Below are 72,089 nucleotides of genomic sequence, written 5' to 3'. Positions count from 1 at the left end.
CTTAATTCAACATATACAGTGCTATTAGAGGCTCTTCAGACAGCACCTACTCATTTTACATTACCGCCTCGTTAGAAATTGAGGAGGGACAAAGGTAGATATGAAACAAGGTACATACATGTATCTTGGAAAAGAAGGTGACAAACCACCAAAGCAATCTACTAAGAATAATTTATCTTCTCTATTATTATAGCTTATTTATCCCTAGCTTATTTATCCCTAGCATCCATTCCTTCTGCTCTTCCCCATACTCCAAAGCAATGCATATGTTAATTCAACTGGAAAATCAAGCACAGCATTGCTAGTTGGTCGAGGGAAGTGATTGTCCTGCACTACTCCGCACTGGTGTGACCTCACTTCTAATACTGTGTGCAGTTTAGGCACCACAGTACAAAAAGAACATGAAACTACTGGAGAGCGTCCAGAGAAGGGCAACAAAGGTGGTGAAGGGCCTACAGGGGAAGATGTATAAGGAGCAGCTGAGGTCACTAGGCCTGTTCAGCCTGGAAAAGAGGAGGGTGAAGGGACACTTCATTGTAGTCTGCAGCTTCCTCATGAGGGGGAGAGGAGGGGAAGGCGCAGACCTATTCTCCTTAGAGACCAGTGATAGGACCAGAGGGAATGTAGTCAAACTGTGACAGGGGAGGTTCAGACTGGATATCAGGAAGAGGTTCTTCACTGAGAGAGTGTTTGTGCACTGGAACAAGCTCTCCAGGGACGTAGTCACGGCACCAAAAGTGTCAGAGCTTAAGAACCATTTGGAATGTGCACTTAGTCACGATCTGAATTTTTGGGTAAACCTGAGTGGTGCCAGGAGTTGGACTCAATGATCCTTGTGGGTCCCTTCCAGCTCGGGATATTCTATGATTCTGTGATTCTTCCAGCTATAAATCTGCGGCTGCAATATAAATTCTGCCTGGGCATGAGAATAGTACAGGGAGAGAGGAGAACATCTGATCTGTAGGAGTGCAGTGGAAATCCTCACCCAAGAACTGAAGCTATATAACTAAAGGTATAATCACCAGCTCTTTCATCTAAAAATGGACAAAATCAAGAATTTATTTAACTGCACTGTGAACAACATCATGGAACTGATAAAATAAACCTGGGGGAAATATTATATTTTTATATATATATATATATATACACCCATATATACATGTGTGTGTGTGTATATATATATATATAAAATTTTCAGCAGGATCAGTTTCCCAAAAAGACCTGCTCAGCATGAAGAAGCAGAACAGCATGGGGTGGGAATGACCTCTCCTGACAGGTTACTTCCATGATCAAGACAGAGGTAAAAAAAAAAATGACATGGAAGGTGCATGATTGGATTTGATTAGGAAGATGTCCATACAGAAAAATTTATCTTTTACCAGAGATCCACAGAAAATTCATATTAAGTCCCTGTAGCCACAACCTCCAAGTTGAAAACCCTAATCAGAAACACTAATATACCAGTAATAGACTATTTTTTAATAAGTAGTTTTTAAAATTCCCATCTCTGTTATTAAAACATGACTTTTCTGGATAAGCAACTTTTTTTTTTTTTTTTTTTTTTTCCTTGCTAAGTTCAGAAGCCATTAGTTTCTTTGCTTATAGAGGAATATGCCAGAGAGAGTGGCACTATCTGCTTATAATTCTATAAAATTTCCATTTTTACCATAATCAAATTTTGTAACTTTTTTTTTCTCATTTCAGATTTAAAAGGACTTTAAATTTTTATATTTTTGCATCAAAAGAAGCATGGCCAGCAGCTCAAGGGAGGTGATTGTCCTCCTCTATTACACTCTTGTGAGACCCCATCTGGAGTACTGCTCTGGGGCCCCCAGCATACGAAAACATGGAGCTGGTTGGAGTGAGTCCAGGGAGGGCCACAAGGATGATCAGAGGGCTGGAGCTCTCCTATGAAGGCAGGCTGAGGGAGCTGGCGATGTTCAGGCTGGAGAAGAGAAGGCTCTGGGGAGAAGGCCTCATTGTGGCCTTCTGTATTGGATTTACATGGCAAGGGCTTAGTAGCTGGTGGGCAGCAAGGATGGCTTCTGTTAGCAAAGCCCATCAGCTGCCTCATGTCAGAGCAGAGCCAGCTCCGGCAGGCTCCAAAAGGGACCTGCTGCTGGCCAGTGAGTGATGCTGGTTGGGCCTCTGGGAGAACAGATTTAAGAAAGGTGAAAAAAACTGCTGCACAACAGCAGCTGGGGCATAGGAATGAGAAAATGTAGAGAGAAGCAGCACTGCAGCCCCCAAGGCCAGTGCAACAGGAGGGCAGGAGGTGCTCCAGGCAGGCAGAAGCAGTTCCCCTGTGGCCTGTGGAGAGGCCCCTGGTGGAGCAGGCTGTCCCCCTGCAGCCCATGGGTCCCACTTGGAGCAGATCTCCACGCTGCAGCCCATGGAGGAGCCCCCGGTGGAGCAGGTGGATGTGGCCTGGAGGAGGCTGCGGCCCATGGAGAGCCCCCGCAGGAGCAGGCCCCGGGCCGGAGCTGCAGCCCGTGGAGAGGAGCCCACGCAGGAGCAGGGAGTCTGGGGGGAGCTGCCAGCTCCCATGGGGGACCCGTGCTGGAGCAGTTTGCTCCTGGGGGATGGTCCCTGTGGGACGGAGCCATGTGGGAGCAGTTCCTGAAGAGCTGCTGCCTGTGGGCAGCCCCCGCAGGCTCAGTTCAGGAAGGATGGCATCCCATGGGAGGGAGCCCATGGGGAGCAGGGACAGAGAGGGACCATGAAGGAGTGGCAAAGATGAAGTGTCAGGGATTGACCACAGTCCCCATTCCCTATTCCCCTGTACTGCTCAGGGAGAGGAGGTGGAAGAGAATGGATGTGGGGAAGATGTTTTTAGTTTATTTTTAGTTTCTCACTGCTCTAGTCTGCTAGAGATAGGCAATACATTTTATTAATCTCCTTATGTTGAGTCTGTTTTGCCTGGGATGATAACTGTTGAGTGATCTCCCTGTCCTTATCTCAACCCTTGAGCCCTCTTCATTGTATTTTCTCCCCCTTTCCCTTTGAGGAACGGGAGTGAGAGAGGAGTTTTGGTGGAGCTCAGCTGCCCAGGAGCATAAAACCACCACTTAAAGGGGGTTTATGAAAAGATGGAGAGTGACTTGTTACTTGGGCAGATAATGATAGGACAAGGGGCAATGGTTTTAAACTTTAAAAGAAGGGATGTTTAGATTAGATGTTAAGAAGGTGGTGAGGTAGACTAGGTTGCCCAGAGAACCTGTGAACGCCTCATCCCTGGCAGTGCTCAAGGCCAGGCAGGATGGCTTTGGTCATCCTGGTCTAGTGGGAGGTGTCCTTGCCCATGTCAGGGGGGATGGTCATTAAGGTTTCTTCCAACTTAAGGCATTTAATAATTCTATGAATATTGAAAAGTTTTGCAGGATTATATTATATTGATTTCATAGAAATAACATTTTGAATGGAAAAATCCTTCATACAAAAATAATTCATTATTTTGTTGTCTCCTATGAAATGATTATGCCACTTAAGTCAACTTTGAGAATACCTTAAGAATTGTCATTTTCCACGAATACTATGATACTAAAAACAGGATACAAATTAGGAAAAAATAATAGTACACTATATGAATTAAAACCTTCCATAGTTATTACTCAAAATATTGTTCTATATGTATATCTTTACTTGTATTTTATTACTGTCGTTCTAGTTTTTTCCATCTGACAAGATGCTATTTGCCCTTTGCACAGCAGAATACAATCCAGAAGAAAGTAACTTTGAAGATACTTTACACAAAAAGATTGTTTGTCTAATCAACTCATGTGAAAGTGATTTATAAATGCTCCTTGTTAGAAGCAAGTCTACTAGGATACAAGCAGCTCAAAAGAAAGATATTTCAGCTGAATTTGATTCTGTAACTTTTCTTTCAGTTATATAAGGCAGGATTACAAGACTGTCATGATACAGACAGCTTAACAATAGGTCAAGAATGTTGTCTGTCACCTGTTTCTTCTTATGCCTAAGTCTAAAAAAAAACCTATCATTTTCATCTTTTCCGTAACTGAAAACAGAGCGAAAGAGGAATGAGTATCTTGCCGTTGAATTTCATATGCAATTTACAATTTAAAATTGATAGTTATAATTATTATTGTTTGTTACCCAATACTTAGCTTTGTATGAGAAAAACCTAGCATGTGATCGAAAGCACTTGAAATCTGTCTGGTTTTCATAACTATAGGCATCCTAACTAGACATATTCATACAGCTGATTATGATAGTTTTCTTATTTAAAAGAATAACCGACCTGATACAGCAGAAAAAGTCTAACAGTCCTCAGAAATATCTTCAAGCAGAACCAGAAAGCTAGACCCTCTGTTCTTCTGAGTGAGGCAACAAGAAAACCAGGCCATAAGCCTTTGCATTAAGCAGCTTTTTATTTAAAGCTTTTCTTTATGAATTCTTCAGGTCTGTAAACTCAGTATATATGCAGACATGTATACTCTAAGATACAGATATAGAGAGAGCTGTGTTATCAGCAGTTCCTTACATCTCTCTCCTGTTGTATTGCTGCTTCTTCCAAACTGACATGTCTGTTTCTAGCTCTCCCAAAGTCTCAGCTGTGCAGTCAGAGATATTTCTTCATATACACTGTCTGATATCACTGTGGGTCCGAGAAAGGGAGAGAAATGTGTGGGGTTTGTGGGCTGTTGGAGACTTCCAAAATCAAAAATAAAGGTTAATTTTTGATCCCTGGGTTCAGGTAAAAAATACACCCTGTATTTTTGTGGACTTTCTGCTACAAAGCCACTATTCTAGACTTGGCCTGTCCATGTTTGATTCTTGGAGTCACGCTGAATGTGTTTGAAAACAGCTCTCAAGTCTCCTTGAGTCTTTCAAGACACCGTGGAGACAGGAGTCAGGAACTGGGAACCTACCTGGTACTAACCTGCTTCAGTTCTCATGGAAGGTGGAGTTTTAGGCTTAGAAGTTCAAGATGCCAACTAACCTGTAAACTAACAAAATCCAGAAACAATGTTCCTGACAAGCAGTCTTGCTTGGTAAGAGCAAAATGATAAGGAGAAAACTGATAAGGATTGAGGGAGTAAGCTGTTAAGGAAGTTAATTGGCAATGAAGTTTCACAATCAAAATCTATCTAGGATCAGAAATTTGTCAAAGGAGTGCATTTTGACAAAGTGACATTTTCCAATAAAAAGATTTTCACCAAGGTTTGTTTGTTTTTTGTTTTTTTCTTTTTTTTTTCAGCTATTGCGAATATTCTGCTAATTCAAACTGCTTTTAGGTTTCTCTTACGCACAATGCAATGATCTTTAAGCAAGCAGAACTTTTGCCATGACCTTCTCATCCAAATCAGGTGTTTCTTACCTGACACAACTCAGTGTGAAACTACTGAAACAATTTTTCTGGTCCATCTCTATCATCTGTCCTCTTCCTCAGGTGATAACTTAGATGTATGATGATAACTTAATGAATTGCACAGCATCTTGCTCCCAACTATCATATTTTCTAGAGATATGGAAACCCACTTTATCATGTGATAGATTCTTAATTGCAAGGCTATATGGTATGACACTTCTGGTATCAACACGTTAATGAAACTGAGCAATGTGATGGGATTTTTTTTTTGGCTACCTTTCAATTCATTTAGTTGTCTTAAAATAAAAAATCAAGAAACTTACCTTCAAAAGAGCTATTTTTTATATCAAAATGATATTGAAGTAAAGAGGATTTCACTGAATCACTACATTATTTGTGGTAGGCTTAACTAGTTTGACATCCTTTCTTCTTTTTTCATCACTCAGTGTAAATCCAAATGATAAGTGGTTGAGATCATACCTTCTAATAATCTTCCATTATTTATTGCTTCAGGAAGGCTGCTTGATGAATTAGTCTATAGCTTGCATCCCTGGAATACAATTGTATTCAGGTTATAGCAGTTAAATTTTCTCCTGGAAGATTAGATTCTTCCAGGAGAGTCTAGTAGAGTAGAAGATTTAAACTTAGAGGATATTCTCTTTGTGCAGACTACTACATAATTCTAACTGTGAATATATAGTGGAGTCTTTAGGAAAGTGACATAGCTAAGGGGAAACCAGCAGAAACTTGGAGAAGACTTTTCATTGTCAACACATATTTTAGCATCTTTCTTCAATGGCTTATGTAAAATTCAGTATTTGAAAAATACGAATAAAACTACTAATTCTAATTCTACTAATTAAAATATTGTGAAATAGTTAGCACATATATTGAATTATAACAATTCAAAGTGTTTAAAGCCAAGTAGAAAAATATTTGATACTACCAGGGGTGCTATCTGTCATACAATACAAGAAAAAATGAAGTTCAGATGAAAAGACATTCATCTCATTTTTTAAAGGTGATATCCATTCCCTCATGGACTAGTCTTCAAAGCTAGTATTTTAAGGTGGCATCCTCCTTACCTGGACTTGACTGCTGTGATCTAGGCAAAACTAGGAAACACTGACAGTGAATAACTGGAACAAGCTCATTGGTATTTTCTGTATTTCCTTCATTTAATTATACTTCAGCATGGCAAATACCTCTCTACAAGCAGCATTTATTATAAAACTTAGCATAAGGTAGATAGTTACCCTAGAGCTCGCTCTGTCATGGATTGTCTAAGCAAGGAAGAGTAATCACTCCAAGGGGACAAGTTATGTGGATTCCGGTAAAGCTAATCAATCTTCATCACAGAGCTATATCTTTCAGAAATCTGGCTAAAGCCAAACCTATTCAGGAACAGATGGTTTGTAACAAGGGTATTAAGTATTTTTTTTCTTCTCATGATAACATTTGGAAGGCCATCCAGGCCTCAGGAATAGGTGATGAAATCATATATGAATAATGGGAATTGTTATCATATCATGTAGCACACAAAATCGCAGCATTAGGCTGGAGGCTGGGCAATCACATCAGCTTGTTCAGGCCCCTGGCTGCAGCAATTACTTTTTATTCATGCTACTTGAATCAAAAATTAAATGTCCAGTTGTGAAAAATTCCACCCAAGGACTTTAAGTGAATGCAAACCTGCTCAGGCACTAAACCATATGATATAAAGATGTGTGGGGATTATGGCAACAGACAGGGGTGGAAGGTTGATTTAACTGTACTTGCATATCTGTGGGGAAGCAGCAGCAAGAAATTTAATAGAACTGGACAGAGAAGATATCACAGAAAAATAGTTGATAGCTAAAGCATGCTTCTGGTATTAGGTAAGAAACAAAGATCATGGGCATTATCTGGAAAGAAAGAACACTCTGAGTGAGGTGTTCATGTTCTTCCCATTTCTGCTGCCTCCAGTGAAATTGGGTTGTATGCATCTTCTTTTAACTGAAAACAGTCTCATCAAAGATGTGTCTAACCCCATCATTAAACTTCTCTTCATGATATATAATTACTATTATTAACAGTAATATTTTTGCAAGAATACTCTGCTTTCTGTGTACTCCTCACTATTCCCAGAACATCGTTTCCCAGCTCTGTACATTCCCAAAGCTCGACTAAATTAAGGGTATTCAGCACATGTGCCTTTCCCATGGCAGCTGGTGAGTGAGATAACTTTTCTCCCACTATGGTACAATCCATTTCATTATTTCTTGCCTTTCTTATTGGAAAAAGTACCTCAGGAAAATAAGGTTGCCTTAAGTAACCAGACTCCAGATGTCTAGCACCTACATGCAAGGCAGGATCATAACCCATGCAAGTGCCAAAAGCAGTCAGCAAAAACATCACAAACTGAGTTTGATGCAGAGCAATGCCAGATCTGACAACAATAAACCACAAGTAATATATAACCTTATCAGCAGTGAAGCATTCAGTAGAGCCTACATCATCAGGAGCTGGCTGAGTACAACTTTAGAAAAAAGCCTAGTATTTTAGCAGTTTTGAATCATTTAATTTTTCCTTCTTCATTTTGTACTGCTCTTTATTTGGTAAGCCTTTTTCTCAGCTCATCTGAACTCACTGATAGTCCTGTGCAGTTCACTGCAATCCCCTCAAACCTGATATTGTGGTTCCGTTTGGAGTTACAATTAGTTATCTGTCTGCTTGGACAGTCTAGCCACTAACTGTGGCAGGTAGAAAAGTGTTCAAGCAGAACCCTGTAGGATCCAGCCAGCACTGACTACACAAGATATAAGGAATAAGGTCTCAGGAGACAATGCCAGGCAGGATGCAGGGTCTCCCCTGCCCATGGGATCTGACCTGTACATTAGTCATGTTTATGCTATCGTGGGCACCAATTAGTCATTTTAGAATACTGCCCTTCCAAAATTGCAGATTTTGCTGCCACATATACATTTGCCATTCCTTTTCTTTACATGGAGTTAATTTCTGGGTTCCTTAGGAAAAGCATTTGATACAGAAGGGCTGATTACAAACTGAACTGTCATTAGTATTTCCTACCTGTTAATTATTTGTTTTCCACTGTAGGCAGGACATAAAACTAGACCCAAAACAAACAGGGTTTGCCAGAACAGATGGACAGTTTTTCTTCAGTTGCAACATATTCAAAACTCAAAATATACCAAAATTTAAGTAGTACATAAGGAAAACCTTACTAATTTCTGAACAACTGACAAATTAACTTCTAAGTGGAGTTCATCTGGCAGTCTTTGATGCTGTCTTTGAGTTGCACTTGTTCTACAACTTTTCTGAGAGTGTCAAGTATGTGAGATATCAAGTTTTGCTTTGTCAAATAACTTCTTTTTAGCAGACATGTCTATGTTAATACTGCTAGAAATCTCTAGAAACACCTTGAAAGACCTTGGGTCACTTCTCATGGGGAAAAAAAAAAACTTTTTTCCTATCTCTAGATCTCTCAGTTCTTTATTCTTAGAACATTTGTGCCTTGAGACTTAATGAATCAATACTGATCAGAGGGATAGTTAAAATCAAAACTAATTTTACATCTCCTTATCATGAAGTACAAAAAGCAGTTTTCCATGTACTTCCAGCTAGCTAAGCATCTCGCTAATGACTTAATTCGAATATGGGTAGATACAGGCCTTGTTTACATGGGAAGGGAAGGAAGTAAAAGCTCTGCAGCTGCCAATATCCCCCACAAAATTAATTTTTACACAGGCCAGCATTGAGGAAGTGAGCAAAAGACCTTTGTATGCCTCTCTTATTAGCAACCAGTGCAGGCAAAACAGTCAACATTTCTCATTTAATTTTATTAATTGTTTGTTGAATAACTATAAATATGAGCAACCAAACAACCTGAGACATTTAATATTCCCTGTAGTCATGCCAGCAAAACACGAAAATACAGTAATTCTTCTGTAACATTTCCCTAATCTAGGACTCAGGTAACCATCAAGTTCCATGCTGGACACTCAACAATCGGTCAACAGCCAGAAGGAAATGACCTTGCACTTTTGTGTCTGGCTAGAAGATTGTTGTCAGTTATTAAACAAAGATGTGATAGCAGTAATTCAAGAAGATAATCATTTTTAGACTTAATGCTACCATTTACAGCTGAGAATGAAACATTCTGACAAAAACAAATCATGATCAGTATCATAACAGAGCTGAAGAGCTGTGGCTGATGCACAACTGTTTTAATGTTGGACTACAGAGATACATCTGTGAGAAAGCTCACAGATTAATTTTTTCCATGGATAGACATCATATTTCTTTCTGTGACTCAGACTGGCAAAACTGATAATAATTTCTTCAGATATAATAATGCCAAACTTCAGAAGACCTGACTTTAATAAAAGGCAAGTAAATATATGGCAATCAATTGTGGTGGAAGGGAGAAAGAAAGGAAAAGAGAAGCAATGAGAGCAGCACCAGGTGAAAGCCTAATGCACCTATGAAACTGGATGTGATAGCCAAAAACAACTGCAGCTGTTGTACGAGAAAACAGAGCGGGGATATAAAAAAGGTTTGATCTGTTCAAGAAGGACATGAAATTAGATGTTACAGGGAGTAATAGAAGCATAATTGAATAACCATTATCAACAAAACACAAAAATTGGAGATTTTGCTACAGAGGGAAAAGGTTTAAATAAATATATAAATTAAATAAGTATAAGGGTAATGAGGTGGTATTATCTAATATTATATGACAGACTATAAAGAAGAGAAGAAAGGGGGTACATAATAGCCTGCTCATGTGATCATCCTTTTCCAAAGACTGATGAAATACATTCTAGTAGACAATTCTCAGGGGCAGGATTGTCAAGCTGTTACATGGGAAAGAGAAAGGCACATTCAGCCAGAACTTTACTTCTTGGTTAAAGCACTGTCTGCAGTTGGGGGCTGAAATTCCCATAAGCCCAGTGAGCCAAAACTGCAAGCTGAGACACTGCTGTCTAAAATCTCTTGGAAGAAAATCCACAAGAAAAAATAACTATTTTAACCATAAGGAAAATATGAATTGATGCTTGAAAAGAGAAGGTTTCTATTCATCAGATGTTCATATCAAAAGTAGAGACAAAAAGCTTGTCTGAATATCCAGGCTTTTCCTTCTTATATCAACTTTCCTTGCCTGTTCCTCTCTCTTTCTCGGTGAGATATTAATTTTACTGCAATGGTGAATTTGGCAGTCAAGAAGCATGCAAAGTATTTTTTTCTGAAATCAAAACACCGTCAAAATTGCTGCTTTCTGGGGAGTTTTGTTTTAAAAATATTCTCTTTCCAAACTTTTACTTTGGATGAAAATAACCATAAACATTTTCTAGGGTATTGGTTAAATGTAGGGACTAAATGGCATGTGAAAAGTTACTATCACTTGATAGTAAATTACTTCAGTGTTAAGATAACTGATTGATTTAACTGCCATTTCAGTCTCTGTGACATTAGTGAAGCAGCTCTTACAAGGGACTAGCTTGAAATAAATTCAAATAAACATGATAAATAATTTGTTCTACTAGAAATAGTATTTTGAGTAGCTGACCCACCTCAAGAGTGGGGGTGTAATTTATCTAAGTATTCCCTCAGAAATCCTTTCTTCTTTGCAAGCCACATGAAAAATCATGGTGTCACTTAATACCTATAAAATATTTTATTGTTAGTTAGGTAGTGTGTAATATATCGTGTAATTTAGTTCACATGGTAGTGACTATTCTGTTCTTTTCAAATTGCTAAGACTCATTACAATGAAGCTAAATAAATACAAGCAGCTAGACCAGACTCCAAAACTGATGAATTCTTGTTCTATCCACTTCTGGAGTCATCAGGAATGTTCTCTGCAGCATCAGCAAGAAGTAGATAGTTGGTGACCAGACTTTCCATGAGATTTACATGTAGATGGGTGCCTTTTCAGTGAGAATGAACCAGTTCTGAAAGCAGAGCTCAGAACATGTCAGCAAAAGTGGAAATTTTGGAGGGGGAATTTCCCTTGTCTCCATCACAGAAAGTATTAGCATAATTCCTCAAGTGCACACTATCTAAGATACCTGTGAGTTATTTATTAATAGTTAAAGAAGTTATTTGGCATCCAGCATTAAATATAATTCTTGAAAAGGGCTGACAGCAGAATACATTTGTTAAATAGAGACATGCCTAAACTTTGCCAAGAGAAATACTGAACTAAATGTGCACTCACTGAAGGAGAGCGTGTCTTTTTAAGTTGAAGTCCTTGTTTATAAAGTTTCCTTTTTCATCATGTCATATTTCTCTAAACTTAGATTGATAATAGTAGCAATAATAATAAGGTAAATCAAACTAAAGAAGAGTTTTGCCTAGTACATGATTTGAAAATTATCTTCTTCTGCAGCATTTTCTTTATATTATACTGGAAGACCACCCTTGTGATTCCCTAAAGCCCCAGCTTGTTTATATTTTGTTCATTTTCTTTAGTTTAATGAGGTGATAAATAAATGAGATTTACAAGGAATAAGGGACTGTCAGTGCTAGAAACTGAAGTTCTCTGTTTATTCATAGGCCAGGTATGGATGCCGACAGGCACAGTGCAAATATGTCTGTCAGTAATCATGCAGTTGGCCTGAGGGCACAAGGCTGTTAAGTGGTGGTTATAATACAACTTCTTGCTTCTTAGCATTTGGGACATTTCCTGAGCAGACGTGGTCAATGCTATCACCCCATAGTAAAGTAAGTGGAGTCCATACAGGCAAATTTAAGGTAAGGATGGGTGAGTAGACTGTTCTCTCACAAATCTCAAGTACCTGTCTCTTGTAATGTATTTTCCATATGAAATAAATAAAAAATAATTTAAAAGCAATAACAAAAAAAAAAAAAAAAAAAAAAAAAAAAAAAAATGCTACAAGTGGCATAATAATTCATATAAAACAATGGTATGGTAAAATCACTCAGGCAGAGCAGTCTCTGGTGCGCAGCACTACTACTTAGGTCCTCTCCCTTTGGCTGCCTCTCAGACAGACAGGTTCTCAATCAACCTTTAGGCTATTTATCTGGGCATACTTGGTAAGGAATTAATCTATCTGGCATGCCTGGACATGAAGGGTCCCATGTGATCTTAAGGGTACCCTCCAGCATGTCTGAGCCCATGATTACAAGATCACTGTCTAGTCATGATGGTGGTTTTGAGCTGGAATGGCCATCAAACAGTACCATAGATAGTTTCTTGGGCTCCTCCACTACTGAAGTACCTTGGAAGTATATTTGCTGATGAACTAGCAGATGGCCAAGAACCTTGAGATTTTCATGTGAGTCAACACAAGTATCAAGATCCATTATACAACTTACGAAAAAAGTAGGGTAAGGAAGGGCAACATACTCAGGAATTTTCATGAGATTATCCTGGATTTTAGATACTGGGAAAATGCTTTAAAAACTTCTGAAGTGGCATCACAGATATCAAACATCAATATTTTCAAATGGCTTTCTTATAAATCAAATCAAATTGTCTATTCATTTTAGTGTGACATCCAACATTTTTTAAAGTTAGTTTTGCAAGTCTATTGACAGTGGACTACAGTTCATTTGTAACTACTCTTTTGCTAACAAAGAAAGAAGATCCAGATTACAAGGAATTCTGCACACATACACAAACTAATCTTTTCCTTTACACATTCATTAAAACATTATTTTGTTTCTCCTTTAAGAATAAGGAGTCATTATAGCTGGGTGTGGAACAGAAATCCCAGTGTTGACTACATCTTCATCTTATTTAAAAAATAAAAATTAAAAAAAAAAAAACAATGGGGGGGGGGGGGGGGGCAGAGAATTTGGAGAATAGCAACTATTCAGCCATTTTTCCATGACTTGGAATAGACATACTACTTAGGGTACTGCTAAGGCATTATAGGGAAGAAAGGGAAACAAAATCCTAATTATATATTTTAATATAAACATATAATTCTTTCAACTCTGTTTTATTCTCCAAACATTATAATTTACAGTAGCAATTCTCTACTAATCAGGTGATGTTAATGTAGGGTTCTTTTTTACCAGGGCATTTTAGTGTTAAAAATTATAAAAGATGTCAGTCAGTTTTGAGTGTAGTGCAATTATTTTTATGGCTGATAAACTGAATGAATAACTCCCTGTGCGCAACATAGACAGAGCAGGTTTGAACAGTCCTTGGTCTGCTTTTGATTTACATGCCTATACAAAGATGGGCAACTCTTAAAAAATATGGTACTACTGCACAATAAAACAATTGAGTTAGAAGCAATCCTACTGAATATTTTTGCTATCTTTCACGTAACATTGCAGTTGCAAATATATATACATGCATTAGGTCAAGCCCTATAGCTAAAGTACAGCTATTGAGGTTTCTTTTTTAAGATAAACTGATGAGATTGCAAAGATTCTTGGAAAGATAACAAAAAGGGGGTGTGTTATCATTGGTCTTGACGTCATTAAAAACAATGTGGGCAGATAACTTTTAGTTGGCACCTAAAGCACTAAAATTAAAGATAAAGAATCCTTGAATGACAAGAGGCAACATCTCCTATCCTGAACCAGGATTATCCTACAGAGCCTCAAGAAAACCCCAGGGTAAAGGTAAGGAAGAAACAGTTTTAGTGCAACATCCCTTAATTATATACAGATGTTTACAAAGAAACGTAGCTATATCATCTGCATGGCAGAGAAAAACAGGGATTTTATTCCTCTGTCTGTTATCAATTAAATCATCAAAACAAAATTATCATTCAAATTACAATGTATCATTTCACTTTTAGAATGTATGGGGAGGAGGCAATCTATGAAGCAGAAATCTGCTAACCATCAAAGCAACAAAGAAACATTAAAGTTCAATGGACAGTTTGTTCATGCATGTTTAAATCTTTTTTTTTTCTTTTTTTCTTTTTTTTTTTTTTTAACAAAAAATGGAAACCATGTTCACGTGGTCAAAATAACACTTGTGTCAAAGAAGCCTTTGAGGTTCAGTCCAGTGAAACAGTCATTTTTCTCCTTTTTTTTCTTTTCTTTTTTTTCTTTTCGGCAAAACCCCATAAAGCCCCAAAATGTTTTCAAGAGGGGAATATGATACCCAGAGATCTGAAGGTGGAACTGCTAGAGTTTCTGTGTGGGAAAATATCTGCTACAAGGCAAGTTTGTCATAAGCATAGAATATCAAATGCGTAGCATGCTTCAAACTGTATTCCCTTGCAAAAACAGTTGCAACTAGGAACTGGTTTCTATTAATACTTATATTCTATTGTTTTCCACTGTAGACACGTAGTATGCGTTATACTTGTTCAGTACTACATTTTATGATATCTATGATTTAAAATATTAATCTGGTTTTAGAAAAGTGGTGCATTCTAATCATTACTTTTTTCTGTTTATACATCTTGCATAAATAATTAAGTAGCTTCCTATTGTTTTTAAGCTGGCAAAATTGAAACTGTAACAATGCACTTTTTTGAAGAAAAAAAAAGTGGATTCAGGGTGTTTTTTTGTTGTTTGTTTTTTTATAGGAATAGGTACGTTTGTTTGAAAAAATAAAATCTTCAAGTAATAATACGTTTGAGATGTTAGATACTATCTCTGGCTGCATCTGTTTTTTCCACTAGCAGTTATTTTCAGAAACTATTCCCTACGAAGTTATTAATATTTTCTCTTGCTCTGAAATTTAAAACCTTTTTTCCTCCTAAAATTAAGCAACAGGTATGCCGCTGTATTCCTGATGCAATCCTTACTCGGGACAAAGGGTCACATTCATAAAAAAGCTCTCTGTGGTCAGGGCCCTTTAATGCTTTCCTTTTAAAGATGTAAATAAGGACACAGATTATTTTATTATAGAGAGAAAAAAGTCATAATTATGTAGTCACAGAGATTAGTGTGTCATTAAGGTAACCTTTAAGCAACGATGGATTTTTCCACAGAGTTGAAGCATGGGGACTGGAAAAGAACTCTCTGCCTGCGCCTGTGCACACAGACACTGCAACCGAGCCTGCTCACAGAATTAGCATCTGCATTTAAACGGAGCATTGTTTCAGCTATCATTTATACCTACCATTTTTGGCACTCTGTCCAAAAGGACAAAACAGCCCAGAAAAGATAATCATTCTCTAGTACACAAATGCGATGTCCCCACTGTTGACTGTCATTTTCTGTCAGATTAGGCTGCCTTTTTCACACATAGGGGTCTATTTCAAATGTCTTATGTGGGCCTAGCAATTAAAAGGAGAGTCATCAGCTTAGAAAAATAACTACCATTAGATTCATTATTGCATTTGCTTTTAAAATTTAAGTGTATACTACATTAAGTGTGGCTCAGGTTGTATGGACGTGTTTGCTATCTCTTCACTGCATGTAAACATGGGTTTGTGTACGCAGGCAGCTGTAATTTCATGGCAGTGCCTAAGTGTCTGGTATTAACAACAGACAGAAATTTTTGTTTTCATATTGCCTGACCCTTTCAGTCACATCAGCATTGCAAAGAAAATAAATAAATAAATAAATAAATACATACATACATACATAAATAAATATGGGCTCATGGGAAAAAGAAAATAAGAAAAAAACTTAGAATTTGGGAGTTTGTTTGCTTTGAGTACTCATTGCTTTCCTTTTGAGCTGCCTGGCTGTGCAGTATATCACCTCGGGTAGAAAATAAACAGCTCTGAGGCAGCCAGAAAGATACGGCCTGGCTGCACAGCAGCCTTTCCATGCCCACTGTTCCCAAAAGTAAACGTCAGTAGGATCAGTTTAATTCAGGACCTCCTTATTGTTTCTGACATAACACGTTCCTTCTGCATATGTTTACCTGCCATCATCAAAAGTGACAGTGGCTTGCTGCTCAGTGAGTATTAAATTCACCGTCCAGTCAACTTTTCTGAATAAAAGGGCTCGGGAAGAGTTGCCACAGGAGATTGAAAGGAATTTATTGTTTTACTGATTTGGAAACAGTGTATATGTGGGTTGTGGAGGTAATGTGCTGCTGAGACAAGAGTGTATTCCAGCTGGCTCAGAGACTAGACATGCCTCCTAACTTTTATGTTCCTTAACACTCAAATGTGCCAAGAGAAGCTCCTGGGCATCCTCAGGAGCAGGCCCAGTCCTTTGCCTGCCGACAGCGTGTCTAAACCTGAACCTGGTCCTCTTTAGAACAGACTGGGAGCTTGGGAGCACACCTTGAGCTTTGGCTTTTAAATCAAGCTTTCCACAGACTGTCAGCTGCAGAGCACAGGATGATAAGTTTACTGGCGAGGTTTGTGCTTCTTTGCTGAACTTGAAGCCTCAGGGCAGTGAGATGGCGTGGATTCTTGGCCCTTTCATCCCCGTCTTAATTGATCTTCAAGCACCTTGTGTGAGATATGCGATTACAGCTCTGTGAGGGGTCATTAAAATACTGGTTGTGTTACCTGGTGTATGTGTGTTTTTTTTCCGTGATACAATATGAGCCCTAGTTCTTCACAAGAAATATTTAATTCCTGTTTATTTCAGTTAGTTTTGCCTTTTTTTTTCTTTTTGCAGAACATGCCTGAAAAAAAGCTACTTGCTTTCTGGTATACATGTTTACCACTCAAAACTCTGAATAGCTGCTTCACTTGTATACACACTAGAAGTGCGTGTATAAGCACCAGGTTACTGGAACTATTTTCATTGGAAATATGCTGTAATCAAATTATCATAGCACTTAAAATCAGTCTCGTGGGGTAAATACTCACAATTATGACTGTGAAGTTTTGCTTTCTGCACATCCTCTGCAGTGATGGCTTGAAATGTGCTGTTTGATGAATATACCCACTATAAACTCATTCCCTAGAATGCTTACTGAATGCTTACTTACTGAGGGAGAAACAGTGCTTCATGAATTAAGAAGATGCCTTTTTTGTCACTTCAGAGCACAGACACAGCAAAACTCAGATTCTGGAAACATAGGAAGCAAAGAGTTAAATTGCATGGCTCTGCAGCCTAATTGTGCCCTCTGCAACTTGTATGTAGCTGATGGGGAGTCCCTGGAGGCTCTTTTGCTGAAGGCAGTGTATGAGCAGAGGTAGAAGGGTAAGACACAGTCCTGTGGCATGAATGTGGTTGTGCTAAGTGATGATAGAGGAGTGGCTGTGCCTTTCTGGGCGTGTATGTGATTGCCTGTGATTGACCCCTGTTTTCACGATCAAAGGAAAAAAAAAAGATACTGATGCACCTGGGGAGAGCCAATATAGCTCATTTCTGCATTGTCATGTGTATATTACATTTAGTGGTAGGGTACTGAGATCGTCAACAACTAGATGGGAGATGTGTGTGGTCTGTGGGTTTACAGACTGGTAAGTGAAAGAAAAGTGCTAGACTGAGTCATCTGCAGAGGGGTGAAGGCATTGTAAATAACAATTTAAAATATATATATATTGATGTGATGCTCTTTTCGTGGAGCAGAGTAAGTGCTTGAGTGTAGCGCAGGTGGAGGTAAATTCTGTCCACCACGACTGATAGGTGATTACATAGACAGCCCTAAAGTCATCTTGAACTCCACAGATTTCAGAAATGTAAACTGAGCACATTTCCTGTTTTTCCTCACCCTTCAAAAGGGCACAAAATACCTCTACACAAAGGTAAATTTGCTTTAACAAAGGTGTTGGGTTTTTTATGTTTTGCTTTCTGTTTTTTGTTCCTATTTTGTTTTGTGTTTGTTTTGGTTTTGTTTTGGTTTCATTTTTTTCTCACTGGGATTTTCTCTACTTGGGATGAGTTGCTTTTTGTTGTTCTTTAAGAAAGATAAATCTTTTCTTTAGAAATGTATGATAATTTTGTGCATTTTGTTGTCATTGTTGTTGTTGTTGTTTTCTGCTGTGTTTGATTACGTGGAGATAGTTTTGGTCACATGAATAACTCAATGTATTTGTATGATCCTCTGGACACTCCTTCCCATCCCACACAATGTATAACCTTCCCTTCCCTTACCATCTTACCTTCCTTTCTAGCCATTTTCCTTTTTGAGAAGGAAATTTGGGAAGATATTAACAACTAAAAAATAATTCCTAAATGTCTGTCACACCCTGTTGCATGCATACAGGTTGAAGAACTTCCAGCTTCCCACACATAGACACAAACACACAAGGTCTTCCACCCCTCTGGGATTTCAGATCCTCTAATGGAAAGACCCATGCTAGTGGCTCTCTCCCCCTTCTGGTTAGCTCTCTCTGCCAAATCATGCTTTCCTACCTCTAAGCAATCATCTCACGGAATACAGGGTTGTTTAAGTTTCACTGAAATTGGCTGAAGGAAGGAGCAATCGTTGGTTTATTTGTGCATCCTTTTGGCCACCCCACCGATATGGCTGTTGTTCATATCTGTACCAGACGGTCCTTCCTAAACAAACATCCTGCTTCACCAAAAATTCGTCTCTACCGAAAATGCCATTCAACTTTCCTTCCTTGAAGGAAAATGGGGAACCACATAGTGATTGAGATAATACTGAGTGACTGAAGTCACTTAGGGCATAAGTGTTGCTTCAGCATGGGCTTCATGTCTACATGCACGCATGCACACACACTGCTGAGTGTTTCTTTTTTTTTAATGAATGAAAAAAACTTTTTTCCATGGGGCCAAAGACAGCCAGATATTTAGAAATTCTGACAAGTGGCATTATACTTGAAGCATTTAACCATATATAATAGTCCAACTATATTTTTCTGAGTTTGTCCTGATTGGAACAAGCATTTAATGACACATAGATAAGTTAAAGAAAAAGGCATATAGTGACCTAGCTCTAGCAGAACTGACATTTTTCTATTAAGAGTAAAGCAACTATAAAAACAACAACCAAAAATATATATATATATAACCAAAGCTATTGCATTTCTAATTTGTAATACATCATGTCATAATCACGTAGGATGCTCAGCAGAACAAATAAAGACAGATTACCTGGCCAGAATAGCTTATAAAGTCCTGATATTTTAAACATTTTCATAGGGTGTGGTGTTTACACTATGAAGAGTGCCATTAATTGCACTGCAACTACTCCTGGAAGAAAGCAGTGTCATTGACTTCAATGAGACTACTCGGCGTAATAAGCACCGTGCCCAGTGGTAAGTGTCTGTAGACTATTATTAGCAGTAGTGACATGCTCTTCATGTTGCAGTAGCCTCTAGAAGCCAAGTCATGGATCTGGGCTACACTGGTTTAATCAGTACAGGGCCAAAGTTAAGAGTGAGAATAACATGGACAGAGAAAAGGCTAGAATTAGTATGAAAGTGAGAAGAATAGGAAACAAGTGACATGGCATTGTTATTTGGCAAGTTGCTGTCTATATTTCAGACTTACAGTTTTAAAAAGCTAATAATAATGGCTTTGTTTAATCAGAGCCACATTCAGCACAAAAGTTATTTACATCTTTTAACAGACTCTGAAGGGCTCCTCCTATCGTGGCTCACTTAACCCTTTTCATACCCCTTCTCACCACCGTGAACTTTGGGAGCAGGATTCAGAGCAATCCATGCCTTCTGCAGGACTGAAAGTTAAAAGGCACACGTTTTGTTGTTGTGGAGGTGAAAAACTGTACTCAGTCTTTTTTCTTTGACTCCATTGTTTGCAACTTTGCTAGTTCCTTTTTTTTTTTTTTTTTTTTTTTTTTTTTCCTCACTTCCTCTTACATGTATTTATTTACAGTGTCTGAGAGGTTAAATGGTTTCTGTGTTTGATCAGTCACAGGCTGCAAGAGTGCCCTGGAAATCAATGATTTCTACATGTTGAGTTTTGTGACTGCGTGCATATGAATGTGTGGATAAGTGCATATGAGTAAGTGTTGAGAATGTACAACTGTGGTGTGGTAATTCCTTTTTCTTCATTCACGGCTTTTTCAAAGGAGAAGGCATTACATTGATCTAGAGGAAAAAAAAAAAAAAAAAAAAAAAAAAAAAAGTATGTAATGAAAATATCCTTAAAAACTGTAATTTCCTAAACCAAATACAGACCAGAATATTGTGGGGGGTGGGGGGTTAACAGAGCTGCAGCAGTTACAAAATTGCAAAAAAGCATAATTCTTTACAAATACATGCAGTGTGGGAGGAAGGAAGGACTTGTGGTTTTGGCACTTGACTGGTGCTCACAAGAGCTAGATTCTGTTTCCAGCTCTGCCACAGACTCTGTTCATAGATGCTATCACAGTACAAATAATAAATAATAAATAATAATAGTTATGAGCACTTCTGCAAATTATTATCATCTCTCTCTGCTTGTAAAAAGAGAATGGGAACAGTTCATTTCTCCTAGTGCATCTCTTTTTTATGCTTATATTGTAAGAGGACTAAAGATGTACGCAGTGGTGTGATACAGAGATCACGTAGTGAGCTCAGGTACATGAAGCAATGTACGGTGTGTTTCCCAGCCCAGGCACCTGTGTCTGAGGGACGTTTCACTCGGATTAATTTATTAGACTACGGCCTAATAGTACTTACAGCAGGTCGGTGTTAAGTGATTAAACAACACGTATCACAATGGAAATGAATTGATAAGACAGTTCAAATAATAACAATGTCTCTTTCTGAAATTTCAAAGGATTGTGATAAAAGTTGTAGGAGATGTCAAAATGCATGTTAAAGTGCTCACTTCATTATTTTTATTTTAAATTATTTTCCAAGCTATTAAACGAACAGGGCATCAGATACCCTATGCTTCTTTTGACTGTCAGGCTAGGATCATTTTCCCTGAGTCAATGAGAGCATATGAACGAAGAAGCAAGAAAAATTCTCCTCTCTGAAGGAAAGAGTAGGGATTTATAATAATTATCACAAAGAAAAGCTTTGGGAATGACGATAGCCATCTATTACTGCACCATTAAACTTGAAAAGTTTTCTAGTAGTTGACACAAAAGGTTCAATTACCATAAGCACTTCTCCCTGGCCTTGATTTGCTTCCATTAAAGAACATTATTTCAAAAAAAAAGCACTCAGTTTTTCCACTATTTTAAAGGAGAACAACATTAGGCCAACAATGACTGCCTTTGAAACTTCTGTCCAAAAGCTCTCAGTCTAGATCTCCACGGACCTCTCATTCCTACTTTATCTGAGATAGTTTGTTCGAAAACTTTCCTTGTCCTCATCTTGTGGTAGATCATCTTCATTAAGAAAATATCATTTTATAAATGGCGGTGATGAAAAAAGTTCCAGGTGGATTTTCTAGTGAATTACAAGCTCTGAAGAAAAGCGTAATAAAAAAAAGAATCCTTTCTACTTTCATTAAATAGAAGTTGATTTTTCTTTCCTCTGCTCACAACTGCTTCCTCAGCATTTGGAAACTGGAATTCCCTCGCATTCATCAGTTTTTTATTTATTTTCTCTCTCTGTCTCTCTCTCTCTCTTTTTTTTTTCTTTCTTTTTTTTTTTTCTTCCAGAGATTGATGTGGAACGACTCCTTTTTTTCTTGAATTCTCATTGCTATATGATATTGTCCACGGTTAGAGTCTATCAAAAGCTATTTGCCTTTTAGTATCCTGGAAAATCAAATGCTTAAATAATAGTCTGACTCTGAATTCTGGAGTCTAACTTTGAGTATTTAATTGGCAATAATGCTATTATTATTATCACCATTGCTATTATTTTTCATAGATGTTAAGTCCACACAAAATCACTATGATACCTGCTTTCCTACATAAGTTAGACCGTGCAGTTCTAGCCAGCATATTCATTCACTGAGCTTAAAGATTCATATTAAAATTGGAATATTCCTTTTAATAAGATATCCAGTCTTGACCTAAAGATTACTAATTATGGAAAATTTACCACATCCTTTGGCAATCTGGTACACACGACAATTACTTTCACTGTTATAAAAGTGTCATTTTGAACTTTGCCAGTTTCAGCATTTTTTAATTTATTATTCTAAAACCAGAGTCTAATACTCTAATGTACCTTGAAATGGCAACTTTCTCTGAGGGAAAAAAATATCAAAAAGCTGTATTATTGCCAAGTGAACTATTTGTTGAGGAAAGTGCCATTCTGAAATGGGATTAGAATACAAATTTAACCTTACTGTGAATTTTAGACTGTGGATGAACCTATCTCTGATGGATAAATAAAGGATAAGTCTACTGCCCCATGGCCTGAGACAAGATTTAATATGACATGGTACATGGCAGAGAAGTTGTAGGTGAGGATCTGAGATGAGGAAGAGAAGCAATCTTATGTTCATTTCTGGAGATACTTGTTTTTGAATGCATACTATTGACTGCATTCTCATTTTGCATTTAATTTGTATAGTTTAACTTCAGTCAATTGTCATGGGAATGGTGGTCAGGGCTGAAAAGAGAGTGTAACAGATTCATATTCATCATAGATCTAACATGCTGAGCAGTGTCTGGTCTTTAATTTTGTAAAGACTCCTCATGATATTTGATATTAGGCTACAAGTCACGGAATGTACTGTTGTAACTTGTACAACATCCTAAATAATTTTCAGTTGGCTTGTGTTCAGTTCTTATGATTTTTTGGGCTTCCTTTTTTCTAATGTACATAAATTATTCTTCCCAATCCCATTAATGTTAAATATGCTTGCTGAGTTGTCTTCCAAGAACATTTTCTTTAAACAGGGTCTACCTGAGATAAATTACTTTTTTTTTTTTTTTTGTTAAAACTTACAACACCTGAATAAAAGACCTCTGGGGCTTGCTGTCTTTGTATTATGATTTATTTGTTGATGTAAAAAAAAAAAAAAATCTTACTATTATGCAGGTCTACTTTTCTCCCTCACGTACTAATACAGCTCCTATTATCTGGCCACATACTGAGAAATCCTGCTCCAAACAGCCAAGAGCAGAATCCTGACCAGTTTCCTGTCCATCTACTCAGATTCTTGTGCCAATCACAGCATATTACCAAGACTCAGTTTCAACTGCGATGACTTAAGAAGTGGTTGGAATGCTAGGAGTTTCAGCGCTTACTGTCAAGGTATCAGTGACTTGAACCAGGAATACACCAGGTCTTCACTTCGTCCTCCTTTATTTGTAATGATTTTTAGGGAATTTGCTACTCTAGAAGCACAGCTGTTGGCCAACAGCAGCTACTGCAGCCCTTGCTGAGCAGCAGTGTTGGGGACGAGGAAGACCAGCTATCCACAGGATAAAGGGTCTGCAAAACAGAGAGCTACAAGCTTTCTTTTCCTCTTTCATGAGGACAACACCTCCTTCCCCAACCAAAATGATTCCTTCCCTGGAACTGCTCTCTGGATTTTCACTCACTTCTCATGATTCCCAAAGGAAGCAAATACCAAGGCACAATTTTCTAGTCAATGTTCTACTTTATTCTTATAAAACTTCTTTTATATCATTCATTTTTGCCTCAATGAAGATACAGTATAAGCTTCAGGATTCTGGCTCTTGCAACTATATTTTTTTTAGGATCGCATTTATTTAGCTCAGTGTAGAAGATAACAGGAACACACAGTTTCTGAATATGCAACTTTTGTGGTAGACAGACCTTAAATACAGATTATGCATATGGTGATCTGAATATGTGTTAATTTCAGAGCTAAGCTATTTTTTTTTTTTTTAATAAATCTGAATTAACATGATGTGCATTTTTTTATAGATCAGAGATGACAGACTTTGTGGAAGAAAGTGGATTTAAGAAATACTTTTGGCAAAGAGGGAGGCAGTTACAAGTACAAGTGAAATATGTATTGAAAAGTTTTAGCATGCATAGCTGTATGTTTAAATAATACAGAAGAAAAGCTCATAGATAAGAAAAAAATAAAAACATGGAATTTGAGACAGTAAAGACTTTCAAGCCAAAATTCTCAAAGATTCAGTTGTTTAATAATGAATCTGAACATGATATGAACTCAGGCAGGAAAAATCCTATGGTGCATTTACTACTGGTGATACACAGGTCTGTTCCAAGCATCATGTTACACAACACAAAACCGAGAAATACCACTAAGTCCCACCACTACAGCCACTACTGAGGCTGAAAACTGCTGGGAGGGGAGGAAAAGGTCTGTGAACCTCTAATACTCTTCTGTCAATCTCTAAACCAGAACAAGATTATTTATAATTTCATAATTATTATTTGTCTGTCTCTATTAGTTTTAAATATCTCAAACAACAAGATTTGTAAATGTAATTCCTATTCCACTGTAATAGTGGATTTCTGTCATTACAGGTTCGACATGGCACTTAGGGACCTGGTTTAGTGGGTGATATTGTTGGTAGGGGGATGGTTGGACCAGATGATCTTGGAGGTCTTTTCCAGCCTTAATGTTCCATGATTCTATTGTTTTGTAGATGGCTAACCAAACTCTAATGCCCAATGTGTATACAATTCTCTCACATTCAAGTAAGACTTCAATTCATGGGCTTTCTGGTTTTCTTGATAGTGTCTGTACTACCATGGAGCCTCCTACATAACCTGAATGCCTTCTGTGGAAGAGCTGTATTTGAGCTGTGCCTGACACCAACAAATCACCCATTCTGAGCCCAGTCCCTCTAGTCCTGGGACACTTGAGAGACCATTGGCATCTCTCAACCATAAACTACTCTTAGGGTCTCCCCATCCACCAGCTCTCTGACAGAAGCCTTAAATGTCTTGTGGCTCTGGGTCATAAGGAATTTTTATCATGTATCTGATCAGATCAGGAAGACTGGCCATCTATGATTGAGTACAGTCTTTTGAAAGAATTACGTCAGGTGTTATTTAGAAATCTCTTTAATCCCCCAAAGATATTTGTCTCCACCTGCAGTGTTTGGTATCAAGGAACCTGCTATCAGGAAACAATTTCCTTTGAGAATGTGTAAGTTGTTTCACTCCAAGGCTATTTAACTTCCTTCATAATGTAAGGGTTTCTAAGAGGATTGGGAAGAGAGGAAAGGGTAAGATGGAAAAATTGAGCAGACTATATGTTATTAATTTTTAGGAGATACTTTTCATGCTGTCCTCACCCATCCAAAAGAATGTAGGTGTGGAGAACTAAAGGCTCTTTCACCTAGAAGATTAGATTAGAAGCTAAATCCTTAAATTGTAACTGAAAATGTATGTAATATATTTCTCTACAAGGTGTAGAAGCGGCATAAAAGCTGTAAACTGTAATCCTGTACATTTCTAACACAGCCATTAAAATACAGCTGGACTTCTTCCCTCTCTCCACCCCCCCCAAGTGACCGCATAAATTACAGACTAATAAAGGTTTTGCCTTGATTTTTTTTTAACCTTATCATATGTGAATTTCCATTAAATGTTCCGTCCTTAGTTACAGGAAGAGCCTTGGCTGCCTTTTGCTGCCAGCTACACCATTAGGGTCTGCAATTCTTTTATCGTCTGGAGAAGTTTCTTCATCTTCTTGATACATTCACTCATCTGATACATAAGGAGAGCAGAGTCTCCACCTAATGAGACAGAGAGGGGCTGAATGAACAGGGTGAGGGAACTTCCATCTTTTTTTTTTTTTTTTTTTTCTTTTTGGTCACTGGCAAGTCTTCTTCTACCATTAATTATAGAAGAAAGAAATGGAAAAATTCTAATAGATCATCTTAGCCCAACTCCTTCTCAGAGCAAGATGATTCCCTATGCTACACTTAATATTTTTGCTCAGAAAATAATTTAAAGGGTTTGCATTAGTTCCCATATGAGCTTATTTCATAACACTGTTTCATGCTGTAACTTCTACTCAGGGAATCCTAAATAATTTCTGTCCATCCTTTCCATTTTACCTGCCAGATATTTGTAGGGTGTTATGTTTTCCCTTAAGTCATTGTGTTGCCAGCTTTTCTGTCAATACTATAGGTAGGCCTGTTAGACCCATCTACAATTACGGCTGCCCATCACTTCTTGTTATAAACTCTTGCTTCATGCTGCTAAGCCTAACTTTGATCATTTGGACAGAATTTTTGCTCTCTATGTGAATGTCTTGAGATTATTTCTTTAGAGATTATTGAACAGCACAAGTCAGCCTTCTCTGAGACTGGTATTAAGGGAAGAAAATCTGCTACAAGGGAGAAAAAAAGTGAATTAATTTCTCTTGAGAGGCTGTAACAGACACAGGCTTTGCAGCAGACACCGTGTATTTGGTTTCAGGGGGAAGATCGCCCCTAGCATTAAGCCTATGCTTTTGGCCATCCCATGTCATACCTGCCTGCCACAATTCTGGAAAATAAATAAATAAATAAATCCACTATTTACATGGGTTTATTAGAGTTGATTACATTCTCCAAAATTTCTGTCTTAATTTAGCAAGAACAACAACGTCAGAGCTCTGATGCAACTGTGCCTGGCCTTGAGTGACTGAGCTTGCTGTAAAAGGACTGACAAGGTAGAAAAAGACTTTATACCTTTTTTCACAGCTGTTCACATGTTTGGGGGCCTCAATATCAGGAGTGAGAGCAGGAAATTGGATTTTTTTGTGCTCTCAGCATTCCCTTTGCTAAGATGTTTCTAGGAAATAGAGAAGAATGGTCTGGCCAATGTGGATGGTGGAGAAGGTGGAAAATGCTTAGAGAAGAGCAGAATAAGGAAGAGATGAGATCAAAGAGAGCAGCCTAAGGAGCAAGAATTATGTGCAAACAGAAGAAGTTTCATGCAGGGGCTGAGGAAGAGGATAAAAGATAGGGGAGGAAGGAACTGTGGGAGGGAGAAAACCAAAGCAAGGATTAGACAAGAGAAGGTAAACATGAGCCAGGATATGAGTATGGAAAAATACATTGCTGATGGATCATACAGCTACAGGCTGTATCATCATGAATATTCACAAAGGGACTGAACTAATATTGCGCAGGCATTTCCTACCACTTGAATGCTTGATTTTGCAACCTGAACATTCTTTTAACATAAATTTTTAAATGTAACTCTCTGAAGATATGTAGTCCAGAGTTATGCATCTAGATTGTGCTGTATACGTATAATCATGCTTTGCTTCTTTGTATGGAGATGCTATGGTACAATTTGCTCCAGGCTCAAGCCTTGAGCTCTTTTCACGTGTCTGTAGCCTCAGTCGTATTTGATCAGTATGCAATCACTTTTGTCACTCTTCTCTGAATTCCTTCTAAATTACTAAGGAGGTGCCCAAGACTGAATATAATAATTTGTCCCTGGTCAGACCAGAGCTATAGGGAAATAATCTTACACTATACATCCCCTTGCATAGTTGATACTTCCGCCAGTTACCCTCTTTTACTGCTGTACTACACTACAAATTCACTTCTAATTATATGTTCAGTATCATACCTCTGTTTCATTAGTACTTCCCTAGGTTTGTCTCTGCTACCATATGTGTTTCTACATGGAAAGCAATCCAGGTGTATGTGAAGGGGGGGTGGAAGTAAACAAAACAATACACATGGGAATTCAGAAGAAGCAGTAGAAGTTGATCTACTATTTCAGAAACTATTCTACTGATTGAATCTGCTAGTGATTCCACCACTCTCCAAGCTGAAAAGGAAGTCTAGAGGATTAAAAAACAGTCTGGCTTAAAGGGAAACTTAATCTTCTGTAAAGATTATGATAATATAAAATGCTCTTCATTGTTTTCTAGCATGTCTGTATCAAAAACTGTCTAAATAAACTGTAGCAAAAAATAAAAAATAAAAATAAAAGTAAAAAAACATGTCAGCACAGTTAAGTGTAGCTAAAAGAATGTGTTAGGAGTTTCAAGGGCAAATGGAATAAAAATGACTGTTTTGACTGATTACTAACAAAATGAAAAAAGGGAAAAAGAGCAAAAGTGCTAAATAATTGTGTATGGTTTATGTATGAAGGAAAAATATGTAATAGTGTTATATATTAATGGAACACTTTCTGCTTTAAGGGTGATGAAGGATGATAAACAGAGCTGCCAGAATTAGACATTTTAAAATCCCCAAGTCCAATTAACACGTATAATAACTATAAAAGAGTTAGTGAACACTGGGGAAAGAAAAGACTAGAATAAAGCTAATACTATACTAACAAATCAAACAACTCTGATTCTACTGAGTCTTTGCAACTATCAGTTAACAGGCCTGCTGTTTATAATGCTTTTATCAATTTCTTGGGTGGGATATAAAAGTTGCACATTGTAGATGGTGCAAAGATTGGAAGGAAGATAAATAGCACAGAAGAGAGGCCATAGGTACGAAATGACCTAGTAAGCTAGTTGTGGTGAACTAAAGTATTTCAGGATGGGAAAATGTAATGTTGTGAACACAAGAACAGGGAAAGCAATCCATAAAGAATTGAGGTCGTGGTCTGAAAAAAAAAAAAGACTTAGGTTGTTGAGTTGGATAGTCAGTAAGTTGGGACAGTGATGTTACAGTCAGAAAGACATTTTGGAAACCTTTGTTTCCTGAGGTTAAATTACCACTGCACTGGAATTACTGTGTCCAGTTCTGCTGTTCATGATTTAGTGGAGAGAAGAAGAGCTTGGGGTATTTAGATATATGGGAGAACATAAAAGATCTGATTTGATACAAATATATATATACAGATGGGAACAAAATTTGATAATAAAGGGTTTCTCAGTCGAGCAGACATAACACGATCTAATGGCTGGAAGGAGAAGCTAAACAAATTCCATGAGAAATATGGAACACGTTTTTAACATTAGAACAAAGTGCCAAGTGTTGTGGTGCAGCTTCTATCACAGGAATTACTTTTATCGGGGTTGGACGCTTTACTAAACCACAGCTGTTGGAGATGAAGCAAGAATTAAATCAGAAAAAATACTTAAGCCTGTGTTGCCATTGTATATTAGACAAACACTTATTTCATGCTGTGCTTAAATTCTAGGAATATATTATCCTAGATGCACAAATTTTAATATTTCCAGGTTAAACGTCCATAGCTGACTTCTGCTTTTGTGTCTTTGACTCTTGAAAGGGGCAAGAGAGAGGGAAAATTAGTATTGTTGAGACAAGTCTGGGATATAAAAAATTAACTCCCTAATTCAGGCATATATTGGAAGGACTTAGGCGGATGGGTTAGAGTTATCAGTTTGAAAACAAGTATTTTATAATTTCTAGTGTGTGTCTCTAGAGTTTTGAGTTTCAAGCCCAGATTGCTACCTTTTGTTGTTGTATAATCACTTTTTCACATTTAAAATGTTTCCTTTCCCACATATGAAAAAAATATACTGGCTGATGTTTCAGTTTTGGGGAAAAAGCAACAACAACAATAACAACAACAACGAGACTAAGTTTATCTGTAAATGTAAGCCCATAGGTACTCCTGGGATCAAAATGCCCATAATTATACAGGAAGTACATTCACATAAACAAAGTAAACACATTGAAAATGTATTGAGAAATGTTTACATTTACTCTTTGAGGTATAATAATATTAGCTGCAATGATTATAGGCAAACTCACATGTTGTTCTCTGGATAAACACATATACATAATTTGACACGCAGTAAATAGCAGCAGGAACCCTTTCAAAAGTCTCTTTAACATAGGATTGCATATATCAGACAGCCACATCACAGTGCTCCTCTGTGAAACTCTGGTAGGTTCTTTCTTTCTGTGAGGTGAAAAATCCTTGAGCACCTCACTCAAAAAAAAAAAAAAAAAAAAAAAAATTATACAAAATTAGAGTAAGTCTAACCAAACTACTTCTCTATTCAATTTCAGTTTCACCACTCAGTTAAATAAGACACAAGGCAAAACATTAGTGGCAGCAGCGTACTCTGACAGATGTAAGAATGTTTTTATCAGTGGGACACCGTAAACGTTCCCGTTCTAGTACATTTCTAGGAAACAAGACTATAATATTAGGGTGATGATCTACTTAAATTAATCTATATGAAGCAAAGAAAACAAACCAGTTATTCAACATGCTGTTGCTGTTTTATTTGACGTTCAGTGCTGCATGGCCCTTGCTACCCTGAGCACTCCTGAGTGCAGATACCTGTTCCTGCCCTCTGAAAGACTGTGTACAAATCCTGTTGGGGTGGGGCACCAGAGATAAAGATATTGCAACTTGAAAATGGTGATAGCTGCTGAACTGGTGTAGCAAACTTGAGATTGTGTGTGTAACAAACTTGAGATGAGTGTCCAAAAGAAATGCATCCACCATTCACTCTTCATTAAAATATATATATATATATATATATATATATATATATATTAAGAAATTGAGATTAGATCAGGTGTGTGTGCTCCAGATTTTCTGAGATCATGGTCACATATGGTTATGGTTCTGGAGTACATTCAAACAACACAAATTTATAAATGTAAAAGGTAGGGGTCACCAGCTGCTGGGATGACACAGAGGAGAATCCCAAAATTATTGAGTTGAAGTTTGTGCATTTCTCCCAGTCTTTAGAAGAATGAGGCGCATGACCACTGACCAAGGAATGAACAAGTCTGGGACCTCCTGTGCTAACAGCCTCTAGACAGTTTCCTGTTACTCCTGAACAGAGCAGAATGAGTGCCTTATAACTGTCTCTCTGGTGAAGACTTTTACAAAACTATTCCAGTACTCATGGAGGTGGTGAGATCCAATCTTTGCCTATGAGGAACCCAAGGCAGAGACCTAAGTTTAGCCTTTTCACTCCTGGACAGGGGTTATCGCCCTCCCAGCACAGAGGGAAGCCCACAAACACACAAGCCTTCCCCAGTTCCTGCTCAGAAGCTGATGAGTGCTGGGTGGAACTGGCCACAATGCGGGTGCGGCCAAGGCGCCGACAAAAGAAGCTGATTCAGCTCATTCCCAGATAATTTTCACTGTCTTCCCTGCTGGAATTCGTGGGAGGGTTGCAGTGGCAAGGGCAGCAGCATCAGATCTTCCTCCAGCTCACCCGGTTGCAGTAAGCAGCAAAAGGAGAGTGGCAACTCCTGCATCAGTGGGAGCGGTTGGGAGAGCTCCACAGGAAGAGTAAGTCTTCGAGCTGTGCCGGGAATGCTGGCCTCCCCCCGTGCTACGGTTACTCAGCTATTTCACAACGCTTCTAATGGTTTCGTCTCCTGAGGTTGGAGTGAGGCTTGCAGCTACTTAGTGACCGGTCTAAATAGCAGTCTCGCACAGTGACAAATTAGATTAGAGGAGGCTCTGAAATATTGACAAATCTGTGCCTATGGTCTCCAAGATTGGCCCTGACCGTTCAGGGAATAAACAACTGTGAACAATAATCTCTGGGAACAATCAGTGCCAAAATTCTTGCTCTTCATCTCTGTGTCAAGCTACTTGTGTCAAAGTTCCCTTCTGCCTGGGTCTTAGGAAATCTGTGGGTAGCCCTGATGCCTGAGAGTTAGTTGTCTGTGGGAAGGAAAGCCAAAATGAAGGGTCCAGTTAGCACTAGGTGGTATATAACATGCATACAAAGATGCATTAGAGTTGTTAATGTAGAAAGATTAAGTAAAAAAGAAGGGGTTTAGAAGAATCCACTGATTTTGATAGTTCTGTACTCCAAGCGCCAAAAAAAAGAACATTTGATAAACTCTGAATCCAATCTATTTATGTGAGTTGAGAGAGTATCAACACTGTGGGTAAAGCAAATAGAAAATGGCATGAAAAGTAGACATAAAGAAGAAGTGTTACAAATATAAGAGTGAAGTCCACTATTTTATGATGTAGCTTTCTACAGCAAGTAACAGGGATCACAATTTATACACTTTTGTTTCTGCTTTTCTGGTTCTTTTGTGCATCTGTGCAGTGGAGGTTATCACTCTGTGCTTACAGAGTCAGCTGGTTTGTCTCCTCTTTTCTTCTAGTTGCTAAACTGCATTAAAATCAGATAATAATGTCTTTTCCCTTGTATTGCTTGTCCATGTAAGCAATGGTTGCAGTTGCTAAGGAATTGTCATAGGACCTTGAATGGGATTTTATTTACATACTAACAAACAGGACAAGTAGGTCTGAAGGACTATTTTAACTAAATGGGGATCTGTATGATGACAAAATTCAGTAATCCCATGCTATATACATCTATATGTTGCTAGACAGTCCTACAATGACCATGCAGAGTTTCTTAGTTGATAACTTTCTCAGTTTAAAAGTTTTCAATTATCAGAGAAGCAAAGCTTCGGTATATGGAAGACCTGTCAGTCCAGTCTAGCAGGAGTAAATGTATTAAATTATTTACGAGTAAACTCTGCTTCCTTCTAAAACAGGGGTGTGAGAATTGTTCCCAGAGGGAGTTTGTTTTCTAATTCCATTGCTTCAGTTAGCATTAGTATATTGTCTCACATAAAACAGTAATTTACTGTATTTATTGCCTTCATTGTTTGCAAGGAGCTGTAACTTAGCTTTTTGTTTTGCTTTAAGCAGGTTGTGAGAGAAAATATGCCTTTTGATGTGAAAGAGCTGGTTGAAACACATTGTTTAAAATAAGTCACATTTATATTTGACATATTTAAACAATTCAAATTTTTAAGTTGTTTATGATATTTGCCCAAACAATCAAACAAAACAAAGAAAGCAGAAAAGCGTGGAAGTGAATGTGCCACCAAATGTGCAACCATATCAATGTGCACACAGACACAGACATCTGTATCTGTTCACTGGAAGTGTTGTTCACTTTGTCCCTTGTCTTTATGCTTCCTTCCATTGCCTGAACACTCAAACACCTTCTGGGCTCATGTGCTCTATGGCAGACACACATGGCTTGCAAATGGCCAGCCACTCCACACCTTGTCCTCAATAAGACCTCAAAAGTGCCAAATGCCTTCAATTTCCAGTGCTTTCAAACTGGAGCAAAAGTAGCTACCATGGTCTCCGGGAAATCATGAAGAACTAGAAATATGCATCAGTCTGCACCTCACAAGCCTCTTGATGCGAGCATAGGTCCAAGACTGATTCCTTAATCAACCTCATATTGTAGAGGTGGCAGAGGCCTGGAACAAGACCCAGTGGCACAGTGATGTGCTTGTGGTTTCTGTGCCACCCACAGATGAAGTTTCATGCTGTGGCACATCACTGTTGGCAGCTAGATGTTGGAAGCCTACAAGCACAGGTCTGCAAGCTTTGTGAACAGCTGGGATCCTGACATAATCCTGACACCTGGGTTACCTGCACTGCGAGCACCGGCAGTCAATGCAGCAAGATGTGGTGATCTGCTGACAGCAGTGCACAAACTGCCAGTCGGTCCATGAAGCACCTCATGTTCACACAGAGGAGGAGCAAGTTTGGTCTCCACCAAACAGGCACTGCCACACACTGCAACATGTAGTGCCCTGATAGTGCCATGGGCAGCTGTGGACCTCCCCTCGCTGCAGCAAAGTGTTGCCCAGCCTGGTTTCCCACTCCTCATTTATATTTTCCACTGTGTGCCCGATTAAGCTTAGAAGCTCTTGTGAGACTTGCTGTGCAAACCTTACCTTTTGCTCCTTCAAAGGGATAAATTGTTTCAACTCCCTTTGGCTTGAGTAATAACGAAGATGTTCAGGATGCTGTAAGATGTTTGTTATTATCTTAGAGGAACAGTTTCATTTACTCTTCAAATCTTTCCCCTAGTCCCACTCCCACCTGCTTATCTATCTTGTCCAAGATTAAATGCAGAGTGTAATAGCCACTAACCTAGTTAGTGTCTGCAGATTTGTCTTGTTCTGGGAATTGTGAGTAGTGTGGCTTCATTTGAAAGATTATAACTTGATGTCTCAGCAGGCAGAATCCAACCTAGGATCTTCTTGTTAAAGCCCAAGTAATAATAGACAGTAAAAAATGTGGCTCTGTACTATTTAGTGACATTGCTGCTCAGGCTTATGACAGAAACTACTACTCATGACTGATTATTTCTTTCCATTAGAAAGGAAATCCTTTATTTTTGAGGATCTCTAGTAAATTAGGCTGGAGTGACTTTTGCCATGAGAAGTCTGAGGATGAAGTATGTTGTGCTTATTTCAGTAACTTTCAAAGTCAAGAAAGATTTTCTTCCAATTTCAACACATAAGTCAAAGAAAAAAATCACAGAAAGCTTTGTATTGAAGGAAAGGAAAGAAGAGGAGAGGAGAGGAGAGGAGAGGAGAGGAGAGGAGAGGAGAGGAGAGGAGAGGAGAGGAGAGGAGAGGAGAGGAGAGGAGAGGAGAGGAGAGGAGGGGAAAGTAGAAGGAGAGGAGAGGAAAAGTACAAAACAATTTTCTACAAATAGTGAGAAGTGACTCTGAAATCCTAACTGTTGATCTACAAATTTGTCTAAAATAAAAAAGGGTACTTGCTTAGATATTTTATATTTATATTAGTGATATATGAATGTCATATACTTTGAAATATAGAATAGCACTAAAGTTTGAAAGCTAACAATAACTCAAACCTTTGACCAGTTGTAGTGCCTCTACTTCAAAAAGTATTTTGATGAATGATGAAAGACTCAGAAAAAAAGTAACTGAAATTATCCAGGAAACTTCTTCTCCTTGGTTTATGGGAAAAAAGGGTAATTGGCAATGAGGTTATGGGCTACACGTCCATAGATGAAGCATGGAGTCTTATTTGGCTAAAATAGATCTTTAAAATAAAATAAGGTAAACAAAACAAAGCAAAATGGGAAGCTGAAGTTATACTAGATCAGTTTGGGATGATTTTAAGAGTGATGTTAATTAAATGCTGGAACAGCTTACCTAGGAGTGCAGTGAATCCTTCATCATTGGAAGTCTTTAAATCAAGACAGACATCTTCAGAAAGATATACTATCTCCACACTGCAGTTATAGCCTTGGCACAGTGAGTATTGAGCATTCTGTAGCCAGAATTATGCGGGAAGGCAAAGCAGAGTTTGTAATGGTTCCTTCTGGCTTTAAGCTCTACCTTTGTGAAATATAACTTCCTTATTTTTAACGTTTATTTAGCAAGCGTCATTACAGTTAGACAGCATATCAAGGCAAAGCTAAGACTGACATTTTAAAGCAGAGAGGTGGGGAGATTGTGATTAATCGTGTAACTCTGGGTGTGTATTCATATCACATAAGAAACATCCCCAGTTGCTTAAACTAAGAGGCTGGGCTTCTTCAGTTGTTAAAGATGAAGGGAGAGAGAAACTCCTTCACAGGGCAGTTGATGGTAGTCAGGTGGCTCTGGAGACAAACCTCCAAAGGTTGGCTGTTTCATGACAATTTTAAAACAACTCCTATCAAAAGAAGGAAGTCTCACCCTTCTCCCTGTCCCAGATACTGTATTTTTGAACTGTCAAAGAATGAAAGAGATTTTAAAAAGACATTTTCAACTGGACCAGTTCCCTTTTCTGGCTTACAGCCAGTTGCATGAGTTCTGGTACAGCATGAGCAAAGGCGTAGGGATGTGTGGCTGGGAGGAGTAGAGCATGGCAGCCCCAGCCTTTGGACATCATCCCATACATGAACAAGTCACACGAGGGTCCCGAAAATTTGGTCTTGGGGTCTCATGTCTGGAGGTGTGATCACAATTTTTGTTTACGTCTGGAGATTACATAGGAATGTGGAGCCATGGTTGTCTCACTAACAGTCGGTTTTTATATCATGCCAAAAAAGAGCAAAACCTGCCAGCTTAATTCCTGATGGTCAACAGAGAACATCTTGTTTTTCTTTTTGAGTTTCCTACCCCATGATCTGGCAACTTCCTGAAGTTTGAAAGGGCTGGATGGCTGGAAATGAGGTGAGAAACAAACACAGCCTCCATTGTTATCATATCATTTCCTGTACTTAAGAGGTACCTTCATCAGGAACTACAATAAAATTCCTGTTGTTCTGAAGAAGCTGATAGCAGTATTTGTCTGGGAGTTTTAGAACAGATAAGATTCTTGAGGTTTCTGTGTCTTCTACATCCATAAAGGGATGTAAGTGCCATCTCTCAATTGAATTTAATGAGAATTAGGCACCCAAATATCTTTGTGGATTTGAGCCCTCATGTTCTAATTAATGTGGCAATTAAACATGCTGAAAAACAGGTTCAGCTGCAGGAACCTTGTCTATACTAAGGCCTGGTGAAATATTTATGTAAATTTTCTTTCTAGACATGGCTTGAGTTTGCACTGATGACTTTGCAAAACCTCTTTGACTGTAGAGGACATGTACAATATGGAAGCTGAAACTAAACCCGTGCACTTGGCTTAGGAAAGGTTATAAGATACATATTCATGAACAGTGTATTTTGCTGAGGGAGGCAACATAGTTACAAATGAAATAAGAAAAGATAAAAATAACCAACTCTTACATAATTCAAATAGTAGAATACAAAATAAGCTGATTTTTTTTTTCCCCCAAATTTATTCTGTAGTAAAATGATCTTCACAAATCAGCTGATCTATTCACTGTACTAATATCTGAAGGCCACAGGACTATACATCCAACATTTCATGTAACAGTATATCCATCTACATAAATATCCAAATTCTATTTTACTTCTTACAGGTAGAAAGAAGAAAAATGACTGCCTCTTTACTTCACAGACTCTTAACTGTTTGGGGCCAATATAATTGCCAATATTATTCTTATGCATATACATACTACAGAAGCACTGATGTTAAAGGAGACACCTTCACTCTGAATTTCTTAACTTCAAAGTAATGAAATCCTTAACTTGAATACCACAATAATGTATTTTTCAATGTTAAGTACTTAGTTCTAGTGTCAGTGTATAGAACAACCTTGGCCAAAAAAGCCCAATTAGGCCATGTAAATGAACTGCGTTTTCAGCCAGTCCTACTGGGAAAACCAGCTTTGTCTGAATGGTTGTAATTACAGAGTTGATGGGGAAGGGGGAAAACAAATTTGCTATGCATGAGCCCTTCCCAAGTAGCCTTTTTTTCTTCTAATGCTTGCACATCTCTAGTAATGGCATTGTGGAGGTAGGGAAAAAAGGACTTAGTCCTTTACGCAGATTGTGTTAAAATGCATCTCTTTAAGAGTCTGAATGGTACTTGAAGCTTATCATAGGAGAGGTGCTGCTTTATCTGCCTGATGCATCCTTCTGTCTACTTCTCTCTGCTTGACAGCCTCATTGGGCTGCTTGTCATAATTAGCAGCCCCAATAGCTACCCTTCTGAGCTTATTTCAGGCAGTCAATTCCATTTCCATACTTGGGCCCCATCTTTTGATTCTTACCCTCACCTAGGCCTGAAAAAGTCAAATAAAACAAAAGTGACATGGAGAATTAAAAAAAAATATATTCTCTCAATCTCTCTCTCTCTCTTTCTCTCTCTCCCTCTCTCTCTCTTTTTTTTTTTTTTTTTTTTTTTTTTCCCACTCCTAGACTAGACTTACCAGGCTCTTTTATGCCTGCTTTTGAGACTGCATACCCCATCCCTGGTCTGGATTCCTTCTGTGTGTTGTTACCTGCATTCGTCAAGAAATAGGAGTTCATTTTTCAGTGTGCTGCGCTGGCTCATCTGAATTTGCATCACAGTATGCAGCTTGCTCACTGCACCTCTTGCTTGCTTGTTGGGCTGCCTCTAGCTCCTGACAAGGAGAAATAGGGCACCAGTACAATTACCTTTAGGGATGCTTCCTATATGGAAGCCACTCTGGCTTCTGTGACTAAGGGCTTATGAAGATCACTTAGCCCTTCCTTAGATACATCTTTCATATTATTTTTATTTCATTTTACCACTTTGATTCCTAAATAGTCCAGATTATTTTCTACCCATATCATACACACCAGTCATTCAAAAAGATGCCTCTTTCCATAAATATAAAGCTATTAATCACAAATGTTTTATTTACATGCCATTGTATGAGTGACTCTTCCATACATTAGTCATAATGTAGTATGTAGCTTTATTTCCTTTATTTAAAAATAGCTGATGATTCTCAGTTCAATGTCTATGTTAATGTCAATAATATCAGTGTCTATTTTGCAATGCTAAAAAAGTGAGGGGGAAGGGTTTTGACAGGGATGAGTTACTTGGCTTGATTTTTTTTAATTTTTTTTTCTTGTTTTGTTATTTTGCATTCTATTCAATCAAACTCTCATTGGGAAAAAAAAAATAAATATATATATATATATATATATATATACAGCAAAATTGGCCAAACCATCCAGGTTTTTCACCAGCCCATCAAGGGCATTTCTGGCCATTGTTAAATAAGAAGTGTAATGCATAAATATTTTAGTGTGTCATAAGGTAACTGTCTGTTTTATGTGAGTAATGAAAGGAACTAAAAGCAGTGGAGTCAGGAAGGAGGAAAAAAATTAGAGAGTATCTTTGCCCTATGTGGGATCAGTTTGTCCAGGCATTGAATAAGACAGGGACACACAGGTTTTCTGGGTCATGATCTGCACCTCACCACATCAAGATCCCAAGAGGAAACAAATGCTGATCCATCAGCATTATTTTTGCCTGATTCACTCTGTGCTCTGTAAAACTGTGTGTATGGGCATGTGATGCAGGTCATGAAGGTATGGGCTGAAATGAGAATTCCTAGTGAGAGAGCAGAACCAACTGACCTAAGTCTGATGCCACTTTTGTAGGGTGATGTGCTCTTCCCAAAAGGAATGACTATTTCCAAAGAAAACCTCTTTCAAGACTGATAACCACTGAGAAAATTAAAGTCTTGAATAAATTTAAAGGATGCCTACACTTGTTTCATGTTTTTCAACAAAGACAATGGCACTGCCATTTCACAACTAAAGGACGTGAGTTATTTTCATCTTGGTGTCAACAGGCCTTAGAGTTAACCAAGGCAGCATTCTTATTAGGTTACCTGTTTCCAAAGACTAAGCATTACAAGAGGCATCGTATTTAAATTTCAGATTTGTGGATGTGAAATTTTTCTTATGCAGAGGCCAGACAAAAAGCGGGTCAGAGCGCACTTCTCACTCAAGCTAGAAAGCTCTGTTGAGTTGTCTAGATGAGGAGCAAGTTATAACAATCCCGTAGACTACTGGAGAATTATGCAGCCTCCAAATGTAGGAACACACCGACCTTTCTTCCTTTTGCTCCCCAAATCCCCCTGGTCTCAGGAGCAAGGCAAATTTCTGCTTATCGGCAGCCATGCCTGGCACGCAGAGGTCCATCAGATGACCTCTTTGCAAGATGGACTGATTTCATGATACAGAGGGTAAAGCCGGATTAAGGTTAAGCTCTTCCTTACACAAAGCACCGTACACCTTGAAAGTTAGATGTATTAGTCTGGATGAAGGTAACTCTTTGTGTGTCCTTGTGCATGTGTGTTTTAAAGTGTTTCACAGGAGGCTGGTAGAGACCACTAAAGACCATGTGCTACATTCTGGTATTTATCTCTATTGTCTGATTTTGCCCCTTTTCACCCCACCAATTTTGGCAGCACCTTCTCCTCCCCCCTAGTTGAAAATAATAACAGCATCTTGGCAATTTTGACAATGCAACGGGTGTCTGAGATTCTCAATAGCATCTATTGCACCTCCTAAGCCATTCTGTGGGCAGGCATTTAATGTTCATATTGGGGAGGAAAATGCAGGTTTTTTGCAATATGAAATATACACATTTGAAAGATATTTCCTTTTCCTAAACTTAATCTGAGACCTCACATCAGCAGCTATGTAAATAAATCTTTTCTGCAATAAAAACTTGTTGCTTGTAGTCTGTCACATTAAAATAAAGATTTGAGTGTGGTGAAAAATCATAAATGGAAAAGAAAAAGCTATTTACGGGAAATCAAATGAAAGAAAACTCCTTTTGAGACAAACACCTTGATTGTATGGAATCGTTGCTTTATATTAGAAGATATTGTAGTGAGATTTAATATTATATCCAGAACACTACAATTTCATAACTACAAGCCTTATGAATAGGAAAGAAAAGCATTTACATGTAGGACCTAATGTAAAGATTCCTGAACTCATTTATAGCTTCTTTTTTTTTTTTTCCCATTGACTTCAATGCACTTGATCCAGATTAGCCTTCCCAGAAGTGCTGGAGGGAAGCTGAGCGTGGAATTGAGGCAGTGAGAGGTAGTGGCTCTGTCTGGTTGGGGGTGATGACAGGACAGGGGGCTCAGGTTGTTTTGATTTGCTGAACTTGTGGTTGGAATGTGGGAAGAAAGGCTGCCACTTCTTTTATTGATATTTGTTGGGAAAGACTCATTATATATTACTCCATATGTATGTGTATGTGCATGTGAGGTTTTTCAGAGCTTTGGATGAATGCCTTTTATATAGCATTTTTAAGATCAAAATCTATACAATTATGTGGATTCCTGCATGTAAATGATTTCAAGGAGTCTGGTGTTTTAGCATTTTTAATTTTCTAGTAGATTTTACGATAGTGTAAAGTGATAAATTATCTTTTGCGGCTGCCAGAGTTATTTAACTATCTGCAGACACGCCATTAGCAGGAGCAGCCCATGCCCAGCCGGTGTTTGGCATCCCTCCCCAGGAGACTGCTCCCAGGGAAAGAGGGTTTCCAGGCATTTCCCAAAAAGGCCCTTGGGCCAGCAGTGCCACCGGGGTGCTGGGGAGCCCCGGACAGCCCTGGTGTGGTCCAGCCAGGAGGACAGGTTCCTACCACGCAGTGGAGAAAGCTACCAAAGAAGCATCAGATATTATTGCCTTTCCATCACTACTGGCCTGAGTTAAAAACGGTGACAGAGAAGAGAAAGGTTCCATTTCCCATTACCAGATATCCAATCCCCCTAGAAAACATCTGCTGAATCTGGGATCATGCCATGGTATTAGCTCTTCTGTTGCATGCTGTTTCATTGGCTGTTCTCAGCACTGCCCTGTCTATCACAACGCATAATCTCTTTTCAGAGACATTTCAACCACATCATTAGGGTCTCCAGTCCCGTTTCTTTTAAAATCAGTGGTAGTTTTTTTTGCCTTTGGCGCACAACTTGAAGTTTGGAAACTTGACTCTGTGCAGCGTGTAAGAAAGGGAACAAAAGTTTCCTGATGATTTCATGTGACAAAAGTTGTGCAAGGAAAAGAAGTGGGTCTGCAGAAATTCTGTAAGTTGCCGTGTTTATATTCCCAAGAAACTCACGCTGGAGTGCCTCAGACACATAACTAAATGCTCCTCAAAATGCTCATTATTGAAGACAGTAAAAGAAAATGGTCTTTAGAATTCATGTGATATACTACCAACTGGAGGGAGAATAATACAGAAATACTTTCTTGATGATGTGTGCTAAAGCAGCAGGCATTTAAGAGCAATGGATGTCAATCTCTGAGGTTTTTGTAAAGAATTGCAATTTATGACGTGTTAGGGTAAACAGTTGGATTATATTTCTGAAATGCATGTTCCATCAGGTAAAATCATTGTGATTATAGGCTCTAGTACTTTAAGTAAGTAAGTTATGCACTAAAAGGCTGAAATTGTAAAACAAGTATGCTTATGCTTAACTGTTAATCCTTCTTTGTATGTACGCTGAGTAAACTACAAGAAAAGAGAAACTGCATTAAACAATAAAGGCATAAATGGCATGTTATGTCATCTTGATAAACAATGACTGTTATACTGTTTTCCTTCAAGAAGCAACTGTGACGGGCCTCTGTATTCTCCCTCAATGGAGAATGTGCCTGAGTGTAAAAAAAAAAATGGAGGATTATTTAGGAGTTACTTTGTTCATGCCTCGCTGTGAAAGCAGCACTTTCTCTGTATCTTCTTGCTTTGCTGCTGCTTTGCCTTCGCTTCCTCGGTTCTTATCTACCCCAGAAAGCCGGACTTGTTATTTCAGCAACCACCTACTATCATGCAGAATATAAGTTTCAAGTAAAGCGAAATAAAACTTGCTTTAAGTGGTTTTGCAAATGTTTGACAGCAGAAGATAATAAATGAAAATAAATCTTCAGTATTTCTCCTAATGCAATTTGCGGCATGTCAACGTCAAAGGATTCTAACAACAAATCAACAAATATTTGAATGAAAACAATATACATAACTTATTTTTCTATATTAGAAACAACTGTCAAACAATTACTGTATGACTTCATGAATTAGTTGGTTGTTTTGAAATATTCCTGCTAGGATAAAAAAATAAAAATAAAAAAAGGCTGTACAGGCCTTTGAGCCTGAACATATTGTGTCAATCACAAGCATATGCGATGTATCTAAACCATAAGGTAAAAATTTTCTTTATAAATTATTTCATAAATAAATAATTTGCCTGAAAAAGTTTATGAAAATATTTTTGCTTTTATTAAGTTCTCTACAGTTCTGTTGTGGTGAATATAAACAGATTGATATTGACATCTTCTTGATCTGCTTTATTTTAACTTGAAATGCAGAACGTATCATGCAAGAATTTTTTTTTTTTTTTTTTACAAAGATACTGTAACATACTTTTCCTGAGAGTATTTCATTAAAGTCGTCGACTTGAAATTACGAAGACACATTTTGTCTTTCTAATCTCTGTTTAGGAACGGCTTCTGTGGTTTCATTTTAAAAGCATGTGCACAAAAAGCTTATGTCTTTTACAAATACATATCTCGTATTGTTCTACAGGTGAAAAAAGGTGTGTTTATTATCAAGGTTTCCACGTGTTGAAACCTGCACTTTCATGGTTAACAATCTTCTCTGTGTTTTATCTGTCATAATGTGACTAAAATCGAGGAGAACTGCAGGCACACATGCAAGCTGGTGAGGATTTAAGGTGTGGGGGGCATCATTTCCTGTTTTAAAAGAAAAAGACGTTAATAAGTCTCACTAGAGCAGAGAAGCAAAGGGGAATAACCCTTGTTTAAATATTTTCCACTGGAGCCCTGCTTGTAAGATGCTTAGCCAAGTAATCAGACAAAATACCTGCTGATTTTAACCCTTCACAGGCAAGGCGTCTCCGAGCGAACAGCCACTCTTGTCTGGCTTGGCAGCAACAGCAGAACCTAAGCTGCAGTGAAGAACAGGTCTGAATCAGTGTAGATGGGACAAAAGTATTCACTAGTCCGAATTCTGCATTCACTGAGGTTCCTGAAAGCGGTTCGTCTCTGACTGCAGTTCTGCTATGGCACTTCCAGCCTGAGAAAAAGTAGAGGGTTATGAAGTCAGGAAACATTCTCCCTGCGCATGTGAGTGAGGTGCTACGGCATATGGCCCCGCTGCTAAAGCAAACTTTAAATTCTGGTGCTACTTTCCTCCACTTTCCGTCATAAACTTCTCCACTGCTCCGCACTGGCTGTGTGCTGCTGGGTGCAGAGGGAGGGGGTCCCACACAGACCCTGTCGGTGCTCCCCTCCTGGGCTCTGGGATCCCACCGTGCGCCGCAGCCTGCAACTCTCTGCTACCTTCCATTTGCAACATGACAGGCTCACCTCTTGCATGTGAATTATTGCTTTGCTATTCATAAAGCGCTTTATCAGACAATCCTACAAAAGAACTTAAGGGGGAAATGTGTTGCTGGGTGATTTACATGAGCAATTACTTTACAAATCTGCCAGTAGATTATCCTAAACATATATGAAGAATGTTTAAGCTTGGAGAGGGGACTGAAAACGCCATACGCTTTACGGGAGGGTTTCATTTGCGTCAGCGTGTATCTCTGAAGGTTTTATGCCTTATAGCTATGTATTTGGGAAGGAAAATGTGAGGAAAATGTTATGTCATTTCAAGCATTTTGGGGGAAACAGCTTCGTCTCTAACTTAAATCGTAATGATTTAACTCTTTTCCAGCTTCTCATTTGAATAATGTGTTACTAGTTGCGAGCGACCAGAACACTTGTGTTTTAATGTGAAATCAGTTCAAAGCGACTTGCACGGGAGGAAAAAACTCGCCATATAAAGTCACCTAAGTGCAGAAAAAATTGTGTCCAAATGCCCAACAAATGTTTACATAGTTTTTAACGCCTACTATATTTGGGGTTTTAAACCCTTTCAGGGGAACCTTTCACGTACTGCTTCTCCTCGGAGTTTTTGACTCCGACATACAGACTCCTGGCAATTTGTGGCAGGGGAGAAAGCGGCGCGTTTTGAGTCGGAGAGGCTCAGAGCAGAGAGGGCAGTTTTAAGGGTCTTCTCCAGGGCAGCTCGAGACCTAATTTGTGCTTGGTGTTAACGAGAAGGCACCCACGGGCCACGTTCAGCTGAGGACTGGGAAGTGTCCGTCTGTCTGTCTGGTACAGCAGGGGGAGAGGGGCGAGCAGAGCCCCCCGGGCATCCCCCCCGTGCCCTGTCCCGCGGGTGGGCAGCGGCTCGGAGGTGGTGCTGGTGGTGTCGTTGTCATTTTTGTGAGGTGCTGGGGGTGCTGTGAGGCGGTGGCGGTGTTGGTGACTTTTCAAAATCCGTACAGCAGCGATCAATGCGATCGATAAAAAGCAAAAAAAAAAAAAAATAAAAAGGCACCAAAACCTCGCGGGGGCCGCGCTGGGGATGCGGCTGTGGCCTGCGGGCTGCTCCTCAGACACCCAACTCGGCCAAAGCCTCGGCGGCCCGGCCCGCTCCCCGCTCATGGCCGCCCCCGGGGGAGCCCGGCCCGGCCCGGCCCGGCCCTGAGGGGGGGCTGCGTGTGAGGGGAAGGGGGGGGCGGCGCGGCGGGGCCGCCTGCGCTGTCTCTTTAAGGGCGCTCCGTCTGGGGTGGCGCTTTCCTCCGCGAAGGCTCCTTTGATATTAATAGTGTCGGTGTCTTGAAACTGACGTAATGCGGGGAGACGGAGGTCCTGACAAGCGATAACAGCCCCTGATAACGCGGCGGCCGACCCGCGCTCGCAGGCCGACGCCTCGCCGCCGCCGCGCCGTGACCCGGCCCGCGACCCCCCCCCTCCACGTCCCCTAAACTCCCTCCCCTCTCCCCAAATCCCCCCCCTCTCGGTGCTCCCGCCCCCCCCCCCCCCCCACCCCCCCCCCTCACCCCCCGGTACCGCCGGCCCCGTCGCCCCCTCCCCGCGGCGCGGGGCCGAGGGGGGGAGGCAGCGGCAGCGGCAGCAGCGGCAGCAGCAGCGGCAGCGCCGCGGCCCCCCGCCCGCCCGCCCTCCCCGTGTCCCGTCCCCCCCCGTCCCCCCCCGCCGCCGGCCACCGCCACATAATCCGCGGCCAACTCCGCCGGCAGCAGGAGACGGTTCATGGCTCGCGCCGCGGCTCCACCATCTTCCAGGCTGCCGGGGCTGCTGCTGGCGGTCGATCAACAGGTAAAAAAAAAAAAAAAAAAAAAAAAATTAAAAATTAAAAAGCCGGGGAAGACGTGAGGGGGGGGGGAGGTTGGAGAGGGGGGTGCGCGGCGGGGCCGGGAGGGGGCGGCGCGGAGGATGGGGGGGGGGTGAGGGAAGGGGGGGGCGTGTGCTGGGGGGGCAGCGTGTGGCGGGGGGGGGCAGCGAGGGTGCCCCCCCTTCAAAAAAAACCACAAAACAAAATAAAAACAAAAGGGGGGTGGGTGTAACGTGCTTCTCGGATTGCAGGTTTTTGTTTTTTTTTTCGGTGCATCCCCCCCCCCTTTCCTAAAGCCCCCCCCCCCCAAAGCGGGTCAAAGCCATGTGCGATGGCTGCGGAGCGGCGCCTTGAGACCCGCCGGGGTCAAGTTCAGCGGCGGCGGGCAGGGGGAGCAGCCCCCGGCCCGGAGGCGGGGAGGGGAGCGGCGGCTGCTGCTGCTGCTGCTTCTGCTGCTGCTGCTGCTGCTGCTGCTGCTGGCGCGGCTCGGCTCGGCTCGGCTCGGCGCTGCCCTTATCTCCGCCGCCGTGCCCCGGCACCGGGGGAGGAGGGGAAGGCAGCCGCGGGGGGTGGAAGCGGGAGGCGAGCGCCCGGGGTTTGTGCATCCGACTGAGCCGCAGCCTCCGTCCTGCGTTGCCCCGTCCCGTCCTGCCCCGCCGCTGGAAGTTTGCACGGGGACCATGACAAGCGGGGCGCGGAGGCACCAGCATGAAGAGTAGTAAGTTTGGGAAAAAGTTTGGGTATTTTTTTTTTGGTCTTTTTTTTTTTTTTTCTCTCCTTCCTTCACTCCCTTCCCCCCCCCCCCCGTCCATTTTTTTTTTCCTCCTCCTCGCTCGGGGTCCCCGCCGGTTCCCCCTCCCCCGGGGGAAAGGCGACGCGGCGGTGCTGGTGATTTTGGTTTTGTTTTGTTTTCGGGTGTTTTTTTTTTTTTTTTTTTTTTTTTTTTTTTGAAACCAGAGCACGGAGAGACGTAAAACTTTTCCCTCTTAAAGGCGAAGCTCTGCTCGCAACGCCGCGTCCCCGCGCTCGGCTCTCCCCTGCTGCCACAACTTCGCGGAGCCTCTTTTTCTTTTTTTTTCCTCCTCTTTTTATCTTCACCCCCCCCCCCTTTTTTTTATTTTTTCCTCCCCCCTCTCCCCTATCTCCTCGGCCCGGCTGCTGCTTCCCTAACCCCCCCCCCCCCCGGCTTCATTGCCCCGGCCGTTTGTCGGCACTGAAATGAATGGAGGCGAGGCCGGGGATGCAGGGGGGTTGCGGGGGGCCGGGGCCGTGCCGGGCCGTGCCGAGCCCCCAACCCCTGCCCCGGGCAGCCAACCCTTCCCGGGGGGGCCCTGACATGTCGGGGGGCTTTGTTTATCCTCCTCCCTGCCGCAAATCACGGCGCTGGGACAGCCCGGCACTCCTACACCGTGCCTAGTGGGGCCCGCTAGCCTTTATTTTTTTTTAACCCCCCCCCCCTCCTCCTCAATGCATTTATTTTTTAAAAAGGGTGATGTTTTCTATCCGCGAGTGGCAAACTTCTCAAGTGCAGCTAGTGGAAAGGGGGGAACCCCCTGGCTCCCATCTCTCCTGGCAGGGCTGGAGCCAGGGCCAGGCGTGGGGGCGAGCATCCCTGCCCCACGCTCCTGTCCCAGGTGCCCGGCGTGGTGCTGGAGGCAAACATCCACTGAACGTGCCGCAGGTTTTATTTGATCGGGCTCAGTGAAGTCTCTTGAAGCAGCCAGCAAACTCTTTGCCATTCAGGAGGTCTTCTTCAGCGACGCAGCTGAATCCTATGGATGTTGGTGGCATCATGTTACTTTCCTGTTGGTTTTAGGAAAAGTTGAACGTTCAGAAAAGGCTGCCAGAGTTAAAAATGCAAGGGGCAGCAAAGGAAAGTAGTGGTAAGAGCCAGTTCCTGACGTGGACAAAATGAGAATAAAAGTTACAGTAGTCTTCTGAACTGCACTTCGTGTTTTTCTCATGTTCACAATATGTGTGTGACGGCTCTCTCAGATATTCCACCAGAGTGACATTTAGAAAAAAAAAACCACCAACAACAACTCCAAAAGAGTGAGTTGTTGTTTTTTCTTTTCTTTCTTTCTTTCTTCCTTTCTTTCTTTCTTTCTTTTTTTTTTTTTTTTTCTAAGTACTCTGGGTCTATGAGTAAATACAGGGTTTGTTTGAGAACATCAACTATTTCCTGTAAATTGTGATGCTGACAAGATTGTCTGGAAATGATATCAACACTTTGAAAGATTTTTTTTTCTCTTTTTTTAACCACTGAATGAAAGTTTGTTAATAACGTGGTCAAATCAAAGAAGTGGAACACTTCTCTGTAGAGCAAAAAAAAAAAAAAAAAAAGACTTTTTATTTTTTCCTCTTGAAAAATACATACCTGCCTGAGGTTTGCCACATAGCACCAGTAGTGCATCATTGCCTACCTACAAGTGAATCCTCAGACTGTTTGTGACAACAGAAAGTCTCCTTCACCTTTTTAAGACCCAGAGAAATTAGATACGAGAAGAGCAGTCAGCTCATAATCCACCCTTCTCTGTCTGGTTATCACTTTTTTGTTGTTGCTGCATATAATAACTTTTCTCTGTTTGAAACTTTGCATATACGTAGTCACAACAAAGTAAGTAAAGGGCAAAGTTGCATCAGCTTTTAAGTTTACATGTTTTGCTTCTGATCCTCTAACAGTCTCTAAGTAATACTGGGCAATTTTTTTGCGTGTGAGAATATGGCTTTATTTTTTTTTCTTTATTTCATAGTAATGTTAATAAAGGAAAAAAAATGTAAATGATAACTTCAGAGATCTGAGACTTCTTTGGGCATCAAACACTTACAATGCAGCCAGGTTATCCTCTTACATCCTCCTTTAATGCTTTTGTAGCATAATTTATACTGTAGCTTTGTGAGTTGCCTTCTGTCTTTATCGGCGATCGAGTAAATTCAGTGTTATTTTATGAGTCCTTAGCCAGGATTGTTGCTCTATCATGCGTCGTGTATTGCTCGTAGTAAACTTTTATAGTATGCACTATTATCATGCGTGCTCTGGCTGCATGTGAAGAATATTATTATTCACATATTGTGATTGTGCATTAATAACAGTGTAGTGCTAATTCCTCTGTGTGGACTGGGGTGTCTGTAAGATGCAATGGTTGCTTGTTAAATCTCTGTATTTCAAGCATATTATATTTTAATGCTAGTTGACACATAGGGTTTTATATTTTCAAAGCATTGTGCAAACAATGACTAATTACTTTCTGTTCATGTGAATTACCTCTTTTAGCACTTTATCAGGCACTTGCTTTGAAACAAAACTATTTTACATTACAGTGCGAAAGAGTTAAAAAATTAGCAAAGACGTGTAGGAAAAAACCAAAATTTTAATTACAAACAGGCATCTTTGGGTATGTATTTAAATTTTTCTTTTTATGTGGAACTTTCCTGCTAAGTTTGGGGGGGGCGTGGATGTATGAATATTTATGTCTCTTATAAACTCTTGACAATATTTTAATGTAATAATCTTAATAGAAACCTTCTCAGATCTTAACTGCAGCCACACTGGCAGTATCGCTTTAATAAAGGTTTGTGGGTAACACCAAATATAACATTGTGAGAAAGTTTATGGTTAAATATTTTTGAACATGACAGGCTGGGAATCTGACAACCCTTTTTGTTAGGTGAAAGTAAAGTGGAAATAAATTACATTTTTAATACAGTTTCAGTTAAAACAAACTGCCACCTGGTAGTAAAAGTATTGGCCTTGAACAGAAATATATTCTGATTAAGATATTCTAACTCGTGTGTAAAATGAAGCCATTCATTCAGCAAACTGACAACTTTCCAGTTGGTGTTTGCCCTTGCTTAATTTAGTTTCCTCCACACAACTAGTGAGGTAGTCTGGGTCTGTTTTTGGCAGACCTGGGCAACTGTAAACTCAGGCGTTTTGGTCCCCAATACTACACCTCGGGAGGTAAAATGCAATTGGTTAAAAATAATAGCAGGCAGGGATAAGAAAAAAAAAGACAAGCACTTTCTTCTTTTTCGTTTCTGAAACTTTCTGAAGTTCTTACCTAGTGAGAAAACAATGCTATTTTCAAATCCTGGTGATTAATACTAAAACCAGCGTAGTCTGCACCCATTTATTGTATAAATACCATTGCCTGTTGACCTTTGGATACATTAATTACAGCATATCTGGTCTAGGTTCTACTATTTTTGTCTGTCCAGAAGATAAATAAAAGTGCCCTTTCCAGTCCTGGAGAAGGAGAAGAACTTTTTTTCTGGGTACTGTCATGAATTATGGAGTTCGTTTTCATACGCTCTGCCAATGAAGCTCTCTTTTTCCTTTCAAAAGATAAGCCTGCACCCAAAGAGAGAATATTTTTCTACTTGAAGACTATTTTCAGTTCAGTTTTTATTGAGTGTAAAAACTTTCTAGGCTTTGCTTTTTTTGGAGTGTGTTTGCTAATTAAAAGGAAAAAAACACACTTAATGAGTTATATCAGATGATGCGACGGATTAAAGCACAATTACACCATTAAAGAGCAAATGTTTACAAGGGCAAGACATGTAACTACACTTTTCAGATGATGCTTATTATTCTCTCCTTGATGTAGGCTTGCACCTAATCAATAAAGGGCCTAGCAGAGCCGCACTGCTGAGCCACTTGTATACGTGCCCAGAACTTAAGAAATGCCACTTGGGGGAAAGGAGGGGGGGGGGGGAAGCGGTGGCATCCGATTCCGACTTTTTGTCATGCAGACCAAGGCTCAAATTAAATACGGAGCGATGGGAGAATAAATACGATGGTCTCAATTTAGTCCCTAGTGGACATTTTGTCCCAGCCCAGAAGCGTTGCACAACTGAGCACCATTCTGCTGGATGCGTAGTCTGGAGTCGCAGGAGTCTCTGATTTGGCGTCACGGGGTTTAGAAGACTGTGATTTAGGTGAACTGGCATAGCTGTGTGTAAGAAACTTTGTTTAATAGCCGTCTATGTTTTATTCATGTTCTGTGCTATAGATTTCTTATTTTCTAGTACCTTTAAAGTGGTTCTTTAAAATTTAATAATAACACCACCGATGGAAAATCCGTCTAAGAGTGAATAGAAAATGCTAATCTTTCTATCAGTGATTTTTATTATGAGCCTATCGCGTTAACTAAGGATTTTTACTCCTGCTGTGGATTTGTGTGCATGGGTTTAGAAAATCTGTAGAGGGAATAGTCTTCTCTAACGTGCATAGCTGCCACGGCTGGCGCTGCTGTGGGACGCTCCTGTAGAGCCCACTTGGCTCCATCCCGTAAAGTTTGGTGGGACTTCTCCGTGCTCGTGCGGGACGACTGCGAGCACAGTGGTTACAACAGGATTATTCCTGTTTTGAGAATAGAATTATTTGGAATCACACAGTTTAGTCCCAATAGTCATTTTTTTTCTTTCTCTAGCTGCAGTTCACTCGTATAATTTCTCGTAAGTCCGCTTTCTTTCCAGGCTCAGATTGACTTTTATTTTTTTTCCCCTTTAAATTTATTTTAAAATGTTTAATTTTTAAAATGTTACTAGCCCTTTAAAAACCTGTAATAAATGCTTTACAAGTGGCTAGACACCTTCCCTGGTGGTTTAATTTATACAAGCAGGAAACTTTCTCTCCTTCTTTCTCTCTCTCTTTCTTGTTTTCTTTAAACCAACTGACGTAATGCCAAACTTTGCTTTAAAAGAACAGACAGAAGTAATTGGTAGCTTTTAACTTTTAATAATGTTCTGGATTGGTTTTAGTGGCCAAACTGCCATTTTTTTAAAATTCAAGTAAAAACGGGCTTGTGGCCTGAGGAAGAAAGGCCCTGTTGATGCAGTTATTTTTATTCTTGTTTTTCAATCTGTTATTAAAAATCTTTCCTGCTGAGCTCTGCTGGATTTCTCCAATTGCTCTTTGTGATGGCTGGTGCATTTCAGGTTACGGTAACTTAAACTGTTTTCTGATTTATTTATTTATTTATTTATTTTCTTTTTTTTTTTCTTCTTTCCCATGGGCATTTTGAGATGCTTTATCCCTCTTCTGTTTTGGCTTGATTTCTCCCCCCAGCCCATTCTCCTCTCACCCAGCACCCAAAATCTTCTTTTGAAGAAACAATTTGTTTTGATTTGGAGAGGAATAATACCTTAAGCATGCCTTTACTGACAGTTCAATGAATGTTATTTTACCAGTACGAGAAGGTTTTACACCTGTTGTTGACGCTGATTGGGAAGATATTCACTGTCTGTTGCAGGAGATGGGAGATTCTATCTGAAAGAGCAGCCACTTTCCGTGCTCTCCACGTCATATTTTAAAACTAAACCAGGTTTTAAAATATGTTTAGTAATAGTCTCCAGTGATCAGAATCTATAAGGTGATATTAGGAACAAGAAAACCCAAAAAAAGGATTTTCTTTAATTGACTAGAATTATGAAAATCCAGTATGCTCTCTTTTCTTTCTTTTTTCTTTTTTTTTTTTTTTAAATTTTACTTTTAATTTTTAGAGGTTTCTGACTTATTTCCTTAATTTCTTTCCTACCTCTGCTCGGGTTTCGAATGCAGGCAAACTTTCTACGGTAAAAGATGGCGTTGGGCAATAGACTTTCTTGACGAAGTTGACGTCAGGACGACTTCATAAGTTGGCAAGTAGGGAAATCTTTCAAAGACCAAGTTGGCTTGTGCCAGTTTTTCCTTCCTTTAGGGGAGACACTCCACCCAGTAGGAGGTTACCCCACCCAATGTGGAGAGCTATAATTCAGTGGCAACACTTTAAATGTCAATCCTCCCTAGGGTTTAAACCCCAGACTTGTCTTGCCTCAATCTTTCTATTTAATCTAACATTCAATCTGTTGAAGTAACATCTCATCTTCATAAGCACTTTTTGGGCCTGATCCTGCAGTTCTCATTCTTGAAAAATACGCATTGACGTCAGGGGGACTTTTTGATTCGGTAAAGCTGCAGGATTGGCCTCTGCAGGGCTGTGTGTGGCTCTGTGTGTCTGGAAGGAAGATTGTGTCTGCTTGATGAATATTGTATAATCTGTGTTGTTACAGATGAAATTGTAAAATGCTTCCTTTGTAGTCTTAAAAATCTGAGGAAGTCCTGGAGCTCTAATGCTCTAAAACAGATCTTCAATAAGCGAAGTGTACTTATTTTTATTTAGTGTTTTGTCAAATCAACGTGTAAGTTTTAAAAGTTCCAACTGTGAAGAACGTCAGGCATTTCTGACATTTATATTTCCCTGTACCACACTGTAGACATTTCTGAGTGCTCTTTTGGCAATGCTTTTCATGCTCTGATGGAAAATGAACATTGCAGCTTGTATGCAGTTCAGTGCCTGCAATAGCCATTGGGGGACTTAGATAAGACTGAGAACTCCCAAGGAAAAAATAAGTTTTGGGGTGTTCTCAAAGTCAATACGAAATTTTATATGAACATTTTACTTCATTGTGGCATCAGTTGTCAAGCATCCTTTTCCGATTCCACGTTATGTTTAGTCAGATTGACAGTGCAGAGGGGAGTATATAATCTGATACTGTAAAAATGTTACAGAAAAAGCACCGATGTGTTCATCTCTCTGCATTTTGAAAATATGCCAGTGTTTTGAGTTTACTAATGTATCTGAAGAAACGTCTGTAAAAGATGATGTTAAAAATCATCAATGTGCTTATGTTTCTCAGCAAGATTTACTTAAACAATATGCTTCAGTTTTGCCTCAAACCATTTCAAGCCACCTCTGGTCCAAGAATGTACCAGTTCTTGGTTCCTGGAAGATTAAGCATGACAGTTTCTATTATATAATGAACAGCAGTATTGTTTGAACAAAGGTAACATATTTTGATTTGTGTACTTTTTTTTTGGCAGCTGGCACTAGTGTAGGTCTAAAATGAGTGGTGATCTAACAGTGTAAATATCTGAATGTTCTTGAAACACACAGAATGGATGTAATGTGTTTAAATCATTGAATCTATCTATATTATATAGAATGTGTATGTATGTGTATATACAAAACCGTAAATGGTGTGTTCTGCTATCTGTAGCCTTCAAATGTGTATCCTTTGGGTATTCCTGACCTACTTTGCAAAGTCTGCAAGTCTGAAATACATACTAAAACTTAAAAAATTAAACATACAGCTTGGCAGTTCAGAAAAAAAAATAGAGAAGTGTGTGTGTGGGGTTTCTAGTAGTTAATTAAAAAAAGATAACATACTCAGACAGATATCTTGCAGATTACTTTTGGATGTGCCAGGGACTTTATTGGGACCATTAATAAACAAAACAAAAACCCAACAACACAAAAAACAAATTCCCAACTGATATTAAAAAAAAAAAAAAGGACTGAAGTAGGTACCACCTACTTCATTTAGGTGAATATCACCTAAAATTCCTATGTGGTTTAATGGAAGCTAAATTAGTTAGAACAAAGCAATTTTCTTTGGGGTAGAAGGTTTTCAGTGTTTTCAAAGTGCAATTCTTTTTAACTTTCTCATACGCTGATCTTCAAGCACAGGCTGTGAGCATGTGAAACCTCATCCAAAACTTGCTATGCAGATGAAACGCTGCTTTAAGAATTCAGTTAATAAAATAATTTTCCTCCCATTTCAGCTTCCTAAACTGAAGATAGTTAGCTTTTCTACGGAGAGTTCTCATTATTGGATATATTAAGTATACTCATCGTGCATTCCCTAGCTGCAGCTACAGAGGATAAACCAAAAACACAATACATGCTGTTCATTGCCGAGCTTTCTCCTCCTGCACATATGGATGCACAGTTAATAAAGTAAACTTTGCCCCAAATACCTGAGGCAAAAGCTGGTGAAAATAGATGGGCCTTACCATGTGCCTCGCAGGTGAGTGGTGTCTGCGAGGCACGTGGGAGAAGGGAGCCCTGGCACCCAGCTCTGGATGCTCAGAGCTGGGGGCTGTCCCTCGAGCTGCCACCTCCTGTTTCTGCTGTCACACCGGTGGGGAGAAACAGCAGGGCAGGTCCCCACGTACTACAGGCAGGTTCTCTGGCCTGCTGCAGTCACCTGAAATTTATGCCATCTGATTAGTCTCCTTCCTGCTTTTTCAGGGCTGGAGTTTTCTTTAGAACTAAACTGCTTTTTGCATGTTGTATGCATCACGGAAAAAAAAAAATAATGGATTAAATTAATCCTGTAATAGTTGTTTGAGCATACTGTAGCAATGTAAATAATTTTGTGGCATTGAGCTCATATTTCCAGTCTTATGGGGGGGAAAGATCAGAAGTTATCAACAACATATATCTGAGTCATTCAGCTACAATAAATCTTCTAACAAACACCCACCCTTTGCACACCCAGAGATACTCTCCAAGACTGTTGAAATTCTGCACACACCTGTATCTTACGTGTAAGTCCGTAAGCATGAATAGGAGATGTATCTTCAGTTGCAATCACATAGCGTTGTTTCCTCTGCTAAGCTACAGCAATCAAAATAGTCGACGTACCAAAAGTTAGCTTCCCATTTGTTTGCTGCTGGCTGCAGAGCCCTCAAGGTTGTCTTCTTCCCTGGAAGACGTCCCGAGGAATCGTTAATTGAAAAGAAATGCAGGGTATGGCTCTGTCACAGCTCAGGATACAAAGCATTATGCGCTTCATCTATATCAGGTCAGAAGCAATCGTGCCTAATCCGCTTTTATCTAGGTATCATTCTGTCATGTGTAAGGTATGCTCTGCCTTGTTGCCTCTGCTGCTCTGCCTCTCCATGTCTCCCTCACACATACCGGTCTCCCTTTGGCTGCTGCATGCACATACATACACTCTAAGAATACGTGTAAATTGAAGTCCATCTGTGTTGCATTTTTTTTTTTTTTTTACAAAAACACCAGTGTTTGTATTGTTCTTTCTCTGAGCCCTTAATGAGTTTAAAGATTTTAATGTGACTTAATGAGGGTTCTTATTCTATTTCTGACACAGAGACTAATGAGGGAAAAGTAGAACAAATTGAAAACCAACTTTTACTTGTGGTTAGTTTCATGATGTCATCAAATGCAGGATATTACGAATCCTGGAAAAGTTTACAAATCTAGGCAAGGGTCCATTTTGCATCACTGCCCTTAAGTTGTTTATGACATGAAGTTTGGTAGTAAGAAAACAAAGGTTAGCATTTTTTTTCATGTTTGGGCTGGTTTGATTCTTAGGTGAATGATTTTTATAAAAGTGAATCTTACCTGATTTGCGTGCTTACCTGGGGGAAATTCGGATACTTCTAAAGACTGATGAAAACCCTCTGATTGTGAATCTGATGTACCCCAGTACTTGGACGTGACTAAACTTCTGTTAACTTCATCTACAGTGAGTTGGCCAGTTTGCTGATCCTCATCAGAAAACTAATTACATTTCAGTTTAACAACTGTGATTCTTGGGGATCAGTGCTGTACTTTGGTGCAGTTTATTACTCTAAAGCAGTCCCTCTGAACTTAGAACATTTCCTAATGCTCCGTAACATGTTTTGGCCTCTCCGCTCACGATGGTCACTACAGGCCTTTGGCGTGATCACACTTTGGTCTGCCACCTTTAAAGGAATTCTTCCAATTGGAAATCGGTTCACTGCCAAATCTGGAATTAAAAATACAAAGTAGGCTTACACAGGGCACCTGCTTCTGGGCCTTTTTGCTAATCACTGGGTTCACAACCCCGCTTTCTTCTTTTCTCTCACCAGCAGTTCTCTGAATGGCTCAAATAAATAGCAGCAAAATTCCAGCCAGTATTGCACGTATGTCCATGTAGGCACACAGTGCCCTCATGGAGATGTATGTGATGCTGTGGACATCAGGGTATTTTAACAGGCCAAGGGAAGCAGCGATTTTCATTGTCTACAAAATCTGGTTATGACGTGACCAAACTGGGAAAAGTTGCAGCACAGTATATATGCTTTTCTATAATACCTTTTTTTTTTTTTTTTTCCTTTTAATAAGCTATTGTTGGCATTTTTAACAACATGAGATAAGCAGGCAGTGGTGTGATTTCTTAGATGGTTGTTAACCCTTTGTTCTTCTGCTCTTGCTAGACATCTCTGAACTATGGTGGATTTTACTGCGCCCTCTTTTCTTTTTTGCAATTAGTTGTTGGTTTTGTGTTGTTGACTGCAACATGAGATAGTTCAAATAAATTAATCAGAATTTGAATTGGAAATAGGGGCATTTTTAACCAACTTTCTTGAGATTATCATGCAAACAGAAAAAGAGAGTAAGTTGTTCGGTTGGTTTTTCTGTATGTATATATGTGTGTTTGTGGTTTGTTTTTTTCTTAATGAAGGTTTTCATAATTTGGTAGTTCAGCAAACATGAGTATGTTCTGAAAATATTTCTCACAGATGGCAGGTCTGAGTCGGTAGCTTTTAGGCAGACAGTTTTGTTGCTACGTACGGAGTCTAGAGCTGAACACAGTTTTCTGGAGTTTTAAAAGCATTGGAAAGCAAGATTTATTGGACCTTAAATATCCCAGTGGTGCAAATTTATTTGGTGTTCATGGCAGTCCCAGATTAACTTTCCTTAGAGATTTGCTGTGGTACTGCATTATCTAAGGAACATTTAAAATGGGTTTGCCTGCCTTTTTTTTCTTCAGGCACTTCTCAATTTTTATTTGTGCATAGGAAAATCCGTACTAACAAAGATGGTCCACTACTGCTGCTGAACTTTATGGTGCAAAGTGTTTCACCTGGATGGGTCAAAAATAAGAATCTGAAAAGCTGGTATTTTAAAAGATTTTTGTTTGAGCAGTGCAGTGCGACAGTGGCTAGTTGTCAATGGGAAGGAGCGTAAAAAATAGTCACAGGAGAAAGAAGAAGGCAGCTGTGGAATTTATTTTACTGGGTTAAAGGAGACTCATGGCTAAGCAAGCTTTACCTTCTTGAGTTTTCAGAATTTATTACTCGAAAGACACATCTGAATAGAAAGAGAACTAGGATATTGTAAAATCCGTCATGACACAAAGTGCTATTACTGCACATAAATACAATTTATTTATTTTTTCTCTCCAGCAAACTGTGACTTCTTTTGTCTTGTCAGAAGGAATTTCAGATGAAACCTTACCAGAGTAAGGCTGCCATAAACCCCAGGCTTGCCAGCTGTAGCTGCGTGCAGTGCAACACCGGCCGTGGCAGTTTGCACCATGCTACTGTGCTGCTTTCGTTCAGGAATGGGGCTGAAACTGTTGCAGAAAAGTACCTCCACGTTTTCTCGTTTTCTTAGAAAATGCACTAGATGAAAGAGGGAAGTGCAAGGAGAACAGAGGGTGCACTCTGATATATGAGCTGAGATTATGGATGTTGTAATGCCATTTGTTGTTGTAGGATACTACAGAAAAATCACATTGGGACCAAAGTTCCCGTGGATTACCATGAGATATTTATTACCATTTTCCTGTGTTTTCCCTGGTTAGGATCTAATCCTTCTGTGTCTAGAGCAGCTTAGAGTTAAGAATTTGTCCATTCAGAGAGAAAAACCTTGCCAGCTAAAGGATTTTACTATTTCACTACCTGTATTTATTTATTTCGAACCCCTCACCTCAAATTTCCCAGAGAGAGAGGGTTGAGACCTGAAGGGAGAGGATGGGGGACAGGGAAGCTGAAGGAATACCCAGGGCATGTATATGCCCAGTAAATAGCATTTACTGATTGTTGTTTACTGCCAAGACGATTACAGCAGTTGTGTGCTGGTGGAGCAGCCCGCATGCAGCTAGTGCACAGGAATGAAGTGAGGTCGAGTGCAATTCTGAGGTGACTAAAAGGTTTGCTTGTGACATACTTGTAGCAAAAGCCTTTTTTGGTTGCCTGGTACCCTACCCAAACGCTGTAATTTTACGAGTGACGCATTTGATTATGAGCAGCCATCAAAAGGCTGCTTATGGGCATCTTGTTTGAAAGAAGAATGCGCCTGAGTTAAATAGTCACAGGTCAGATAAATATGTTGATCTGTCCTTTTAATTCAACGTCTGCAGCTTCATGCCCTATTTCAACTTGTTCGATATTTATTCAATTTTGCAGTTTATTTGGAAGTGCGCTTTCTGCAGAAGTGATGCAGCCCATGCTTGTGCACTCCTTGCTTGGGCAGAGCTTCCGTTCGCTTCCTTGGGAGTTGGCCTGTGCCAGAGCTGCTGCTTTCTTTTTCCTTGATAGGGAAAGTACATGCTTAGTATTGGGGTCTCCTCCAAAGCCAAATTGCTGTGATGAGCAGTTTGCTTCCTGGTGAAAAGACTATATTCAGTTTGTTCTGTCAAGTTTTAGTGAACAGTATGAGTGGGTCTTAATTAGAGCTGACAGTGAGGAAAAGGAAGGGATTTGGGGCACATCTTACCTCTGTGTCAGGCGGAATAAGGTATAAAAAGCCTCTGCAGAGCTCGCTTAGTGATTCGTTGCTTATCATTTTTCATGATGGAATACGCATGTAGAAAAAACACAGAAGTTAATGTTTACTTTTTGGATGCTTTATCGTCAAGCAAAGAGAACTGACAGTTTCATGGTTAAGTGCCTGAAGTTGTTTTTGGCTTTGCAGTTGTTGAATTAATCACTGCAAAGCTAACTAATTGTGTACTTTTTAAAGATTTTTTTTTCCTTTTAATGAAAGGGAGATATTTTGTTCTTTCTGTCTTTGGAGCCTGGTTATCACATTAACTACTAGCAACGAGCCCTTTAGCTTTTACTTTCTTAAGCTATCTTAGGAGTCATTCTTCTAGTAGGTGGTGAATTTACTTACAGATTTAGTTATTTATGGATTTCAGAACTGTGCTATGGAATGGGCAGATGCATTTTAAAGCATTTTTTATTTGTGTAGAAAACACTGGATCCTTAATTATGTGTTTACAGCTGTTACTACTGCTGTTACTTGGGTTTGTGCAACAGAAACAGGGTGTTGTACTGAGATGTTACTGAGGCAGAATTTAGAGTTTCAAGGGATTCTTTTTTTGTCTCTTTTTTTTTTTTTTCATAATGTTAGAGATGGGCAAAAAATGACAAAGATCTCATCTTTTTGGCATGCTTTGCATCAGGATTCATAGAACTGCAGGCTACTTACTCCCTGGTTTTAAAGAAAGATGAAAAAGTCCTTGGAAAGATTAACTTTATTTCTGGCAGCATTTTCACAGAATTTTGTTATGGCAAAGACAGAATCAAAGGATGAATGGACAAAGTCGGGATTTTTGCCATTTGGTTGTGCTTTTTTTTTTTCTGAAGCTGTGTAAGCTTTTTTTTTTTCCTAATAAAAATTTATGTAGAATGCGGTGTTTCCCACAAGAGTACCTTCACAGATTTAGCATAAAGAAAATGCATTTTAATTCAAAGACACTGGTACATTTTTTAAGGCTTTGAAAGCAGTAATCCAACAGGTATATAAGGCTGTAATGATAAACACGATGATTATTTGTATCTAGCATTGTTAGAATACATTTACTTTAGTGCATGTTCAGATTAATTTTATTTATTTAAGATATCCAACTTATTCCGCATTTTAAATACAAGTCTCTTGGCTTTTCAATTTGCTTTTTTTTTCATGTCAGCTGGCTCATTTCAACGCGTAAACAAAGGTTTCACTTCAAGAACTTTTTATAATTTAAAAAATGTCTAATTGCAGTTGGAGAGTCTGTGTATGTAAGGAAGTCTGCATGTTGGATGGGAGAGGCTTTAGTGAGACTGCTTGTCTTGGGGGTCCCCAGTGTCGAAGGCAGCACTAAAGACATAGGGAACCGTGTACGCTGCCTATTAATGTCGTCTGCTTTCTGCACTGTATAAATAGCATTGCAAATACACACCTGCAAAGTGCCTGCAGTGACGTGGACATTGCACAGAGCCCCTCTGTGCACTCACTCCACAGTACGGATCTTCGCCTGTATCACATCTCCCTAACCCGGGCAGCATACTGCAGCTGTTGTTTCCCTCTAGTAGGTGTCCATACAGCAAACACTGCGAAACCAGAATTTGGGGATGGCCTTGGTGCAGATCGTGTTGTTGTACTGTTAGCTGGTCTTCTGAAACAAGCCTGGTCCTTCTCCCCACGCACAGATAGCTACACGAGGTGAGCTGGCTGTTGATTGAAAATCCAGGCTGATCCTCTGAGCGGGGAGGACGACAAGATAGGACTTAAATCAACGTGAGGTTTCTTGGCTTTTCCAAAGGGCGGCAGAGTGAAAGGCTTGTCAGAATAACCCATTGTTTCTGTCAAAAGTCTTAAAACCTGGCAACTCCACGAACCTGTCCTTTAATCCTGCGGCAGTAACAGGGCCCTCGACCCATTTGTGCTTTCCCAAACTCACTCTTTATTTCAGCAGGCATCCACGCTGAGGCTGTAAATTCTCCCCTTGTGTTTGCATATACACACACACAGGGTAGCCCAAAATCTAAATATGTGCTGCCGAGTGCCCGCGCTCGCCAAGGCTCTTTTTCTGCGCTGCCACTTGGAGCCCGTTCAAGCGTGTGGTGGAAACCCATGGCCGCGATCAGGGCCCGGGCCCTCCATGTTGCGGGGGAGGCCTCTGGCTGCGGGATGGGCACCCGGGACCTGGCACCTCCACAGCGGTGGCTGGGAGCAGCACACGGCCTTCTGTGGTGCTGTGAGGGGCCCAGAGCTGGATACTCGGGTGGTTCTTGGATCCCCAGAAAGGGACGGGGACGGATTTTGAGACCCTCTTAAGCCCCTCACCCCAGTAGGGTGGCTGAACTTGCCATTTTGGGCCGCCCATGCCGGCTCTGTGGGGTCCCTAGGGAGGGAGCGGAGCCACCATCTAGCACCAGGAGGACAGGAGAGACAGGGATCTCCTTTTTAAAAGTTTTTTTTTTCTTTTTTTTTTTTTTCTCACCCCTATTCTTTATTCATAAACCTAACGCAGTTCCACAATTCCCAGACATGTAAAGCTGCAGGGCTTTTTTTGTTTTGTTTAAATCTTTCTGAACCAGCCAAATTTTTGGGGTTGGCACGAGGTGCAGCCAGTACCCATGGCCTTCCAGGGCTTGCTTGGTCTAGAAGTCTGCAGATGTTTTCTGCTGGATCTGGCTCTTAATGAACAAAAAAGATTTTGGCATGCTTATTTATTTATTTATTTTCAAGGGGAAAATGTGGTTTAAAATGTTGATAATTATGTTTTACGTGAACTACTCAGACTTTATGCGACTCTATGGGAAAATGAATGCTCATCAATTTAAAAAAAAATCTTCTTTATTCATAAAGCATTCATATTTAAAGTGATCTTTTTTTCTCTCTTAATGAAAACAGGGTTTGGGGAGCATTACAAATAATTATTTTTTTTAATTACATATAGTTCTGCATCAGAGTTCTTGAAGACGGCCCACTGTGATCCTCTGGTGAAAACACCAGGGCTTTTCAAAAGCTTTTTAATTACCCATTTTTACTGCTCCTCTCTTCGCAATATACACCCAGTAACTGAAAAGAAGAAAAAAGAAATTCCAGGAGGGATCCACCTACAGGTGTGCATAGGTCAAGCACATACTTCTCTTTCAGAATGATTATTTTGCTTTTCCAGAGATCAGGCAGTACTGCCCACCATCGAAACCCAGCTCACTTGCTCTTGCAGAGGAAATACTTATCACAAAGCTGCAGTGCATTTTAATCAAGGTTCCCAGAGTATTTTACAAACATTAATTGCCTCTTACGGACAGGATGAAGCATTGCACCCATTGTACTGATGGGTGAGCCAAGGCACGCGGAATCTCAATAACTTCTGCAGTGTCACCATGAGCCAGTGGCGAGGCTGTGAACAGAGCGTGGGTGTCCTCACTCTTGTGCTGCTGAGACACCTCCCCTCCACCCACCAGTTTTACTCTCTTTTCTTAAAGACGGATTTTTCAGACCCTGACTTTTTTTCTTGCATATTGTACGGCAAGTGCTATGATTGCTCCTGTGTTGCTCTGAAGTTTAGGGAAAGCAGTGTGTGAAAATGCTCTTAGTTTATGTGTTGCTGAGTCTGGAAGCCCTTCATTTAATTCTGAACCTTACGTTTTGCTACTACCCTTTGTGGCTCTGCTGGGCCACTGGATTGCCCCCCAAAACAGCGCCTGTTGTGTTCATTACTGATGTTTCACCGCTCTGTGAGTGACAGAAAGAATTCCACTTTTCAGCACAACAGTTCACCCACTAAATGATTCTCCAGCATGATACATGCTCTGTCTTGTATTTAATTATCTTGTAATTATCAAAGCAGTAATGAAGTTGTGCATAAGAACTGTATAGATCAATAAAAACAGCTTAAAATTATGAAGGAGCACTGACAGACTAGGAGCCCAACTGCTCTTTCAATGTTTGTTCCATTTTTTTCTGAAAAGCTTTTGACATTTTTTTTTTTCAAAACAACATCAGGAAAAAAGGATTTAAAGTTTTTGTTGTTTACCCTGAACTGATGATGATCTTGCATACATTCTCAGTGATTTGCAGAAGGCTGTGTAAGTGCTAATGAAAGTTTGTATTGGAGTGGCTGCTAAGAATATGATCATTGTTACCAATTTATTAACACCATGAAAGATTTCCTGTCCTAAAAAGACTGCCAGCCAGCGTCATAATCCGGAGTGGGCAGAGCCATGTGGTAGGTTTGACTGAGCCCCTTTGACAATTATATCATTTATTTAGCTATCTATCTTTAGAAGTCGGGAGGCTAAGCTTTGGTTTCAGAGGCATGCCGAAACTCTCGCGCTGCATGCACGGCAAGGGCAGTGGAATACCAGAGTGCTCGCTTGGGCTTTAACTACTAAATAATGTGGTTGCACATGACACAACAAGAACAGAGGTATAATCCTGCCCTGTGAAGCAGGTCACATGTTCCAGGTTCTCTCTGTAATGTATGCAAAGTAGCTGCTTAAATCATTACGAGTGTGTAAATCATCTTCTTCATAAACAATACCATCAAGGTACAGTCAGGCAACATGTCTCTTGTGGGTTGACTGGAGCTTGAATTTCCTTCAGACGTTGAGGAGGTACGTCAATGCATGAGAAGCAGATTCATCTGTTGCTGCAGTGTGGTCTCTGCAATGTTTTGGATTTCTAAGATGAATATGCTAAGGCTGTCTTCTTCACATTGAATCCTGAAGTGCAGTGAAAGGAGGAGGATGTGAATGGGGCAAATGCAGCCTATATGATCCGAGGCTACCCTGAAAAAGTTGCTCCTTTTTCCGCTGGCTTTGTAAGTCATGCAACAGATACCCATTTATTTCTCTGCAAAACTTTAGTAAGTATTCAGAGCTCCTGTTATGATGTATGTACGTGCGTTTGGGGAGAAAAAGATTTCTTGAGCAGTGTATTAGGTTCATATCTTCTGTTTTAGCCACCATTCTCCTGCTTTTGGCACTTTTTTTTTTTTTTTTTTTTTTTTTTTTTTTTTTTTTTCTCCCTTCTGTGTTTAACATCCTGGTCTACTTTCTATAACTCCTAAATAATGCCCCACACCTCTTTAACGCAGTCCTCAGTGCTGACTCGTTCAGTGGTGAGCGAAACTGAAAGCGAGACCTGATCTTGTTAAAAACCCTGCTGTGCTTCTGGATACAGTATAAATGTCGTAGTAGTAGTTGTTGATGTTATTACTGGAGTTTGTGTCTTTTTGGGGGAGGTGGGGAAGGGTAGCTGGACTGTCTGCTTGCCTCCTCCACCCCCAAATGTTTCATTTTGGATTACTTTAAATAGTTGTTTGCGATGCTTTTATTGCAGTGAATCATGTTTTTAATGTCTGCTTTAAACACGCGTGAGTTCATACCGAGACAATGGAAGCCCTCTGTCATTTGCTGTCACGTAGTGTTTGCGCAGCACGCGCGATGCCCCTTGTTTTATAAACACAGGTGGACCTCCGCAGAGCTCCTGCCCCACAGACGTGCAAGGACAGGCAGTTTTGGGTCAGGAGCGTGTGCGGGGACGGATGGTGATGGCCCCACACGTGCCACCATGCCCTCCTTTTCCCGGGAGCTGCTGGCTCCGGGTCCAGCTCCCCAGGAGGAGCTGCAGAAGAGCCTCGGTGCCACAGGGAGCCGGGCGGGCTGCACCCAGGGGTGCTCCCCACCAGCGCCTATCCCGCATCCTCCAGCCGAGCCGGGAAGAGCCACGCAGCCACCCCACCGCAGCTCCCAGCGCATGTGGCAACAAAGCGAAAAGAGCGAGGGGGCATCCCCAGCGCGCTGGCAATTTGCTAAGCGCCCGAGGGCGAGCAGCTCATTTGCATGGCAAAACGAGCAGCTCGCTCCTTGCCTGTTTTTTGGCTGCGGGGCCGGGGCTGGAGGGGACGGCAGGTCCCGGGCAGGGCTCGTCCTGACGGGATCCGAGGGCTCCAGGGCCGCCCCGAGCAGCAGCTCCCGGCCCGGCCCCGCACTCGCCGCGGGCACCCGGCGGTCCCGCAGCGCCCGGCCGCTGCCCTGACGACCCGGCCCGGCCCCGGCCCCCTTCAGGGCTCCCCGTTTTGGCTGAGGGCCTGCCCCGGCACCGGGCACGGCTGGCAGGAGCTGGGCGAGCGGCTTCGGTCGGCCCCGAGCCTTCCTCCTGCAGGCGGTGGCCTCGCTCCTCCTCGCTGCTCGGGGGAGTCGGTGCCCTGCCCGGGCTGGGGAGCAGCTTTGGTGTGGGGAGAACGGAGAGAGAGAGGGGAAAAAAAAAAAATAAGGAAAACACTCTCTGCTCGTGCCTTTTCAATAGAGATAACTGTTATCTCTTATAAAAGTCTACATAAGTGTAGGTAATTGCCGGCACTTGGCTCGGGTACAGCGGAAGAGCTGCGATCAGCAAACTCGTGCTGCGCTGTGCTCGTGAGGGGAAGTTACCGGGCGGTACGGGGCCGTGCCGGCCTTCGTGCCCGCGCTCCCGGCCTTATTTACAAGCCTCCAGAAAGCCCCTTGCAGTCCTTAAAGACTTCCCAGTCCCGGGAGGGGGCTGCAAGGCTGCAGAAAGAGCAAAATTTTTCGGGGTTCGCCCTTCAAACCAACCCCCCCCGCCTCCCCGGCTGAGCCCGGCTCCTCACAGGGCTCTGCGCGGGGCGCGGCCCGGGGGGCGAGGAAACTCGGTTATTTCTATTTAATTATTTATTTATCTTCCCCCGTTCCCCGTCTCAGCTCGCCCTCGGGCCCATGGGGCCGGTGTACCCTTGAGGTACCCAGCGCCTTATCGCAGGAAGCCGTGCGGAAGGCGGCGGCCGCCCCCTCCCCTGGCACTCCGGGTTGAAAACCGCTTCTTCTGACCTCACTTCACGGGTACTCATTGTAATAAAGAGGCTGTGAGGCTGGTCAGTTTGTTTGGTAAGAAAAAAATCCACACCGAGAGGGAGATTTCGGGATAAAATCCAATATTTCATTATGCGGGATCATTTGTGAGGAGCAGTGCCTCATGAAAAAAATCCCGTCTCAGACTGGTAGCCCTCACTTGTTCTGTTAAAAACTCACAGAAAGGAGGTCCTGATATATTTGAATTATAAGATATTTTGTTGTATCTTGGTATATAGAATGGGTATTCCAAGAAGCCCAGAGACGAGCCTTCCCTTTGGAAAATTAATTCTTCAATTTATTTGTTTCCAAATTGTGGTCTGCAGACATATATAATCACGGTATGATACTGATCTGCAATATCATATCATCCAGTTAGGGGTTTTAATTAAAAAGTTTGATGTGAAGGCTGCGTAGTGGTTCCCTGTTATGTTTGAAGTTTGACAATGGTCCATGATCCAAAAATTTAGGAAGGTTCGTTCAAGAGAATTATGGTCCTAGATCATTTCATTTTGCTTTCATTTCATCCTGTAATTTTTTTTCTTGCCTTTCAAACATGATTAAAACCAATGAGAAAGGAAATATTTGAAGTGATTTGCAAAGTTATTTGATTTTTATAAAATTACATGGTGTGATGTGCTGTATGTGCCAAACTGCAGACAGACTTTCAGCTCATAAATTAAGTACACTTTTTTGTTTAAGCCCATTGAGACTTCTGCCAGTTAGGTTTTTCTCTTCTGTGATCATCATGCATAATAGTCTGATGTTGCAGATACTTGTAGGAGCATAGCGAAACTGGTAGCATCATGTATGTGGTTTGATTTTTAATGTATAGCATATTAAAGCATATTTTCTATCCCAAAAGATGTTATATGAGACTACTGCAGTATATATTAAAACAGTCACTGGACTCATAAATAGTCTAATGTGAATAACAAAGGTATATAATAATTAATGCTTAAGAAAAAAAAAAAAAAACAACAACAAAAAAAAAACAACCAGAAATTCTTTTTTGATATAGATAAACCTGTATTTAAAAATACTTTAAAATATTTACCTTTCAAAAATAAGACTTTCAGATTTTGATCTATGCCAAGGTTTAAGTCTACACAGCTTGATGTACTGTTTGATTGTGTTTATTTACCTATTTGCTGCCAAAGTTTTAAGTAAAGTCACACCACAATCCTGGTGGAAATGGCTAGCTAACACCTGCAACCAGCTTGTGGAAGTGATTAAACTGTTTTTTTTGCCAGAGGCTTCCTCTGCTGGTGCAGGGACACTGTTTTCTTCATTTTACATTCGGCTCAGCGATGCTCATTTTCAAAACTAAGATTACCAGGAACTGGAAAAAGAAAAAGAAAAAGAAAAAGAAAAAGAAAAAGAAAAAGAAAAAGAAAAAGAAAAAGAAGGAGAAAAAGCTGATTTGCCTTTCCCACTCTGGATGAAAATAAAGCGTGAGATGATGAAATCTTACTTCTAAAGTATGTGATAAACCAAAACAATTGGATGAACAATTGTACAGTGAACAAATCACACATGTAATTCTTCGTTTAAATTAGTTTTAAATGCAAAACAGGTTTGTAAACATTTTTTTTCTTACTTGCATACCTCGGGCATCATTGAACTGATGAGCAATACTTTAAAGGGGTTTTTAATGATATTTAATTTAAATCCAGCTTTCATAAACCCTAAAAAATACTTATTTAGTAAATACAAAATATGGAATGAAAATTTTAATACGTATCAACATAAAAACATTTGTAAACACAAACTGCATAACGTGTACAAGTTACCATCCGAAGGAAGACTCCTTCCTTTGGTTGAACAGCTACATTTAGTTACAGCTGATATCTTGCAGTTATTAATGACTGGGTCGTCACTTTTCAGAAACACAGTGAAAACGTAAATAATCTCTTTTAACCTCATTGTTTAGCGTATGTTGAAGTTTTTGGCGTGCCAATTTAAATCATGACTAAAACTGATGATTTGTAAATTGCTATGATTAAAGTCTATGTCCGCGTAAATAACCATCAGTGCAAAAATGCAATGAATTTAAAATACATCGCGTACCTATTCCTCTTTGCTTTTTGAGGGATTTGGCACAAAATCATATTATTTCATTAAATCATCAATGTGCTACATTCATTAGAGGTTGTGTGGCAGAAAAGCTAAGCGCTATTTCCAGATTACATAAATGTTTTTGTATTTTCCAAATATTCCCTAGTTGGGGTATTATATTAAGTCAAGTTGATAGTATCTTCTTCCTTCCTTATTTTGAAACCCCGAGCAGGTTTTTGATCCTGGTCTTCAAATTCTGGGACCTGCAGAGAGTCAGCCAAAATGATTTCTGTAATGAGTGAAAATGCCAGGGGGAATGAGTCCAGCCTGGAGTTCTTAATATCTTGTGCAAAGACTATGGAAATAAGGATGTATGTTCTGAGATGAACACATTTATTAATTAGAGAGCATTAAGAAAATAACACCAAATCTAGAAGACCTCTTGTAATTAATCGTGGCTTTGCCTGAATAAAATCCACCTCTCACTTCCCTAGTGCCTGTTGCAGTAGACGGTATGAGATGCTATCGGGGAGAATTACTAAAACTTTATGCTCGGTCTGAACAGGCCCTGGGGTAAAACAGTGCCAAATGAAGACCCCGGACCACTGAGAACAAGTGTTCAGCTGAGAACTATTAAAAGAAAAAAAGAAGAGTTGTCACAGCTGTGTCCTTTTAAGGTCAGCACCAAGAAGAAGCTTGTCAAATTGACAGAGGGAGATGACTTACTGATGTAACCCAGGGCAAAAGAGATAAGCAATAAAAATAGTATTACGTCTCTATTTGATAGAGTGACTTTTCCTGTCAGCTTACATAGAGAACCAACCCAGAAAATGCACCGAGTTAGTTACTGTGACAGTGAACCTGATGCATCACCTGGAAACTCACTTGGGGCAGTTGTGCTGGGTTTTGGAGCCTGTATTTTGAAATTTTTATCAAGGACTTAGGTAAATCAGTCAAAATACACCAGGACTTAATTTCATTGAAATAATGTCCTGGAAGTACTAGGTGAAAAGGTAGGCGTAAACTGGTAGCTAACTTGTGATGGTGTTGCTCCTTGTTAGTATCCTCGTAGGGTGAGGTTTCCTGGTGGAAGGGGAAGGCAGTGCTCAGTGTGGGCTGGTTCAGCACCTCTACCTCTGGTTCTGTAAGCGATGGCCAGTTCTTCTGTGCATTTTAAAGATGTTTGTAGTCCATACGAGCTAATAACTGCCTTTCTAGTCTGAACTCCTGTCTAACATGGTGTTCCAAATTCCACCTGGAGTGTAGCTTCTGCTGTGTAATACAAAAGCTGAATATCATTAGCATATCTTTCAGAAGTATAGTTTCAAAGCATTTTAATGACAAGGAAGGCATTGTAATCCTCCCTGCATGTTATTTAATGAATCAGTTTGCTTGCAATAATGATTTTACTTTTCTGAAGACAGCACTTCCAGTTCCTGGGAGATAGAGATTGTTTTCTGGTGATTTTTTTGTTTTGTTTTGTTTTTGTTTAGTCTTTTTAACTACTCCTTCCTTTATGTACAGCTTATTTTCATTCACACACACCATTTCTGATGGTCGCCTCTCCAAGTGGCTTTCTCCCTCCGCTCTGATAAGGAGGGCTCATTGCTCAGGTGGAAATGCTCTTGTGTTTGGGTAGAAAAACCTCCAGCTGAGGAACTTCGGCATGGTGAACTGCATGGTGTTTGTGGGCTGTGGTCAGATTCAGGCTCTGCTGTGGGTTTTTTCAGGTGTGTGACCCTTTGTGATTTCTGTGGGACTCAGGCTAATTCACCCCATGCGCCCAGATCCAATTCCAGCCCCGACAGGAAGAGTTGCAGGATTTACAAAGGCAGACAAAGGGCTGGAGCTGGGCTGAAAATGTGCTGGAGAGAAGCTGGAGAGGGCTGGAGAGAAGCTGGAGCTGCCTTCTCCAGAGAAAGCAGCTTCTGTCATCCAAGTCATCTAGAATACAAAGTACTGCATGTTACCAAAGGAAAAAAATAAAAACAAACCAACTCATGTGATATGTTGGGCAGAAATGAGATCCAGAAAGGCCTGCCAAATCGTGGCTTACCAAAAAGCACTGGTTATAGCAGACAGTATGGATCATAAATACACATTTAAATGGGTTTTACTGTAGCAGGAAAAAAAAGTGATACTGGTATGGTGTGCCATTGTGGAGGAAAATGCTCTTACAGCAAATGGCATGGTGTTTGCACAGCTAAACCAAAATAATGTGTGAAGTTTGGTCAGGCCCAAATGAACCCCATAAAAGGCTTTTTAAGAACTGTACTGATTGTGTTGGTCAGCTTGACCACAGACGGCTTCTCTGCTTAGCCATCTGTTTCCATCTTTGTTTTTGTATGGTGAATTATGTGAAAATAGAGGTGTTACAACTATCTAGAAAGATGGGATTGCTCAAAAACGAGCAGGGTGATGGGCAGAGAAGTTGGAGAAAAAGCTTCCATTTCCTGCAGTAGGAAAACCAGCAGCTATCAACTTTAACCTATTTGGTTTCATCCAAATAGATTAATTTCAGTAGAAAACCAGCATTCAGAATTTTAACAAGTGTTGTGTTTTACCGAAAAGGAAAAAAAAAAAAAAAAAGCGATTTCCTTTTTTAGTGACCAACAATCTTTGCTTTTTGTGGTTTTTAGAAAGAGGGTGTAGTCTGAAACTGCCCGCACTCTCTCCAGATGTATCATATCTGTAGATCTCTGTCCCACTCACATTCTGTACACAATTTACTGAAAATAACTTTTTTTTTTTTTTTTTTTTCCCCTGCTGTTAAATGTAGCTGTATTTGGATTGTGCCGGCAGAGCAGCGTGGGGAATCCTGGGTTATTACAGTTTGTGGTATGTCTTTTGTGGGGAGGACTCGAGAATCGCCTTTCTAATGAGTAAACTGCCTTGGAAATAAAAAAAGAAATGTTTGATGCCTTTCTGGAGTATGGCACAGTCACACACGTAATGACTGATAAGGCAGTCAGATAATAATAAGTAAGGAAGTAGCTTCTTTTTGAGAAGCTTTCATACTGGTAATGTTACAGCTAATTCCTTCCGCCCAAGTAACTAGCATATATCTTGTATTATATATACAGATATATTTTGAATATGTAGCAAATAATTTATTATCATGTGTTTTCTCTGGAGGTGAGAGATACTGTCATTTTAAGACTGTTTACTCTAAGGGAAATGCAGAAAGTCAATGTGAAAATAAATATATTAAAAAAAAGAAAAAAAAAAGATGGAGAAAAAGAATTGCCTTTTTCCCCATCTGCTTTTGAGAAAACAGTGTCCTTGGCATTTACTGTTTTTAAGGAAGAGTGGTAAAGCTGTGCATACTGTGAAAAAGTGGATTTGTGTACGTTGTCCTGAAGTTGTGTGGAAATTTTGAGCAGTGGGTAGCTCTTTGAACATCAACCGCACTATGTAATTCCTTTCATAAAGTGACCCACCTTCCTCCTAAAATTAGTTTTTTTTTTTTGTTTTTTTTTTTGCCTTGACTGCGTCTGGTGGAAGGATGTTTCATAGCCTCACTGCTTTGTCAGTTAAAACCCTTCCTTCTCATTTTCAGCCCCAAGTTAATCATGGCTAGTCTATTTGTTCTTATGCCAACATGATCCAAAGCTTTTCCCTCCCTAATATTTACCTGCTGCTAGCAATTGTGTTGCTGGTCTAAATGCGCTTCACTTCAGATACTCATAAAGAGTCCCATCTTCCATATCTTCATTAATCTCCGTTAAAACTAATCTTTTTCTGAACATTATAAATAGTTCTCTTAATGCAGTGTCATCTGTGACACATACAATGATTTACCTGTTCCTGCTAAAACATTTGCTTGGCACATTATCATGCTTTTTGAAGTGTGATTTTGATTGCTTTATAATTGTGATCGACTACTACAGTATTCTTTTTCATTCTTAGGTCATTTAGACTTAATGAAGTCCCAGAGATTCTTATTCCAGAGCATGCACTCATTTTTTCATCCCAATTCATGATACAAGTTTAAAAAGTTTTCTGTACGGTATCTCAGTACTTCTCTTGATGGAAGATACCACAGAACTTTGTCATCATCCAGTTTCGTTAGTACTGTCTGTATAAACTCACTTGAGTATTTCTCTTGTTAGATCATCCGGGATGCAGCTGTTTGAAACGAGGCTTTAGACTCTGATGGACTAGTTCAAGTGGAAAGAAGTGACTTGAGAATAAAGTAGTTGAGTTTCAGTCTCTTTCTTGCCTTGTCAGTTGGCCTCAAGACCAGGCTCACTTCTTGATGAGTGTAAGAAAAACAGCATAAACATAGCCACGATGTGGCTGTTTTGGACTTGGAGCTGTTAGCATATGATGCTGCTTTGCTGAGGGTTGAAGGGAAATGATGGTAAGAGACAATTCCCAGACGCTGGCTGCCTAACTAGGACTGCCCTTCCTCTCTTTTAATGATCTAGTGTTTTATTTAACCAAAAAAGAAAAAAAGTGAACTAATAATAAAAAATGGCTTTATAAACCTCTTTTTACATTGCTGATTGGAAGCAAAAGCCAGCAAGGAGCAGTTGCTGTCTCTCTTGCAGGCCAGGTGCTGCAATTCTGCTCTGCTGTATGCGTGCGTTGTGCT

The 72,089-nt window shown here is 40.1% G+C and overlaps 1 long non-coding RNA gene across 1 annotated transcript; it reads right to left on the bottom strand.

Moving 5' to 3' along the window:
• Positions 1-42,607: 42,607 nt before the first annotated feature.
• LOC116486399 lies at positions 42,608-43,845 on the bottom strand. The gene is made up of 2 exons (XR_004252950.1): positions 42,910-43,845; positions 42,608-42,779 (listed from the first exon to the last, which is right to left on the bottom strand). It is a non-coding gene; the product is annotated as an uncharacterized LOC116486399 (long non-coding RNA).
• Positions 43,846-72,089: the final 28,244 nt, after the last annotated feature.

The sequence above is a fragment of the Aythya fuligula genome, chromosome 2 (genome assembly GCF_009819795.1).
Source record: "Aythya fuligula isolate bAytFul2 chromosome 2, bAytFul2.pri, whole genome shotgun sequence".
NCBI classification, from domain to species: Eukaryota; Metazoa; Chordata; class Aves; order Anseriformes; family Anatidae; genus Aythya; species Aythya fuligula.
The sequence above is the reverse complement of the archived record's forward strand: the minus strand, read 5'-3'. Positions and strand labels throughout refer to the sequence as shown.